General features: G+C 42.6%; 1 protein-coding gene and 1 long non-coding RNA gene across 7 annotated transcripts; one reads left to right on the plus strand and one right to left on the minus strand.

The window, feature by feature from the left end:
• Window positions 1-266: 266 nt before the first annotated feature.
• Window positions 267-7,969, minus strand: LOC132657808 (uncharacterized). The gene is made up of 2 exons (XR_009596489.1): window positions 7,600-7,969; window positions 267-7,442 (listed from the first exon to the last, which is right to left on the minus strand). It is a non-coding gene; the product is annotated as an uncharacterized LOC132657808 (long non-coding RNA).
• Window positions 7,704-16,169, plus strand: CWC15 (CWC15 spliceosome associated protein homolog). 6 transcript variants are annotated; one of them, XM_012095364.5, is made up of 7 exons: window positions 7,704-8,304; window positions 9,074-9,227; window positions 9,867-9,979; window positions 10,579-10,667; window positions 11,735-11,848; window positions 14,571-14,689; window positions 15,717-16,169. In XM_012095364.5, the coding sequence occupies exons 2-7, from the start codon at window positions 9,097-9,099 to the stop codon at window positions 15,844-15,846; spliced, it is 696 nt and encodes a 231-aa protein (XP_011950754.1). In that variant the 5' UTR covers window positions 7,704-8,304; window positions 9,074-9,096; the 3' UTR covers window positions 15,847-16,169. The 6 variants fall into 6 exon arrangements, with proteins under 6 accessions (XP_011950754.1, XP_014956372.1, XP_042088807.1 ...); XM_015100886.3 differs by having other exon boundaries at window positions 9,089-9,227; XM_042232873.1 differs by having other exon boundaries at window positions 7,704-7,853.
• Window positions 16,170-67,459: the final 51,290 nt, after the last annotated feature.

The raw sequence follows: 67,459 nt of genomic DNA on the forward strand, positions 1-67,459 counted from the left end.
TTATATCCTTTGGCCATTTTTCAGTGTTTTCCTTTAATGATTTGTAAAAGTTCTTTAAATGTTTTAAATGTTTGAGATACTAATTCTGTGTCTATTGTATGATTTGAAATATCTTATCCTAGGCACCACCTCCATTTCAATCTGTTTATGGTGTATTTTTCAGGTGATTTCAAAATTTAAATGTAGCCTAATTTATTACTATTTTCCATTATGGTTTGTTCCCTTATATCTTGTTAAAGTATTCACTTATTTTGGAGTAACAAAGATTTTATTTTAGTTTCTCTTTTTCATATTTATTTGTTTCAACCATTTAGAACATTTTTGTTGGCGGTAGGGATCTATATTGTCTTCCAAATTGCAGAATATGATTTTTTTGAGTACTATGGAAATTTTGCAAAATTGACTATAAAGCTCTGTCCATAAAACAAGTTTTAACAAATGTCAAAGTAGGCAGAACGTGTCCTCTGACTACAAAACAATAAAGTTAAAAATTAATATTAAAATGATAGCAAAAGCTCTGTATTTTGTAAAATTAAAAATACATTTCTAAATAAAACTTGTAATCATAAAGAAATAAATAAAATTTAAAAATACTTTAAAGTAAATGAAATCCTAAAGAAATGAATATCCTACATTTAAAATCTACAGGGATACTAGTGAACAGTATTAAAAGGAAGATTTATAGGCTTGGTGGCTCAGACGGTAAAGTGTCTGTCTACAATGCGGGAGACCTGGGTTCGATCCCTGGGTTGGAAAGATGCCCTGGAGAAGGAAATGGCAATCCACTCCAGGACTATTGCCTGGAAAATCCCATAGACAGAGGAGCCTGGTAGGCTATACAGTCCATGGGGTCGCAAAGAGTTGGACATGATTGAGCGACTTCATGATTGAGCGACTTCACTATAAGAAAAGAAAAAAGACTGGAAAATTAAATGAACTCAGAATCCACTGCAGAAAGTCAGAAGTATAGCAAAGAAAGTAGAACAAAGGAAATAGTAAAAATAAGACCAGAAATTGATGAAAGAGAAAACCAATATAAAGAAGATGAACAAACCAATGCTAGTTTTTCTGTGAAAAGTCTAATAAAAACAACAAACCCCTGGTGAAAACGGTAAGGACCAGAAACAGAAGGCACAAATAATGAATATTAGGAAAGACAAAGAAGTCATCTCTATAGATGCTGCAGACATAAAAAAGAAAATAAAGACAGTAAAAACAACTTTAAGCCAACATATTTTAAAATTCAGATAAAAAAATTCCTATAAAAATATAAATAGCAAAATTGACACAAAAAGCAACAGAATACTGAGTATATCCATAACCAGCAAGGAAACTGAAGCAGTAATCAAAACTCTTTTCCCAAAGAAAACTCTATACTCTAAATGGCTACACCACCAACTTTTACCAAATATTCAAAGAAGAAGTAATTGTGATCTTAGACAAATTTTCCTGAAGAATAGAAAAAGACTATTTCCCAACAAATCTTATGATACAAACTGTATGTACATGTCTCCAACAAGGACATTATGAGAAAGGAAAATAAAAGGCTAATCTCACTGATGAGCATAGATGCAAAAGTCCTAAATACAAACTGAGTAAACGGATCCCTATAATATATTCATCATGACCAAGGTGGGTTGATTCCAGGAATGCAAGGTTAGTTGATACTTAAATTAATATAATAACACACACTAAGATTAAAAAATAATCTTATTAGGTGCAGAGAAGTATTTGATAAACTCTGCCATTCATTTAGCAAACTATAAATTGTAGGGAAATTTCTAACTGAATAAAGTACATCTACCCCAAACCTTCAGTAAACATCACACTCAGTAATTAAAAGTTCAAAGTTTTCTCTTTCAAAGCAGGAAAAAGACAAGGATGCCTGTGACCACCTCTTTTACTCAGTATGTCCTGGATGTCATATGCGATGTAAGAAAGCAAGGAAAAAAAGGGAAGGGGGGAGGCGGAGAAACAAAGCTGTTGTTATTCCTAGAAATGACTGTGCATGTAAAAAATCCAAAAGATCTATGAATGAACTATCTTAATAAAACAGCTTAGAACAGTCTCTGAATTTAAAACAGCAATAATATAAAAACAATTATCTTTATATATACCAGCAACTAACAATTAGACAACTAAAATTTAAGAAAGATGGTATTTACAATAGCATTAAAAATTAAACAGTATCTAAGGCTAAAGCTAACAAAAATTTGCAAGACTTCTATGAAGATAATATAGATTTACTTAAGGGAACTTAAAGAAGACTTAAATAAATGGAAAAGACATAACCTGATAATAGATTTGAAGACTCAATTTTGTAAACATCAGGTTTTAAACTTATCTACAGATCCAACATTATCCCAATCAAAATCCCAAAAGTATTTTCATAGAATAAGACAACTTAAAGTGCAAAAGGCAGAGAACAGCAAAGCGCTCATAAAAGAAGGACAAGGTGAGAAGACTTGCTTTATCAAATTCTAAGACTCTTCTATTATACCATATACAAAAATGAATTCCTGGTAGAACTGTGAAAGGCCCAAGTATAAAATTTTCAGAAGATAATATCTGGGAATATCAATGTAATCTCAAAGTAGGGAAGAATTTTTTAACAAAGAAATACCATGCACTAAACAAAAAGGAAAAAAAATTAATAAATTGAACTGCCCTGGTATTAATTTTTATATGTTAAAATATACCAAAAAGCCAAATGCAATACACATAAATGTCTATACACATATTGTTTCTGTGTATCAATGTTAATTTGGAGTTAATTTCCTACTGGATTTCTGTGATGCAGTAAGATGCCTATCTTTGTGTCCTTCTTAATGCTTTACTACTTAACAAATGCTTTTGATAATACTGCTACATAAAGCTCCTTGTGAAAAAGAATGAAAAATTTATGTACAACACAAATAAGTGACAGAGAACTGTTGCCCAAAGTATTAAGAACTCACAAAAATCAATAGGAAAAAAACATTTCAACAGACTGAACAGACACCTCAAAAGAAATCCAAATGAACAATAAACATATGAAAGGTAATTAGTACTCAAGGAAATGCAAATTAAGACCCCAGTAAGATATCACTATGCATTCACCAGATGAGCTAAAATTGAAAAGCTGGCCAATATCAAGTGTACAGTATCAAGTGGGATTATGGGACAAGGAGAATTCTTATCTTGATGACGGGATTATATATATATGAAAAGTATACACATACAGCTCTGCACATTTCCAAGAATGTTCAAGGTGGCATTATTTATAATACACTGAAAACATAACCATTAAAATAAGTTATAGGATGCATTTTTATGCAGTGAAATTCTATATATCACAGCTACACATAATAGACATTAAGGAACAAAACACCAAAGAACATATATGATTCATTTACATAAAGTTTAAAAACTGGCAAGATTAAATACTATCATTTAAAGATAATACACAGGCATTTATTGAAATTTATTCAGGGACTTTATACTTAATTAAATTTTGTACATATTCATTGTTTATCAAAAAGAATGTATATTCTTTTTTTTGGTTAAAGGATTTTATATATAAATATATATGCAATATAAAAATACATATGCATATATAAATGCAATAAGCATACATTCTACAGTCTTCTGTGTATCAACGTTAATTTGTTAATATCTTAGATATCTGTGATGCAATATGCTGTCCATGTAAGTGTCCTTCTTAATGCTATACTGAAGAATACTTTTTATAATTAATATTGCTACATAAAGCTCTTTATTATTGTTGCTTAGAATTTGCCTGGCATATCTTTTTCTAGCCTTTATTTTATATATTTTAGTTGTTTGACTGTTTCTTAATGTTTGTTTTTAATTGTTTAATTAATAACAGACTGGCTAGCTAGTGAAGCAGCAAAGTGCTCAGATTAAGTAAGAGGTGATTCAACTATAATATGGTACAGTAATCTAGTCTGGATCATCAGCAAATTTCATCTTGAGGTTACTGCTGGGAAAGCATCTCTCTGGTATCCAAAGCATCTGCATTTAAAAACAGGATTTTGTTGATAGAAAGGAAGCTTATTTTTCTATTCCCTTCACTTTTCAAAACAGGTTAGAGCAATACCTTTTTATAAAATCAGCCATTTTCAGATTATTTATATTACTTTATTTTTTAAATGTGATTTTTAAAATTTTTGATATTATTACATTGATATTTTTATTTTTGAAATGTGATTTCTAACTTGTGACCGCTAGGTTTTTTCCCTTCATTTTCAAGCAAAAGTTTCACTTTGTGGGCTGGTAACTTTGTAAATGAGAGGGTTTACTAGAATTGAGGAAGAGAAGGTAAGTTTGATTGAATTAGATCTGTGATCCAATTAGAGGTGGGCTGATTGAATTAAAATTCTGATAGTACTTATAGAGCCTGTTAATCACTTGATTTTTCATTTAGAGATTCTTTCCTAAAAAGAACATCTTTTTGGGTCTTGGTGTATCTTCACTTTAAACTTGGATTTCAGACTAGCAGAATAAAAATTACTTTTTTCTCCTTTAAAGTATAAGGACATATAAAGATTAATAATTTTTTGCAGCAAAATGTGATTATTTTTTCCTGTTAAAACTTGTTCACTCACTCTCTCCTGCATTCACTCATTCATTCATTTGGAAAATATTTATGTGCACCTATTGGTGCCAGGCACTGTTTTAGGGAAGGCTGCAGGGATCTGGACCCAGAGCACAAGGGAGAGGATTAGGGTTCCCTAACAGTGTGTTCACCTCTTCTAATACATGGAAAGCTCAATGTAAGGACACAGTCAAAAGCAGCTCAGTACATCTGCTGGGGAGAGATGAGGAGTCCTCTGAGAAAAAGAGCTTCTATTTCCTCAGGGAAGTCAGATGATTATCCATTCCTGGGAAACAAAATAAGGGAGAGATGGGTGGAATAGTTGTCGAGTAGATTTGAAGGGCAATGTGGCAAATTATAATATTGTAGAGTGGGAAAATAAGCAAGTAGGAGAATGTAAGAGGATTGCTGGGTAGAATAAAGGACTCACCTAAATTTTTGCGGAAATGGGTTCAAAATGAGGATTCTTGGCTATGTATGCTTTTTGCCAGCTGAATGGGTGAATTAGGTTTTTAAGTTAATCTTACTTTATCTAATATTTTCAAGTCATTTCAATAAAAAAATTTTAGAGTTTTGGCTTTTCACTAATACTTTAAAATTATTTAAGCAAACTTTTTAAGTTTCTTTTCCTTATTAATACTTTCAGACCATTTAAACTAAAGCTTTTAATTTTGTGGGCTAATTATATTGTAAGTTGGTGTTAATGAAACTACAGGGGTGGTTATATAATCATGGTTGGCGACCAAAAGATTATGTGGTTGAATGGGAGACAAATGAATCCAGGTGACTGACTCGGGGCTGATAAGTTGGAATATATTAATAAAAAACCAGGAATGTTTTCTAGATTTGTGTCACCACCTTGCCATTTACGTCATTCCTCCACTTCATAGTGCGTTAATCATTCATTCATTCAACAGATACTTACTCAGCACCTATTATGTGCCAAGCACTGTTCTATATGCAGAGGATACACCAGTGAACAATAGAGACAAGCTTTCTGCTTTCCTGGAACTTATGTTCTAATACAGGAAGATAGACAATAATAATAAAAATGTTAATAATAATAATTAACATTTGTTTAGCAAATATTGTTTGCTGAGAATTTTAAGCACTAGTATTAATTCACTTAATTCTTGTAACATCATGAGGTGGAAACTAGAATTATTCCCATTTAATACATGAGGAAACTGAGGGCACAGAAAGGGTAAATATCTTGCCTGAAGTTACAGTTAGGAAAGGGCAGACCTAGATTTCAGAACCAAAACAGGCTGGCTATAGGTTCCTTTCTCTTAATGACTTTGCTATGCAGCTTCTCAGACAAGAAAAAAGGAAATAATGAAACAATAAATTCGGAAGTGTTTAGTACTATGATAAAATAACATAGGGTGATGCGATGCTATTTGTGTACTAGAGGGATGCGGGTGTAAAAGCAGATGTCAGGGGAAACCTGAGGAGGTCGTCTTTGAGTTGAGACTTGAAGAACGGTAATGCTGACGCACACAGGACAGAGAAACGCTGGTGCAAAGAAATCTAGTTTGTGAAACAGACATGCAGGGTTGCCTGCGGCTAGAGCTTAGTGTGTAGGATGATGATCAGAAGTGAAGCCAGGGAGGTAGGTAGGAACCAAACCCTAAGAACTCAGGTCAGGTCACATTAAGAAATTTGATTTTTATTCTAAGTGCAGTGAATTTTTATTCAGGAGAGTAACACTACTTGGTTCACGATTTTAAAAGATCACTCTCACTTTTACAGGCAAAGTTAACTGTGGGAGAAAAGTGGGAGCAAGAAGATCATTAGGGGACAATTACAATCCAGGTAGAAAATGATGCTGGCTTGGACTAAGGCAGTGGAATGAAATTTGGGGTATATGCTGAAAGTAGAATTGGGAAGACTTGCAAGTAAACTAGATGAGAAAAGTGAAGGGAAAGGGATTTAAGAGGAGCGCTGGGATTCTGGTTTGAGTAACTAGCCTGATGGTAGTAGTGTCCTTTACTGAGATGTGGCAGATTAGGAGAGTAATTAATACCTTTGGTAAGAAAAATCAAGATTAGCAATTTGAATTTTATGAGGGAAGGGACTTTTTCTATGCTTTGTTTCATTTAACGTTCAAGGAGTTCTGGGGGCGTTGGTGGGGAAAGCTTTTTTCTGTTCGATGTTATGAGCTCTTTACATTTGAAACTAAGGTGGGGGGAGTTCAATTTTCATTTGTTTAACAAATATCTACTGAGCATCTACTGTGGCCAAGGATTATGTGATTAGATACCAAGTTGAACTGGAAAGGCAAACAAAATCCATGCTCCCAGAGGGCTTTTGGTGGGGGAAGGAGTTAGGACGATTGGTGATTTTTTAATTTTCCTGTTCGTTACCTTATGAAAACTTTCCCTAACGCATGAGTAGCCATCTTACAATAGTAACTGCATCTAGGGCTCCTGGCAGTTGGGCCACCGTTCTAAACGTTCAATGTCTGTTAGTATATAAATGAATCTCGACAGTGACACCTCCCCTCCCACTAGAACTTAGGCTTTTATAAAAAGTAAATATTTTAACGAACGTTACGAATACAACCTTCGTTGTGAAGACTAATATTTTTGCAGGAATGGTACCTTTATAAAGATCGTGGTTGCCCCCGTACATATTTGTTCTTTCTTCATATCCAATTAAATGCAAATACTACTTTCCGTAGCCCAACTCTCTAGGCTTGTTGGGTCTAGCTCAGGAGTAAGGAAGCAGGAGCCGTTGGATTTAAACAGTTTGGTGTAATCCTTTTCTATGCTCTCTCGCTAGCCGGGGACTTGGTGTCGGCTACTCGGGGCTCTTCGTTTACGCAGTACCGGAATGAAGGAATCTGGGAGGGGGTCGGAAAAGGAAAAGACGGAACACACATTAATTGACTCTCGAAGCTACACAACAACGTTCAGGGTCTACTCTAAAGCACTGATTTCAAATGCCCGCCCCCTGGGCCGTTTAAGCCCCGCCCCGTGCGTCGTCACTTCGACTTCCACCTTGGTCTCCGCTGACTGGTCCTTGCCTCCGCGGGCGCCTGACGAGCTTGGGGTTTGCTTCCGGGTCTTGGGATTTTTTTTTTTTTTTTTTTTGGGCCGCGGGTGCAGAGGTTTCTGGGAGCGGAGAGTCAAGATGGCGTCTGTATGATCTCCGGAGGTAGCGGCGTTGGAGTTCGGCCAAAGTGAGCGGCAAGAGGAAAGCAGACTGTGGGTTGGACCGTAAGGGGCAGTTGGCGGCGGAGGCAGAGAACTCGGTGCGGGCCCTGGAGGCGCCAGACGAGGAAAGCCTAGTGTGGGTGGGGCCGGAAAGGGGTAGTTGGGGGCGGAGGCAGAGAATCCAGTGCTGACTGAGCGGTCCCCACAGGGGCCTGACGGGGAAAGCGGCCTGTGGGCGGGGCCGGAAGGGGCAGCTGGGGGCGGAGTCAGCTAACCGGGTTTAGGCCGCGGAGGCCCAGGAGCTGCAGACCGGAGAGCCATCTGTCGGTGGGGCCGGAAGGGGAAGCTGGGGGCGGAGTCAGAGAGCCCGTAAATGCGGAGGAGGCGGTGGAGCTGCGAACTGGTGGTGGGGCTCCGCGCCTAGCGAGCGTGTCCCTGGTCTCCGATCGGCTCCCGAGAGCGCAGCGCCAAGGCATCTCGGCAGAGGGCCGCCCCTCGCCCCCTGGGATAGGGGTGAAGAGTCAGCGAGTTCCCTGCGACAGCCCGGAGGTGAACTCCCCGCCCCAGGGATGACTGTTTTGGGGGGGAGGCGGCGATGCTCCCCAGAGACCTGAAACCCTGTTTCTGTCTCTCTGGATACATCCCTCTCCCTTTTTTTTTCCCCGGAAAATCTAGAGAAGTATATCATTTCCCCCAGTTTTTCCCTGACACTTGCTTCTCTGACGCTTGAGGATGTTTCAGTAACCACAAACGGGTCCCTAATTTTTGGTTATTACAGTCCTTTGAGGGTGGGCTCTTGTGTTTCCAGCATTTCTTAAATTGTAACTTGGAAAAGATCTAATTTATATTATGTTGGCTGCTACTGGAGGAAATTTGATCAACAAAAGATTGTTGGAGATATTTGCCTATGTAACTGTCATTGAAGCTTAACACACTTTTTTTACTAGAACACTCAGTAACTTTGTCAGTGATTTTTTTTTTAAGATGTCTTTGCTTTTGTAGTTGTTAGCCTGTTCTGCTGTGTGAGGTTTAGATGAAATGGGAGTAAGGAGTCCGGTGGCGTGAGGTTGAGTGGAGATGTTTTAAATTCAGACATGGCTGTACTGTATTTTATAAAGGTTTTGATATGTCACGTCTCCTGATTTAATAACCTTTTGAGGAATATCCCCATTTCACAGATGACAGAAACTTAAACTTGGTGGCTTGCCAGGGGTCACAGATGTTTGAGGGAATGAGCTAGGGAAATTATTTCACAAGGATGGCTATAGATTAATGCTTTTCAAAATGAGAGTTTGTCATATTGAAAATAACTTGACAGTGTTTTTCTTCAAAGCATAAAAGATGACAACAGCAGCTCGGCCAACTTTTGAACCTGCAAGAGGTGGAAGAGGAAAAGGTGAGGGTGATTTGAGCCAACTCTCAAAGCAGTATTCAAGCAGAGACCTACCCTCTCATACAAAGATAAAATATAGGTAATGAAGCCTTTTAGTTTTTGTTTCACAAGCAAGACCAAGTCTGTTAAATGATGTGGTCATGAGGTAGCATGTTGGGGTTACTATCACTCAAGTTATCTGTTTTCATAGGAGTAGAATGTAGTAGTGTTTCAGACACCCAGAATTATGCTCCATGATTTTAAAGTGCTACCAGATATTCCTTAAGCAGAAATTCCAGTTAACCAGGAATTTCTATATGTAGATTGAACAATGACTAATAATACATTCTGTCAGGAGGAGCAAGCACTATCAATACAAATCAGTATGAGATTAAAAGTGTTGCTGTAACAAGCCCTGAGTTAGCATACTAACAAAAAGTATAAGCGTTTTGATCAACCTGCTGCCTTACTATGGGAAAGTATGTTGATTTAGTTTGAGGTTCTTAAAGGTTGTTGATTTAGTTTGAGGTTCTTAAAAGTATGTTGATTTAGTGTGAGGTTTTAGACATCACAGGATGCCTCTTAGTAACTTTTGGATTAGACTGATGATTTTGTTTATCCCCTAGTGGAGTTTTCTGCTTTAGGACTCAGGCTGAAGTTGTGTTTCTTGAATTGTCTTCCATTACTACAGCCGTGTGTTTTTTAGAAGTAACTTTGCCTTGTCTTGTTTCTACTTTAGACAGACCACTCAGGATGCCCCTGAAGAAGTTCGAAACCGTGACTTCAGGAGAGAGTTGGAGGAGAGAGAGAGAGCTGCTGCAAGAGAAAAAAACAGAGATCGGCCAACCCGAGGTACCAATACTACCTTAGACATCTCTCATAACATTATGTTGACAGTAGTTTTTCTTTCATGTGGTAATAGGAATGGATTATTATTTTTGTTTGTTTGCTTTTAAATGTGGGGTGAGAGCTATAGCAGTTTCTTGAAAGATTAGATTGGATTGGATTGATTGGATTAGATTATATTGGATTGGATTAGAGATGATAATGAAGTTGATACCAATTTCATCTTATTATGCCTCTGTTTTAGAAAGAGCTAGGGGATATTTAGCAACTGTTATTTCAATTCAGATTAAGGAGTTTTTGACTATTTACAGCAGCCAGACTTTTTAAGGCCCCATGGTTTCTGTCTATGAAATTCTTCCATTTTTATTTCTAGCATGTGTAAACTGTATCCTAAGTTTCCTGAGGCTACAGTTTCCATAATAAAATCAATACTTTTGTTAACTCATTCGGCAGGTATTTGTCAAGGACTTACTTGCCTGCCACTGTTGTTATAGTCCCTACTGTCATGTTTAAGACCTAAGCTCTTGGTGCCCACAAGTCCCTAAAATGTTACAAGAAATGCAGGATTTGATTCAGTGAGTTAACTATTGTTTGTTTTCTGCCAGAACATACAACCTCCTCTTCAGTGTCAAAGAAGCCTCGGTTGGACCAGATTCCTGCTGCCAACCTTGATGCAGACGATCCACTAACAGATGTATGTTTACTTCTTCCTCTTACCTCCATGTAGTAATTTACTTACCATTTTTCTGAAATACTTTTTTATTCTTTTAGCTTTAAGAAGCAGTTTGTATTTGTATTTACGTACTGTTATTCAGTTACAGCTCTGACTTGAGTGCTAAACTTTATAGTCTATTTTAAAACAAAGAAAGCATTATCTTGTTAATCACATTTCAAGTTTGATCTCTGGAGAGCCAGAAAGGTGTGCTTCCCTAAAAAATAATTCCTGGTATTAAACCATGGAAATTGGATAGCTCTGCCTCTTCAGACTGGGCTCTTCATCGATAGCATCCCCTCCAGTGAACGTAGGGACCTTTCTGTATTCTCAACCAGTGATGCCCCTTCCACATGTTCAGTGGGCATAATTGCTCCCTCTGTGTTTAGAGAGACATGTGATCTAAGTGGAAGGCTTTTAAGGATTGGCACTTTCATTAACATTCAAATTTAGGTCCTACCAGGTTTGCAGTTTTCTATGTACAGGGAAAAGTCTTCAAGGGTAGCGTCTAATTAAGCATATATGTTAGTAATTCTAGAATTGATAGACTAATTTAAAAATTAGCATAGTAATTCATACAAGGAACTCAGTTTTAAGTTACATTTAATGATTATTCATTTGAAATTATTTTACTCTGAGAATTTAACACCCTTTTTTGTACTTTCAATTATCCTTATTTCCTAGTTGTTTTGAGCAATATAAAACTATTTTGACCCTCAAAGAATGTAGTTAGTGTGTATCACTGTAAAATGTTCTTTTTCTAGTTTTACAAATATTTTCATATATAAATTCTTACTTGTTCATGTAAATTTGAAAGATACTATTTGCTGCTATAATGTTTAAAAAACATTTTAAAATACATTTTAGTAAGTAGTCATAAGCTACTTGTGAGGTTTTATTTTACTTTTTGTTTGGTTGCTGATTCTAATTGTATTTAGCTACATCTGTCTTTCCCAGGGAAATTTCCTGCTCCAAAGATTCGATAAGTGCCATTTTTATGGAAAACATACGACTTATGCCTTATGTCTAACCTCACCTTTCTTTTTTAGGAGGAGGATGAAGATGAAGATTTTGAAGAGGAGAGTGATGATGACGATACTGCAGCTCTTCTTGCAGAGCTGGAAAAAATCAAAAAAGAAAGAGCTGAAGAGCAGGCCAGGAAGGTAAAACCAACATATTAAATGTTTTTACGTCTTCTCACATAAACTACAGTAGAAATGTTTTTAAGTAGTAGCACCTTATATGAGGAATCATCCTTGCCAGGTCTAGATACTACAGCACCTGTAGGTCCATAAATCTGGTAAATTCAGTGACAGCCTAAGTCTCCTAGTTACGTTAAAAATTCTTTTGAAATGGTTCAAACATGCTTTAGGCCTAATCATTAAGTTATTCTTCACTCATTTATTTGTTCAACAGACATTTAGTCAATGTCTGTCAAGTGTCAGGAGAATCAAAGATGACTAGATGTAGTCATTACCTAGGAAGAACCCACAGATAGAATGAAGCCATCTTTACCTCTGTCCTTGTCTTCTGCCCCAGCCTTCTTTCCAGGTACTTGCTGAGGCTGTCAGTAAATTTTATGTAACCTAGCTTTTCTGAGTCCCCACAGTCTCTCCATTTGGAAGGAAAGAGTGTCTAACTCAGAGACAGATAAATTAAATAGGATCCATGGTCCTGTGTACCTTTATTACATAATTACCCATAGTAGTAACAATAAGAGAGAAAACTTAGGAAGCAAGAGTGAGTGAGTGCACTGACCATTTCTAGACCAATGCTAAAGGAGTTTGAACTCTGTTCCAAAGGATATGCAGAATTAGTCGATTTCAGCAGGAGATGGTAAGGTTGGGGGTGCATTTTAGAAAGATTACTCTGGCCAAAGTGTGGAGGATGCAAGGAAGAACTGGTTAGAGGGCTGTTTCAATAATCCTCATATCCTGTGACGAGACTCTTGCATGCTAGGAGTTGAATTTGAGAGACGTTAACTATCAGGGAGATAAAATTGACCAAAGAAGAGTGACCGATTAGCTATAACAGTTCCTGGGTCTGTGTGAGTGCCATGCACTAATTCAGGGAACACAGAGGATGGGCATGCTTCAGTGGAGAGAAAAGAAATGATGAGTTATGTTTGGAACATGTTGAATTTGGCACACTGTGGGACCCTCAAGTAGATCTATCTGCCTCCACTTTCAACCAGAATAGAGGAAATTTTTTTTTATTAAGTGGGCTTCTGAGTAAGATTTTATTTGAACCAAGAATTGTTCTGTTTAAAAAAAGGAAAAAGACTGATGTAGGTTAATGCTTGGAACTTAGGGAGGTAGAATTCATGTGGGTCAGAACGGCCAGGGAAGAATTGAGAAAAGAAGTAGAATTGGGGATAGGCTTTGAAGACAGCTAGAATTCAGATTGGAAGAATAAAAACATTAAAGATACAATTCGCGTCAAAATTTGGTAGGGGATAGCAAAACTCCAGTAGAAGTGTCGGACCATTCCTACATCTGCACACCACAAGAGGGCAGTTATTCTATTCCAGATTCTTTTGGCCTTCCTAACAGCTGTGGATACAGAAAGAGACAATTAAATGCATTTGGAGCATAAACATTTCAGACAGAAATTCTTGGCAATTTTGTAACATGCATCTGATTTCTTTGTACAAACGTGTTGGTGTTTTTTGGAGTCACATGACAGTTTTGTACCTATTTCCCTGTCTTGCTTTCTAGTGGCTGACTTTTCCCTGTCTCGCTTTCTAGTGGCACCTCTAGTGGCTGAGGTGTTTCAAAACATTTCAGACCAGTCAGCCTATGTTAGGGGCTGGGAAACTTTCTATAAGGGACTGCTGCTGCTACTGCTAAGGAGCTTCAGTCGTGTCTGATTCTGTGCAACCCCGTAGACGGCAGCCCCCCAGGCTACCCTGTCCCTGGGATTCTCCAGGCAAGAACACTGGAGTGGGTTGCCGTTTCCTTCTCCAGTGCATGAAACTGAAAAGTGAAAGTGAAGTCGCTCAGTCGTGTCCAACTCTTCACGACCCCATGGACGGCAGCCCACCAGGCTCCTCTGTCCATGGGATTTTCCAGGCAAGAGACTAGATAATAACTGTATTAGGCTTGCAGACCACATAGCCTCTGTCGCAACTTTTCAACTCAGCTGATTGTAGGATAAGCAGCCATAGGAAACATAAATAAATGAATGAGACTGTTCCAGTAAAATTTATTTACGAAACAGGATGGTTGGATTTGAGTAAACCACAGGCTGTCCATTCCTATATACCTATGGTCATGAAACAGTGTACCTGGTACTTGAGTATGGAAAGAGTTGGCACCTTTTTTCCCCAGTGCTATGTGTGGCAGTCAACCAGTAACTCTAAAAGAAATAATAGGAAATTGTTCTTGGTTAATAATAACTTGTCACAAGTCCTAGAGATGCTAGTTTACATTGTTACTGAGTCAAAAGATTATTTATAATCTGCTATATTAACCCTTCTTTAGAAATTGAGATAAATTGCTTTGCCTCATGTGTCTTTTTGATGTTTAAACATGTTCTTAAATGATTAGAATGTTTACTGATATACTCTAAGCAGTTATGTAATTTTGTATGTAATTCGAGAAAGAAAATATGTTTAAATAAACATGCAACTCAAGAATTTCAAAGTCAGAAAGAGACTAATGAATAACAAACATGAAATATTTATAATAAAAGTGCCAAATTATTTCAGTAGGACTTTTTTGGTATATTTTTAAAAACAAAAACAATGCTATCTTGATGCTTATCCCATCTCCCTCTAAAAATCCTGACAGTCTTTTAAAATATGAGTTATAATAATAAGATTGACACCAGAGTTAATATAAGTAAATGAATCTTTTACTTATGAATCTTCCATATTGTTGACAGGAACAAGAACAAAAAGCTGAAGAAGAAAGGATTCGTATGGAAAACATTCTGAGTGGAAACCCTCTTCTTAATCTCACTGGCCCATCCCAGCCTCAGGCCAACTTCAAAGTTAAAAGAAGGTATTGTACAGTAAATAAGTTGGAGATTATATATATATGTATACAGTACAGATTATATATAAAATATAAGTTGTATGTGTAGTTTTTTGGTTGTATTAAACTATATGGTGGTTCTTCCTTGTTTGGTACAGACAGAAATGTTTGGAGGTTGAAACATCTCTTAATATGCAGATCACGTTTGACCTAGCTCTGCTCAGCTTTTCACATTTCTCTGCACTGCACCAGTGATGACTTAAAACACTTTTCAAAGATGCCCATGTTCTTTGCTGATTTTCCACATGCAGTTTCCTCTGACATGCATACATCCACACTCACACACATTGTATAGCCTTTCATTTGATATATATTTATGAGAACTCATATATTGCACATATGAGTTTGTGTTGTATATGCTAGATGATATTTTGAAATAGTAGTCTTTATTTTCTCTAAAACATGTATTTAAGCCCATCCTGGGCTGCCTGTTGTTTTTTTTTTTTCTTCTTTAAGTTTATACATTATGAAAGCCAACCAAGAGAATCTTAACTAGAGTTCTGCCCTAAGCTCTTCAGCTGCTCTTGCCTTGTGGTTAATGTAGATGTGGGCCAACATATGAGCCTTAATTATTATACCCTAATAATTCCTTCTTTTGTCCTACCGTGTTAAATGGTTACAGAGTATATATAAAATCCTTAAAACTCATAATCTAATTATAGTGACTTGCCCAGTTATCCTTGAGACCTAATACTAATCAGGGTAGTACCAAGTGCTGCCGCTTTGTTTTAGACCTGAAAACATTGAATATTTATGCAACTTCTGCTTTTTTAACTCAAAGTTTTTTATACTGGAAGAATAACAGGAATGTTGTGTGTATTCTAAAATAGCGATTACTCTTCCTGTTAAAAAAGCAAGCCAACTGCCTCTTAAAAATTACTTGTTCTTTTGGGTATAATCGCAGCATCAAGTGATGTGCATGTTGAGCATGAGGAAGCTTTGTCGTTCACATTGATACAGGTATTGTAAGATTGTTCTATTTTTTTTCTTTCAGGTGGGATGATGACGTTGTCTTCAAGAACTGTGCAAAAGGTGTAGATGATCAGAAGAAAGACAAAAGATTTGTAAATGATACGCTTCGATCTGAATTTCACAAAAAGTTCATGGAGAAATACATTAAATAGTACAGTTTTATGTGCTGAATTGAAGGCTATAAAATGTAAACGATCTGACTTCATTTTGATTTTTCTCTCCCACCCCTATCTAAATTGTGTATAGGCTTCCCTAATTTTTAGTTCCAAAGTATCTTTTCCTTTATTGATTAATTACTTGATAAGGACTTGGGAATTGGTTTAACCCAGTTTCCATCTCAATATTTCCAGTCATGTGTTTTCTCTTAAATATAGGAAAAGAAACCTTGTAATAAATATTTTTAATAAATAGCCAAATCTGTGTCCCCAACTTGTTTGTTGAAATGTATGCAGCTAGTAAAACATTGCATATTTTCTTCTGTGTGTTGGATTTCTTTGTAAACTTTTTCTCCTCATATCTCAAGTCAGTTAATTCATCACATCTCCTCCATCTTTTGAAAAGTGTGATGAAAGATTAAAGGGATTCCATTTTGGACCACTGTTGGTACAGAGGAGTGTTGTCAAGCAGAAAGCACCCTGAGTGCGTGTGTGAGGGAGCGTGGGGTACCTCTCACTTTGGCATTGCCCCTTTCTTTTCTCTCAGCCCAGACAATAAAGAGGTTCTTAAGTGTGCCCAGGAAGCGTGTGGCATTCACCTGTGTCCTGGATACTCAGCTGCCATGTTTCGCTTGAGTGAGAGAGAGTGCTCACTGACACTCACTAGATGCAAAGCCTGGGGGAGTTTAACATCAAACAATATATGAAATAAAACCTTTGGAAATATGAGGATATGGATACAGGAAGTGGAAGTGTTTACACAACTGGGAAATGAAGTTTCCCTAAACCTTGGCTAGGATTTTTAAGGTTATCATTTTGATAGAAAATGTAAGACTGGGAATTGAATCTTTTACAGATAGAGACCCATTCATAGGATTCCTCCATTGTAAATGATGTTGAGCTTGGTAGGGTTAAAGGTAAAACCTTTAAAGCAAAAATAACTTGTTCTTTATCACTGGCATTTATTTAAACTCCCTTCTCTAGGATCCTCAGCAGGAGCTTGGACACAGGTTAACCTGAGTCCACAAAGTGAAAGTGAAGTCGCTCAGTTGTGTCCAACTCTGTGACCCCATGGACTGTAGCCTATCAGACTCCTCTGTCCATGGGATTTTTCAGGCAAGACTGCTGGAGTGGATTGCCATTTCCTTCTCCGGGGGATTTTCCCGACCCAGGAATTGAACCTGGGTCTCCCAAATTGCAGGCAGACGCTTTACTGACTGAGCCACCAGGGCAGAAGCTTGGACACAGGTTAACCTGAGTCCAGAGGAGAACTGGAATTACAGCCCAGGTCTTGATCAAGTTTATGCCCTGTGTTTTTGGTTTTTTCCCAACTGAGCAATTTACATTGATGTTTGAATACTTTGACAAGTGTTTTTGTTTGTTTTTTAATTTGGCTGTGCTGGGTCCTAGTTGTGGGATCTAGTTCCCTGACCGGGGATCAACCTGGGCCCCTTGCATTGGGAACACGGAGTCTTAACCACTGAACCACCAGGGAAGTCCCTTGACTAGTTTTTTAAAAGCCTTTCATAATACTGAAATGTTTTTATCTCCAACATTCAATTTCTAAAGTGCCTTCACATTCATTTTCAATTTTCTTCATAGCAATATTTACATAGAAAATACTGGGTTATTCAAAGCTAAGGAAATTCAGGCTGAGTGATTGGATCAGTATTAATACATGGTGGGACACATTTGAGTGCCTAAAACTATGTGAAAATGTGCTTACAGAAGTGAGAGGCATTATTTAGATTTCCAAAACTAGTTCTTAGGATTATGGGTAAAGTCTTGAGGAAAAGAAGTAGCAAAGTTAATCATAATAAAACTTTTAAATATATAAAGGGCTTAAAACTCACACCCAAGGGCCCAATTTAGGTGCACTCTTATTCTGAGATCCAGTTACTTCAGATAACCTATTGGAGCCCAATAGATTCAGGAAGAATCAGAGTAAAACTAATTTCAATGATTTCTTTATCCATTTTCCTAATATTTTCCAATGTGAGACAACATTATGTAACTGGTCATAGATCAAGGACACATATAAATTGTACAGTTTCAGCTTTCAGATTTATAAAGCCAGTATCAGCCTTCCTAGCAAAAATGCCTAACGTTCTCCTTGCAACACATCTTGCATAGGTGTGGCTGAGGAAACCGTCTAATCCCGCCAGGAGCCAGGACTTGGAAGCAAGATGGACCTGAATGTGAAGCCCAACTCTGTCACCTTGGGTTCCACTAAAGCGAACTAGCTAACATTTCCAAATGTGCTACATGCATGTAATCAACACTGCTCCCTGTAAGGCAGGTGTCATTTTCTGTGTTTTATAAACAAGGAAATTGAAGTTCATAAGAGAAATTTAAAAACCAAGTCATAAATCTTTAAGAGAGTAAGGCCAAGATTCAGACCTTGCAGTGTCTATTTGCAGCCCATCCTCTTAACTGCTTGGAGAAGGAAATGGCAACCCACTCCAGTGTTCATGCCTGGAGAATCCCATGGACAGGGGAACCTGGCAGGCTACAGTCCATGGGATCGCAAGAGTTGGACACAACTTAGCAACTAAACCACACCTCTTAACTGCTATGCTTGACTTCCTCTTTGTGTGAAATAGCCCTTCTGACATTTCTCACCTATGAAACAGCAGTAACCAGGGTGATGAGTAAGGGGGTTTGATGGGAATCAATTTAAGGTTGAGTACCTGGCAGATATATAGTAGGGGTTTCACCCATGTTTTCTTTCTACCTGCCTCTTCTAGCGCATAGCATGGGCTGCCAAAAAGTGAATGCCTGCTGTATGTTCTATCACAAAAATGTGTGTGTGTGTGTGTTAGTCACTCATTCGTGTCCGATTCTTTGTGACCCATGTACTGTAGCCCACCAGGCTCCTTTGTCCATGGGATTCTCCAGGCAAGAACACTGGAGTGGGTTGCCACTTCCTTTTCCTACGGTTTTGAAGAGGTTCCCAATTGCTTCAGTGGAGAAAGCAATGGCAACCCACTGCGGTACTCTCGCCTGGAAAATCCCATGGACAGAGGAGCCTGGCAAGCTGCAGTCCATGGGGTCACTAAGAGTCGGACACGACTGCATGACTTCGCTTTCACTTTTCCTTTCATGCACTGGAGAAGGAAATGGCAACCCACTCCCGTGTTCTTGCCTGGAGACCCCCAGGGACGGCAGAGCCCAGTAGGCTGCCGTCTTTGGGGTCGCACAGAGTAGGACATGACTGGAGTGACTTAGCAGCAGCAGCAATTCCTTCAGAGGGCTTTCTAGGTGGTGCTAGTGGTAAATAATCCACCTGCTAGTTCAGGAGACTCAGAAGATGTGGGTTTGATCTTGGGGTCAAGAAGATCCTCAGGAGAAGGAAATGACAACCTACTCCAGTATTCCTGCAGGAATAATCCCATGGACAGAGGAGCCTGGCAGGCTACAGTCCATGGGGTCATAAAGAGTCGGATGTGACTGAGCACCCTCTCAACCCTTCAGAGTTTACCTTGGGTTATAAGTATGGCCTCAACAGGGATTGATTGGTTTTGCTTGGTTACTAGGATTAAAAACCCACTAGGGACTTCCCTGGTGGTCCAGTTGTAACACTATGTGCTCCCAAAGCAAGGCGTCCAGGTTCAATCCCTGGTCAAGGAACTAGAACCTGCATGCCACAACTAAGACCCAGGATAGCCAAATAAAGAACATTTTTTTTAGAAAGTAACTAATAGAAACTCAAGTGAAATAGAGGTTTATCTTTTTTATTTTTTGGAATTGAAACATATATGACTTACAAAGCTGTGTTAGTTTCAGGTGTATAGCAAAGTGAATCAGTTACAACCTGTGACTTTGTCACAGGGAAGGGTTCTCATGTCGTCCTGAAATTTCCTCAAGGCTCACATAACCTTGAAAGTCTAACTGTTGGCCTCAGAGGCCTATTTCCAGAGTGTAGGTTAAATCAGCCCTGGGCGTTGAGTCACTCTCTGGAAGCCTTGACTTCAAACAAGCCCCAGTGGAAGAAAAAGCTGTGAATGAGGAAAAAACTGAGATAACAGAAGTGGCAAAGCTCACAGAGCATCGAAGCTCGAGCCCTGGGCGGTGGGCCCTACAGACCAGGCTCCCTGCCTCCCTCCAGCCCCGGAAGAGCTGCTCCCTTGCCACTTTCCTATTTAAAGCCTTTGACAAACAATGAGGAAAATGCTGGAAAATTATCTCTGTCAAGATAGCTGCAGAAAATGTAAAACATATAGTCATAAACCTAATAGGAAATGTGGGTATATTCTACTGCAGGGCATTAATAAAATACAATCAATGTAGCAAAATATATAGTCCTGGGTGGGATGACTCAATAATAGAAGATACAAATTCTCCAACCCCTAACAAATTTTATGAAATTTCAGGAAGTTGGGATATTTTTAATTGATATTTTGACTAAATTGCTTAACATTTTTCTGTTAAAATAAGTTTGTAAGAATAGCCAGGAAAAAATCTGGCAAGGAAATATAGTGAGAGGGATTTTCCCCACCAATTAAAAAAAAATGTACAAAGAAACCAAAACAGAAAAAGACACATGTACCCCAGTGTTCATTGCAGCACTGTTTACAATAACTAGGACATGGAAGCCACGTAGAGGTCCATCAGCAGAGGAATGGATAAAGAAGCTGTGTACATATGCCCAATGGAATACTACTCGGTCATAAAAAGGAACACATTTGAGTCAGGTCTAATGAGGTGGATGAACCTAGTGCCTAGTATACAGAATGAAGTAAGTCAGAAAGAGAAAAACAAATACCATATATTAATGCATATATATGGAATCTAGAAGGATGGTACTGATGAACATGTTCGCAGAACAGCAGTGGAGATGCAGACAGAGAAGAGACTTATAGACAAGGGTGGGGGAGAAAACGGAGAGCGAGAGATGAACAGAGAGAGCAGCATAGAGGCACATACATCAACGTATGTAAACACACAGCCAATGGGAATTTGCTGTATGACTCAGGGAACTCAAACTGGGGCCCTGTGATAGTCTAGAGGGGTGGGGATGGGTGGGAGTTGGGAGGAAGATTCAAGAGGGAGGGGACATGTGTACACTCACGGTTAATTCATGTTGATGTATGACAGAAATCAAACCAATATGGTAAAGCAATCATCAATTAATTAAAAATAGATAAACATTTTTTTAATGTATTAGACATTTACGAAAATTAATGTGGTGCTGACAACAGAATAGAGAGATGGGAAAAAAAAAAATTGAACATAATAAGAAGTCCGAACACAAAGGAGGTACCTAAAATAATTTTGTAGATTAAAAAAATTTTAACCAGAAAATCAGTGGAGTCACTTGCAGCAATATGGACAGACCCAGAGATCATCAGTACTAAGTGAAATAATTCAGAGAATCACAAATGCCATATAACATGCTATCACATATGTGGAATCGAAAAAAAAAGATACAAATGAACTTATTTACAAAACAGAAATAGACTCACAGACATAGAAAAGTTTAGGATTACTAAAGGGGAAAGAGTAGGGAAGGGATAAATTAGGAGTTTGGGATTAACATATACACACTACAATATATAAAGTAGATAACCAACAAAGACCTACTGTATAGCACAGGAAGCCATATTCAATATCCTGTAATAGATAAGAATTTGAAAAATAATAGATATATGTATGTGTATTAATATAGCTGAATCACTTTGCTATATACCTGAAACTAACACAGTATTGTAAATCAACTATATTTCAAAAAACAATCAGTGAAGAAAGAATGAACTATTCACTAAACGGTCTCTGTCGAGTTAATGAATAAATTAGGTAGAAAATACACGCCAGTGTCAAGCACAAGGCCAGAGGAAGACAGACACACTCAGCCAGTAGAGAAAGAAGCCCTTTTTAGATTCAGATAGTTTAGTACTTTCAAAGTCAGTGGAAGGAAGTAGCCAAGGGTGCAAGCCCTCTGGGCCCCTTGTGCAGGGAAACCCTGAAACAAAAGGGACCAGGTGACGGCAACACTAAAGCCAGATACCTTGGTGCAGAGAAGCCAAGTCAGTCACATTTTGTTTCAGAGCTTCCAGCTGTGCTATAGGGAGGTGAGGCAGAAAGCCTCAGGCCTCATCAGAACTGGCCATGGGAAGCACCCCTTAAAAGACAGAGAATCGGGTGATAAATAACCTTGTAGCAACTCAGGCTCCCAAGACTTTCTGCCAGGATACAGATCAGCTGCATTTAAGACTTGCCTAGGCGTCTTAATGGAGGGAAGACGTGTGCTGTCCTGGGGGCCAGCACAGAGCTGTTCCCCTAATAGCTGCTTCACAAGTCCTCCAGGATAGATTTCATGCGGTTTAAAGATTTAAAGGAAAAAACTAAATAAATGTATGGGTGAAAAACATGGCTAAAATATGTGTTTGAGTTGAGCTGGACTTTCTATGAATGACACTGAAAGCAGGAAACATTTTGTAAAAAGCTGAATTAATTACTTTAAAAGATTTGGTAGCTCAAAGAACTTAAAATGCCAATATTATTGAATTTTCTTATTTAGTATTTTTGTTTTCTTAGAGTTTCACAGTGACTTTCTTTTCTTCTCTATTGTCTACATTTTTAAAAAATATTTCATTATATGAGAAAAGCAGTCAAGTTCTCTCTCTCTTTCCCAGAGCCTTCCAGATGGCATAGTAGTCCCACCATGAGTGTAATTATAGGCAGCTTTTCATTCTTTCCCAGATAGAGTCCCCTATTTTCAGTGTCCCACGTCTACTTCCTTCTTAATTTGTGCCCCCTTTTTTTTTTCATGGAGTACATCCTGAAATAACTTCCTAGGAAAGGATGAGTGAGGGGTAACATATCTGAGTCCCATATGTAGACGTCTAGCTTTATTCTACCCATCTCACCCTCTGCCCCCGCCACACACACACACACACACACACAATTGATAGTTTTCCTGTTGTTGTTCATTCACTAAATTGTGTCCAATTCTTTGCGACTCCATGGACTGCAGCACGCCAGGCCTCCCTGTCCTTCACTATCTCCCAGAGTTTGCTTAAACTCATGTCCATTTAGTTGGTGATGCCATCCAACCATCTTATCCTCTGTTGCTCCCTTCTCCTGCCTTCAATCTTTCCCAGCATCTGGGTCTTTTCCAATGGGTCGGTTTTTCTCATCAGGTAGCCAAAGTATTGAGAAGTGTGGTTTGAAACAAACTTCTCTTATAACTTAAATGCTTTGTTCCATTTTCTTCTAAATTTCAGTCTTCTTAAAAATGCTGATGCCAATTATTTTTGTGTTCTTTTATATATGTCCTAGTTTGGGTTTTGTTTTGAATCTCTGCAGTCTCCTGGGATATTCTATTTTTCTTTTCTGCTCCAAAATCCCCCCATGATATAGCTAGTTGTGTGTCTATCACCACTTATTATGTTTGATTCTCAGTGAGTCCTTTGGTGATTCACAGCCTACAGCTCTAGTAAAATTTCTCATCCCTCTGAAAATCTGTTTTCTCCACTTCTTCTGTTCTTCTTGTTCAGAATTCCAACTCCTTGGTAAACTGACACTTTTGTCCTTCATTTTTTCTCATAATTTGGTTTCTGCCTTTTTTGTTATACTTTCTAGGGCATTTTCTACTATTTCTGTTTCAATTATTTCACTCACATTTTTATTTTTTTGCTTAATTTTGGAAATAATGTCCTAGATTTTCAAGATATCTTTTTATTCTCTGAACTTCCCTTCTGTATCCTCATGATTCTCATCCTTGGCTGCACATTACAACTACCTGGGACCTTTGAACACCACTGATGAGACCGTGCCCAATCCAGTTAAATCAAAATCTTAGGGGCTAACTCTCAAGTAGCCAAAATTTTCAAAGCTCTCCAATAGATACCGATTTTTGTCTTAGTTTGGGAAACATTGCATTATCTTGTTTCTGTCTTGACCTAAACTATCTTTTTCACCAATATCATATTAATATTAAATATTACATAGTTAATTACCTATTTATCTATTCTATACTATCTACTCATAGATAATCTTTACCTTTTATATTTAACAGGTATAATTCTCAGGTAATAGTCTCAGGCATACAAATATATAAATAGCCATAATTCAATTTAATTTCCATTTCCAGCCTCTTGGGCAGGTTAAAGAAACTCAAATTGAATGAACTAAATTTATTTCAGTTCCAGGTTTAGACTTGTCGTATCTATTGAATCTCCCTTGGGTTACTTATAAAGGAAAGGAAAGAAATGCGTCTGGTCACTACTTTTAAACCAAGGTACCTCTTGAATAAATTACTAGATGTCAAAATCAAGTGATGTCAGCAATATTTTGCCTTTCCTCTCAGCCTTCTTCATGCTAAGAAATAGATGTCATTGGTTCAGATAACATACATATATCAACACATATATCCTGTCTTTTTAAAAGTTCATTTGTGCCTTTGTCTTATCCCTTCAGTAGACTGGATTTTTTCCTCTAAAAAGGAGGAACTTCATGTTATGCATTTAAAGTCTCCAGTATAATATGTTACATGTAACAATCATTTTTTCTGCATCGAATACTGTCTTTGTGACAGGCTAGGACCTGGGACCCTCTGTTGAAGTGCTGCAGTGCTTGAATCTGGACAAATGTCTCCTAGGGCAGCAAAACACAAAGAAACTGTAAGGGACAAAAATAATTGCGTGCATCCACAGTTGGGGTGAATCTGAACAACAAGGTACAAAGAGACCAAAAAGTCCAGCTGCCACTTCAGAAGAGTAGGGAGCAAAAGCAGGATACTGTGCCTGCCCCCTGCATACACACCACCTAAAGTGGCGGGCAGACCCCTTAAGCCACCCTTCCAGTCTGACCTGTGGATGCATCCCTACCTTCACCCCAAATAAGGAACCAACTCAGCCCTCCTCAGGGAGTAAGCTAACAAGGAACCTGTCGCTTGTTCTTGTTCCCCTCCTCCTGCAGCAGGAGCCCCAGTAAAGCCTTGCCTGAATGTCCTATCTGGTCTCTGATTACTTTCTACTGATTAAGGAGGCAAAGAGCACTGGTCAGTAACATTTGGTGTAGGTATCAGTGTGGCTGTTCATAAGCTAGTCTGTGCTCAAAGTAGCTATAATAAAATGCTTTTAAAGTCAAGCACACACACGCACAGACACACACGCACAGGCACACACAGACACACTTTCTCATAGACACACACACACACACACACACTCTTTTTTTCTCCAAGCAATTCCAAATGTAGTGTGTGACACTTCTATAAGCTTCCCAGGTGGCTCAGTGGTAAAGAATCCACCTACCAAGCAGTAGACTTGGGTTCCATCCCTGGGTCAGGAAGATCCCCTGAAGAAGGAAATGACAACCCACTCCAGTATTCTTGCCTGGGAAATCCCATGGACAGAAGAGCCTGGCGGGCTACAGTCCAACGGGTCACAAGAGTCAGACACAGCTGAGGGAGTAAACAACAACATCCCAATTGCTTCTCCATGGCCCAGGAGGGGCATGCTGTTATGACTATATCAACTGCTTCCTACAAAAGGGCAGTGAGAAGGGAGTCCCCACATGCCAGGACAGATGATGAGGCTGTCCTTGGCAAGGCGGGAAACCAAACTCAGATCTCTGCCTTTTCCTCCTGTGATTCAGGTGGCTCTGGTATTTATACCATATTTTTCACAATAGTGAAGATAAGGTACCCTGTTATGTTCAGTTCAGTCGCTCAGTCATGTCTGACTCTTTGCAACCTCATGGACCACAGCACACCAGGCTTCCCTGTCCATCACCAACTCCCAGAGTTTGCTCAAACTCATATCTGTCAAGTCAGTGTTGCCATCCAGACATCTCATCCTCTGTCGTCTCCTTCTCCTCCCCTCTTCAATCTTTCCCAGCATCAGGGTCTTTTCCAATGAGTCAGTTCTTCACATCAGGTGGCCAAAGAGTTTGAGCTTCAGCTTCAGCATCAGTTCTGCCAATGAATATTCAGGACTGATCTCCTTTAGGATGGACTGGTTGGATCTCCTTGCAGTCCAAGGGGCTCTCAAGAGTCTTCTCCAACACCACAGTTCAAAAGCATCAATTCTTTGGCGCTCAGCTTTCTTTATAGTCCAACTCTCACATCCATACATGACCAGTGGAAAATCCATAGCCTTGACTAGATGGACCTTTGCTGGCAAAGTAAAGTCTCTGCTTTTAAATATGCCATCTAGGTTTATTAGCCCTATTATGTTGTTAGTCACTCAATCATGTCTGACTGTTTGTGACCCCATGGACTACAGCCTGCCAGGCTCCTCTGTCCTTGGGATTCTCCAGGCAAGAATACTGCAGTGGGTTGCCATTTCCTTCTCCAGTTATGTTCTCCTATTATGTTAGAAAACTGCTAAACAAATATACTAGGTTCTGAATGTATTCTTAACCCACACCGAGGCATTCATCAAGTTGATTTATGGGTTAAACCCCAGCATAGCTTGGCCAGAGCTAGATTTGTGTGGGAATTCTAGGTTTACAGAGAAGTCCAAGGGCTTCCAGGTGGTACTAGTGGTGAAGAACCCACATGACAATGCAGAAGACATAAGGGATGTGGGTTCAATCCCTGGGTGGGGAAGATCCCCTAGAGCAGGGCATGGCAACCCACTCCAGCATTCTTGCCTGAAGAATCCCATGGACAGGATTCTGGAAGGCTACAGTCCATGGGGTCTCAAAGAGCCAGATACAACCGAAGTGACTTAGCATGCATGTACTCAGAGAAGCCCCAAAAGTCTTGCAGACTGCTGTTTCTGATCTTGAGAGATGGTTCTAATGTCAGGGGTGAATTTTTATTGCTACTGCATTATCTGATTCATGCTATAATGAAGAAATCTAAGTGATTTGTTCCCAAAAAACCAGCTCTTGAATTTAGTGATTCTGTGACTATATGGGTTTGTTTCTCATATCCAAACATGTATTTTTCAATAATGCTATAGTTCATTTGAAACTCTTGTAAAGCTACTTCCTGGAAAGTTTGCCTAGCCAGAGTGGTAGGATTGCTCCTCCCTGTCTTAAGGTTGAGCCTTTGGCCATCCTTGGAGGAGGAAAGTCAGGGTATCTTCCTGTTATTCCAGGAGAGCAGCCATCTACATGTGGACTCCCCTCCTGCCTGGTGCTCCACTGGGAACACAACACCCATCAGATGACAAGCTTGTTCCTTCCACCTTTCCCTGCTTATCTTCCCCTTATTTCCCACATTTTTCCCTAATAAGAATTCTTTGATTTCATGTATTATTTTATTGATACATTATTTATTATGTTTCTTTAATAATTGTTATGTAAAATAATAATTTACAAGTAATAACAATAATAAATTCACCATATGTCACTTGAAACATACTATTCACCACTCACCATATTTGTATCTTTTTGCCTCCCTTTGCTTTTGTTTAAAATTTTTTGATGCAGACATGCAATTTCATGTAAAATAAATAAAATTATATTTCATGTATTATGTGTGATTAAAATATATATATTAAAAGACCCAGTATTTTTCTTCTGCTTTGTTTCTTGCTTTCCCTTCTGTCTCTCCTTTTACTACTCCCATGTTAGCACCAGCCAGGTAACCCGTGTACAACCTAATGTGTACCATCCATGCTTTTCTTCATGCTTATATGGGCTTCCCTACTTGGGCTTCCCTGGTGGCTCAGCGGTAAAGAATTTGCCTGCCATGTGGGAGACCTGGGTTCGATCCCTGGGTTGGGAAGATCCGCTGGAGGTGAGCATGGCAACCTGCTTCAGTATTCCTGCCTGGAGAATCCGCATGGACAGAGGTGCCTGGTGGGCCACAGTCCATGGAGTTGCAAGGAGTTGGACACAACTGAGCGACTAAGCACATATAACTACTCACCACGTACACATACACACACAGACATATTTGTTTTACATGTATGAGATTGTGTGGCATAATTCCTTATCTTTGTCATTCTTACACAATAAAATTTTTTTAGAAATATTTCCAAGATAACTAGTATAAGTCTAATTTACCCCTCTTAATAGCAATGTGCAAGACTCTGTGGTGTTCTAGAATCATTACATATTTAATACTCACCTCTTACAAGAGCTAGTTATTAAATATTCAAGAAGTCTGAAAGCTGGTTATAAATACTAAGTAAGCTTGATGAAATCTGTGGTGGGAGAATTTACACCAAGGAAATTGGCAAACACTACAAATGCTAGACTTTGATTTTTCAGAGAGCTTTCACCACTGGAGAAAGTTTATAATAATTTTACATAACCAATCACCTTTTGAAAGTCTATTCATTTTATTTTTCTTTTCTATTCTTTTTCTGTATTTTCCCCCCTCTATGAACAATGCTGTAATGAAAAACAGGGGGAGTTGAGCAAGTCTCTACAGAAGACATTTGGGCAGTTGCTCCAAAGTTATTATGAATCTACACAGGGCAGGATAATGGGGGAGTATGGGCATCAGACCCTGACTGACGCTGCCTTACTGTCCCCCGACTGCCTCCGTTTTTGAGAATCCCCTACTTGGATGCTTCTTGTATGGCCTCCCACAGGGTTGACCGCTCATCCTTCCATTCCATAGTCACCTCTATTTAAGCCTCTCCTGCCTATTGCCCTTAGCAGCCTCCTCTACCCTAACATTCTGAGGAAGACTCACACAGAATAGCAAAGGCACAGTCCCTTGAGTTTTGAGAGTTCTGCAGCTGATGGATCATGGTGGTGTGGAGCTGGGTACAGATAGAACAGAGTTGCTCCACTGGATTACACTCTTTCAGGAAGCCACAGTACAGCTTTATGTGGCTGATCCCCACAACTCCATGTCTGGCTCATGTATTTCTATTTCCCCCCATCTACATCTATTTCCCAAGCTTCTGTTCTTTGTTTCCAATCATCTGCTGAACAGTCAATCAGAATCTCACATTCAACAGACATATCCAACCCAGCACCCTGCCTTTTGCCAACGTCATGGCTTTGGGCAGTGCTGCCATTTCTTCATTAATTTCTGTGGCATGTAAATGATATGCATGAAAAAAAAATGATATGCATGTAAAAGGCCTAAATGGTCATCAAATGTTAGTTCTTTCTCCCTCCTTCCCTTCCTTTATTTCTTCTCTCTTTTTGGAGGAAGAGAAGTTTCAGTTTAGGGGGAACACTCTCACAAAGTTGCCAAAGACAATGCACTTGCCCTTCAAAGTAGACAGAAAAGCCAAGCTCCAGAGTCTCAAGAGGAAAGTGACACTCAGAGTTGATACATTTTACTGCCCTTTTATTGACCAAGACTCGAGGAAGAGGAGCGATGAACTGGGTGCGAGGAAGGAAGGAACTGGGTTCATCCTGGCTGTCCTGTCACTAGCTACAAGGGGGCTCCAGTCCAGAGTCCGCTGGAACTGATGATGCCCTGATGATGCCCTTTAGGACACTGGTCAGGCTGCAGAAGACAGAGTTGTTTGAGGCCGTCTAAATCAGAGGGGAGGAAAAAAAAAAAAATCAAACTCCTTCTCTTGAGTTTCAGTTTTCTTCCACTTGAAAATCACCAAAGGCTGCAGGCCCATCTGTCGGCCCCTGATGAACCACATCTGTCCTCCCATTATCTCCTGAGCTGGGTCACTGGGAAAATCTCATAAAACATGTAAGGACAGAACAGAACTATTTAATAGGCTGTCAGAAGCCCTAGAGCACCAGGGCCCAGCAGGAAGGCTGGAAGATCGCTCAAGGAGGGCTGGGAGAGGGAGGAGGTGGGAGGGAGGATGTTTGTGGTTTTGAAGTAAAAAGAAACAAAAAAAGATATGCAGGAAATAGAGTTGGAATATGTTTTGCTTATAATAAATAGCGAGGCAGTGCTTTTAGAGAGTGTGTCTAAAAACTGCTTAAAACTGAGCACCTACTGTATGTAAGACGCTGTTCTAAATTTGGAGATTCAAAGGTGTTCAAGACCAGGGCTAGTCTTCTGACAGCTGTCTGTCTGTCTGGAGTCAGACAGAGGCAGGCTCCAATCAGAGCTCCACTACTTATTTGACTTTGGTTGAGCAATTTCATTTCCCTGTGTCTCAGTTTGCTGATCTGCAAAATGGGAGTAATGGTCCCGTTTGGGAAGAATAAGACATAATATGTGTAAATCTCTTTGCATCCTGCCCGGTACCTGGTAAATGACCAACACACCTCAGTTCTCTCCTGGCCCGCCCCAACTCCCCCTTCCCTTCCCATCAACAAGTTGTCTACTTACCTCACTGCTATGTTCCCAGTACCCAGAGGAGTACTTACTGGCACTCAGAGAAGGCGGGCATGGCGGGTTGTCCAAAGCTGCACTTGGGGAAAAATAAATGAACATGTTCAGAGGAGAACAAGGGAAAAGAAGAAAAATGGGGAACAGGAACTGCTGAAAGAATCTCACATTTAGTCAAGAGAAGAGAAGACGTAGGGCTTGGTTAGAAGGGTAGGAGTCCTATATTTATTCGTGTTGATGGCTGTTGTGTGGACGGGGAGGGAGCCTTGATGGTTGCAGACCAAGGCACAGATTTCAGCATGGTGACAGAGCCGTCAAAGTGCAGCGACGCTCCCTCCAGTGCCGTAAGGGGCTGGAGGGTGGCGGGTGGAGTTATGAGGAGGAGGGCATAGGTGCTGCAGGCTGGCGAAGAAGAGAAACAACCTTTAACTTTTACCCCTTTCAGCATTGAAGACTCCGATTCTGAAAATCCTACTCTATTAGAAACAGTTACTCAATATCTTGTAATAACCTATAATGGAAAAGAATCTAAAAGAATTTAGCATGTGCTAAGTTGCTTCAATCCCGTCTGACTCTTAGTGACCCTGTGAACTACTTCGGGATGGGATTCTCCAGGCAAGAAGTGGCCAGGCCCTCCTCCAGGGGATCTTCCCCACCCAAGGACCGAACCTGTGTCCCGTGTGTCTCCTGCAGGGGCAGACAGATTCTTACCACTAGAGCCACCAGCGCAGCTTTGTCTTTCACGATGATGATAACCACCGTTTAACTCGGCCCCTGTGTTGGTCTGCTCGTAGCTTCTCAAAGGTTCCAGCAGGCTTCCTACTCACTCACACTGTCCCTCTTCCCTTGAGGACCACCTCCCTCCTCCCAAACTGTCTTTTCAAGTCATGCCCATCCCTCGTGGCCCAGCTTACATCTATCAGGAAGCTTTCCAGACCCCCACACGGGCAGTCAGCCTGTTCCTGACCCTCTGTCCATGCATTCTCTTTTTAGGTGCAGGAGCGTTCTCCAGGGATAACTCCCTCCCACCCTAGATTAGAAGCTTCGGGCCTCTCACAGAAGCCTAGTGTTACTCATTCTCACTTCCTGACCCCCTCAAAGTTAATGGAGGCTCAATATTTAACTTTTACTTGCCTGAATAGGGCAAGTAACTACACATTATCCTCTCCCCTTTAAAAACAATCAAACGAAAGAAAATGAGAAAGCAAAACCAAAAATCTGGCTTGCGTGAGTTTCTGCTTGTCCACTTCATAGCCTCTTCATATTCTGGGTCGATGAAAAGCAGCTATTACTGACCAAAAAAAAAAAAAAAATGTACAGACTAAAAGTCGGAAATTATATTTTGTTCGGTGGCCTTACTGAGAACTGTAGCCTGGGATGTCAGCTTCTCAGATCACTCAGAGGGACTGTTCCAAAGAGGTAAGGGACGAGCAAGGATATATAGGAGCTTTCGCAAAAGTACAAAGCAACAACAAAACCCCAGGTAGTAAAACAAGAAAAGATTCCTGCTAATGACACATACTCCAAAAGACAGACGTCTCAATGTGATGAAGCTAGCACTCTTCTGTGTGTGGGAAGGTGCAAGAGTCTGGCCACTTAAAAATCATTCGTTTGATATGCATCTTAACCATCTAGGGCCAGTATCCTGTTATATTCCATCCCTCAGGGTGCACCTTGGGGTGGCGGCAGGCACCACAGTGGTAGGTGGCTGATGGCCAGACATCCTATATTTTCTGAAATGGCAGGTGACAGTCTTTGCCCACACTATGCAACTGTTAACTGCTTAGACTGACTGCCAGACCATGACTACTTCCTAGTCTCACGTTCCCAAATATCACCTTTACTCATTTGTTCACTGTAATCCTGACAAATCTCCAGCGGTGAGGAACACAGTTTTATGTATTTGGGTTCAAGTTCTGGCCCCAGCACATTCTAACAGGGTGACCTTCAGTAAGAGAATAGACCTAGGGGACTGTGCCCAGGTTTCCTCCGCTGTCACACAGAGCGGATGACCAACTTGCTCTCGGGATGAGGTGAGAATCCAATAAAATGCCAAGTGCTTTATGAATGTTGGGAGCTAGTGTTGTTAGTATTTGGTGCAATCATCCCTTCCGTGTTGTTACCAAGCAGAGCCCTGTGGGGCTCCTGGGCACAAAAGCCTTTCTGTGTCCCCCATTTCTTTGATTACAGAAAACAGGCTTCTTTCAGCCTCTAAGACCTTCCCAGTGTTCCAAGTTCCAACTGGCAGAGTCAAACAGTTGTTAATTAGGGAAGGGAGGGGCTGCAAGATCAGGGAGAAACACTCAAGGGAAACAATGGTGCCGCCTTGGGGCAAAGTCCTGGTTTCCCATCAATGGATACACAGGACAGTACCTTTCAGCTTTTTTGCAGATATGGAAACCCCAGCAAGAGGGATAACTTATCCGTTAAAAAGGGCTTGCTGCCCACAAGCACAGAGACCCCAGACCAGTTGGAAACAGATTGAGGAATGCAGGCTCCTACTTACCTCCCCGCCCACCCATCAGAAGAAAGTCCCTGAACTGATCAAGCCTCCTTTGAACCATTACTATAAAACTTCTCCAAGGGGGGGGTGGGGACAGACAGTTTGGAGGGCCTTAGCTCTCTGTGACCCCCTTTGCCTGGCAAAGCAATGAAGCTATTCTTTTCTCTCTCTCTTTTTTTTTTTTTTTGCCATCAGATTGGTAGTTTCTTTTCTTTTTTTTTCAATATACCAAAACTCTGTCTCAGAGATTTAATTCAGGTACAGATTTGTTTTAGTGTCAAACACATCATGCCAAGCATATGCTTGGAAAAGGGCAGGGGTCTACCCAGCCCATGGGCCTTGACACCTAAACAGGAGCTCAGAAAGGCTGCTCTCCCTCCCCACACCCTGTGCCTGCTATTTCTATGAAGCTCACTTCCTCTCCTGGGATGTCTTGTTCTGAAAGAAAAGAGAAAAGCATTGTGTCCTGCAAAGCCAAAGCATCATTTAAACTCCCTCTTTCATCTACTTTAGTCCTTACCGAAAAGAAGGAACTGTCCGTTCCCCACTGCGGAAGCCTGAAGGGAGATTAATAACAATAATAGTTCATGTGAAGCTAACACTCCGTGCAAAATACCCCTCCATTCTAATTCTTTCAGTTCAGAGGGACAGGGCCTGAGAGGCAGTGAAATGGATATGACGATGGCATTCTTGGGGAGATACAGAAATAACTCAGTGGCCTCAGATTCCTGTCACTTTCCTTCCCTGAGTTCTCCATCAAACTGTTTGTTGCAGGAAGGGGGACCTCTTCCAGGGCCTGAGAATGCGCTCTTGTCTAACACTTAGAAATGAATGATCTGAGGAGACACACGTATGGACAAAGCGGGAGACTTTGTTAGGAAGGGGAGCCAGGCCAGAGGGCAGCAGGGTCAGGGAGCCCAGGAGGACTGCGCGGCCATGTGACTTGCAGTCTCGGGTTTTATGGTGACGGTGTCAGTTTCAGGATCATCGCTAACCAGTCACTCTCAGGGTCCTTCCTGGTGGCACGCATCCCTCAGCCAAGACGGATTCCAGTGAGAAGGGTTCTGGGAGGCTGCTAGGATATGCGGTGTCTGGTGTCTCCTTTTGACCTTTCCGAATTCTTCCAGTTGGCGGTAGCTTGTCAGCTCTGCGTTTCTTACCAGGACCTCCTGTTGTAAGACGACTCATGCAGATGGTTACTATGATGCCTGGTGAGGGTGGGTGGTTTCGGACAGCGGTGCCCCCCTCACATATTTGCTTTTCTCAAGCCAGAGTTTCAGTGGTGACTAAGCCAGTCCTGAAATTTGAGCCCACAGCACACCCATGCCTTTCCATATGCCTGATCTTATTTAAATTAATGGCTTAGATATTGTCTCTGCCCCTTCCTGGCTGGGTGAGCCCAGGCAAGGCACCCGGTGATGCTGGGCCATCCCCTAGAACAAGGGAGCGGCAATGAGACTTTGGTTGTCTAGTCCCTGGCATAGGTAGGTTTTGGCAGCTGAAGAAGCAGTGGCTCTTCTGGAAGAAATGGGTTGGTTTTACCTGACAGACTTCGTGAGTCGTGCAGAGGCCAGGAGCCGCTCTTTGCTGGGTCACCAGGGAATTCCGAGGCTGATCTGTGCAGACCCCTGTGCCCCACCTGCTACCCCCTGTCATCTGCTGGTCACTCACCAGCCCTATTTTTCCTTTGCCTGAGTCCCTCTACCATTTTTTCCCTCTTGGTGGTCATATGTATTTTTGTAAGCACTACCCAGCTTTTCTAGGAAAAAGAGGAAATTCTAAATACATTTCAGAAATCATAGGATGTCTTGGGTTGCTTCTTAATGGTATCTTGTATATCCATTTAAACACAAGTAGATTACACTCAAAACAAGAGAAGGGTGGTATGGATTGAATATTCGTGGTCCTCCAAAACAATTATCAATATGTCTTAATCCCCAATGTGATGTATTAGGGGTGGAGCCTTTGGGAGGTAATTAAATCATGAGGATAGAGCCTTCGTGAATGGGATTAGCACCCTTATAAGAAGAGGAGTGAGAATGAATACACATATGTTTGGCTGAGTCTCTTTGCTGTCCATCTGAAACTATCACAACATTGTTAATTGTCTATCCTTCAATCTAAATTTAAAAGTTTTTTTAGAAAGTAAGCATCAAAAAAGTTTTTCAAAACCTTATTTGTATTGTTATGATAATTATTACAATATTCATTATATTCATCATAATTCTGTATATACTTTGGCTTCCTTAAATAAAATCTCAATTCTTTTTAAAAAAAACTGTTTATTTTATATTACAGTATAATTAACAATGTTGTAATAATTTCAGGTTTATAGCAAAGGGACTCATCATTACATATACATGTATCCATCCTCCTCAAAATTCCCCTCCCATCCAGGGTGCCAACATAATGTTGAACAGGGTTCCCTATGCTGTACAGTAGGACCTTGTTGGTTATCTATTTTATTTCTTTAAACATTTATTTATTTTTTTGGCTGCATTGATTTTCTAAATTTATTTTTATTTGGAGGATAATCGCTTTACAATGTTGTGTGGGTTTCTGTCATATATCAACATGAAATAGCCGTCGGGTTATCCATCTTAAATATAGTAGTGTGTACATGTCAACATCAAACTCCTAACTATCCCTTCCCCCCATTCTTTCCGCATGGCAACCGTAAGTTCATTCTCTAAGTCTGTGAGTTTTGTAATTAAGCTCATTAGTGTCCTTTCTTTTTCAGTTCCACATGTGAGGGATTGCATATGCTCCTTCTCCTTCTTTGCCTGACTTCACTGAGTGACACTCTCTAGGTCCATCCATGTTGCTGCCAATGGCCTTATTTCATTTTTTTTAATGGCTGAGCAATATTCTGTTGCATATGTGCACCATTTCTTCTTTATCCATTCATCTGTCAATGCACATTTAGATTGCTTCCATGTCTTGGTTATTGTAAACAGTGCTGAAGTGAACATTGGGGGTGCATGCATCCTTTCGGACCATGCATTTTTCTCCAGGTATATGCCCAGGAACGGGATTGCCAAGTCATATGGTAACTCTATTTTTTAATTTCTTAAGGGGCCTCTGTACTGTTTTCCACAGTGACTGCACCAATTTACATTTCTACCAACAGCGTAGGATGGTTCCCTTCTCTCCATACCCTCTCCAGCATATATTCATCATAATTTCGTATATACTTGGTATCTCCTAGGTAAAAATCTCAACTCTGAAAAAAAAGGAAGAGGAATGAGAGAGATGGTCTCAGGGCCATGTGAGGGTGTAGCAAGAAGGTCGCTGTGGCAAATGAGGAAGATGGTTCTTGCCAGCTGTTGTTGCAAACCAGGAAGACAGTTCTCACTGAATCTGCCAGCATCTTGATTTCAGACGTCCCAGCTTCCAGGCCTTTGAGAAATAAATCTGTGCTGTTTAAGCCATATAACTTAGGGTATTTTGTTTTAGCGGCCCAAGCAGACTAACAGAATCATTTTCCCCCAACTCCTTTTACTTCTCTCATTGTGTCAGCTTGGATCCTCTTAGAAGTAAATGCCAAGACAGAATCAGACAGGTAAGAGATTTATTGGGGAGCACACCTATGAAGAATAAAGGGGCAAAGAAGCAGGAGTAAGATGGGTGGGCCATCAGCCCTGATGCTGGTCTGACATCTGGGGAAGGACAGTGGGAAGGCAGGAGCAGAGAGTCTCAGCCAGGCCGACGGGAGCCTCACTGAAATGTTCTACACCAGGGGCATCGGCACGGACCAGGGACGTCAGGCTGCGGTATCGTGCTTGGTCACTGACTGTCAACAGCCTGGGGAGAGCACGGCCTCAGCCTGAATGCTTGGGGAGATCTAATTATGTAGCAGCTGGAGGCTGTTCCCCTGTTCCAAGGAGGTTCTCTTGAAAGGAGATCTGAGCTGCACCGCTGAGTGGCTGCCTCACCCACAGTATCCAGCTGACTCACCCCAGGAGCTCAGTGCGCTAACTCAGAAGTTTCTTAGAACTGTGGTCATGTTTCGCACCTTCCAGCTCCTTTTCCACCTCAATACACAGCTGTTTTGCATACTCCTCTCTAAGAAATCATGTCCCATTTTCTTAGGACTTTGACTCCCTGTCCAGGAAATGACTCTCACAGGAGAGTGGTCAGGGGTGTAAGTTCTGGCACCAGATTGCCTGGGTCCATAGCCTGGGAACCCATCACCCACCAGCTGGGGGAACTGGCACAAAGCACTGAACTTTGTACCTCAGTTTCCTCATTTACTGAATTATGACAGGAATAAGACCCGTCTCATGGGGTTGTGAAAAAAGTTACCTGCGAAGCACTTGAAACAGAGCTTTGGAAATAATAAGTTCTCAAACAATATTAATTAGCAACTGAGAATAGGATTTGCATATGAATGTGGATAGTATATGAATGTGTCCCCCCAAATTCTTACGTTGAAATCTAATCCCCAAAGTGACAGTATTAGAAGGAGGGGCCTTTGGGAAGCCATTAGCTCATGAGGTGGTGGTTGTTGATCAGTGGCTAAGTCATTTCCAACTCTTTGTGACCCCATGGACTGCAGCACACCAGGCTTCCCTGTCCTTCACCGTCTCCTGGAGTTTGCTCAAACTCCTGTCTATTGAATTGGTGATGTTACGCAACCATGTCATCCTCTGTTGCCCCCTTCTCTTTCCCACCATCAGGGTCTTTTCCAATGGCTCTTCATATCAGGTGGCCAAAGTACTGGAGCTTCAGCTTCAGCATCAGTCCTTCCGATGAATATTCAGGGTTGATTTCCTTTTGTTATGTGGGGACATAACTAGAAGTCTGCAACCGTGATGAGGGCCCTCACCTGATCATGCTGGCACCCTGATCTTGGGCCGTTTAGCCTCTAGAACTGGGAGAAGTAAATTTCTCTTATCTATAAGCCACTTAGTATTTTGTTATAGCAGTCCGAATGGACTAAGACCACTCATTAATTAAAAACAAATACATTCTCAATCAAAATTAATATATTAACATTAACATGGCCTATGTCTCATGAACAGTTTTGGCTTTCAATTTGTCCTACTCGAAATTTCCTCGTAGGCATTTCAAACAGACTGGCAGAAGGCTTTCAGGAACCCTTCACATCATTCCATGTAGGCTGCTATCTATCTGTCTGACTTTGGAATCAAACATAAAGTGGTTAGCTTAAAGCTCACCACATAACAAGCACTGGAAATGGGAGCTATTTCTACCATGAGCACCATTAAAGGTAGTCTCTGCCTTACATTTTCTTTTCTTTTACCCAGCAATTATTGAGTATCTGTGGGTGTCAGGCATGGCGACAAATACCAGGGAATCAGAGATTAGCCAGACAGATCTTGCCCTCCACAAAACCAAACTCACCAAAGTGAAGAGAAGTTAGAGGCACAAAAAGTAACTAGAATAGAGGATAAAAAAGAATTTTCTACTAAAAAGAATTTTAGCAGACAGCTGGATAAAGAGCAGAAAGAAAGAGACACTGCTTCTACCTGAGCACAGAAAAAATGTTCTGGAAAAGTAAATCCTTCAGCTGGTTTGTAAATGCCAAGACCTAGACCCACAGGGCCTGGAGATGTGCTGAAGGGCAGGAAAATGATGAACTTTGTACTTTCTGTTTACTGTAGCCTATCCTTAGGGAGACCATTTATGTTTTCAGGGAGATATTGCTTTACAGGGACCAGCTGCCTCTCAAATCATATTAGAAATATAAATGGCAGAACTAACAGCAATGAGAGCTTCAAGCCTGTCACTGCTCCTTTTAAGTGTTCTATAATGAGTGCCCACCTTAGTGCCTTTCTGGGATTCTGGGAAGACACATCCAGGCCCTTTCCCTTCTTTTGTTGTAGGTCATTAGCAGAGTCGTTGGCTTAGGTGCCAGCACCCTGTTGAAGATGGTAACTGCACCCTGCAGGAGAACTGTCACCTGTCTCCGGTTCAGCCTGAATTCCGTGTTACTCTTTTCTAAAAATAGTATTATTATTATTATTTTGCCTGTGTTTTGTGGCATGCGGAATTTTAGTTCCTTGACCAGGGAAGGAACCCGTGTCCCCCGCATTGGGAGCACAGAGTCTTAACCACTGGACTGCCAGGGAAGTCCCCATGTTACTCTTTTGATTGGTTCACATTCTACCTTCACAACCTCCGCCTCACGCACGTCCCCCACTCGGCTTCTCCTAAGATAAGTGCAACACATGGTCTCACATCACTTGCATTTCTGTTCCTCCAGGCCTCCTCTGGGAGACCGCCATGGCTGAGATTTCCAGTAAGACGGGCTGGTCGCTGGTCACATTTCAATTGCCCCAATTTGGGGTCCATTTTGTGGAACGGTGAGAAATTCCAGGTTGGTTTCACCACCCCACCTTTAATAACCACAAAGGACATGGGACTGGCCGGGTGATCTCACTTAGGCCCCCAAATTGATGGTGGCCATTCTGATTGTAAAGTAGGAGAAAGAATTCCTTGGCAATCCAGTGATTAGGACTCTGTGATTCCACTGCCGAGGGTACAGGTTTGATCCCGGATCAGGGAACCAAGATGCAGCAAGTTGCATAGGGAGGCCAAAACAAAAAACACACAAAACCCCCAAACTCCCTAAGTGTGTGTATCTATTTTTGTTTTGTAAATAAGTTCATTTGTATTTATTATTTGTATTATTTAAGATTCTGCACATAAGCAATATCATATGATACTTCTCTTTCTCTGTCTGACTTACTTCACTCAGCATGACAATCTCTAGATCCATCCATGTTGCTGCAAATGGCACTATTTCATTCTTTTTTAATGGTTGGGTAATATTCCATCATATATATTTATATATGATGTATATATATGTACATATATATATATATTTACATGGACCACATTCTCCTGTAGATGGACGTTTAGATTGGCCCCGTGTCCTGGCTTTTGTAAACAGTGCTGCAGTGAACACGAGGTGCATGCATCCTTTCGGACTATGTTTTCCTCCAGGTATATGCCCAGGAGTGGGGTTGCAGAGTCATATGGTAGCTCTATTTTTGGTTTCCTAAGGAACCTCCATAAAGTCTCTGTATTGACTGTACCCAAGCCACTCCAGTATTCTTGCCTAGAGAATCCCAGGGATGGGGGAGCCTGGTGGGCTGCTGTCTATGGGGTCGCACAGAGTTGGACACGACTGAAGCGACTTAGCAGCAGCAGCAGCAGCAGCAGTGACTGTACCAATTTACATTCCCACCAACAGAAGGTTCCCTTCTCCCCAGAATTTATTCATTGTGAATTTTTCGATGAGGGCCATTCTGATGGCTGTGAGGCGATATCTCACTGCAGTTGTGATTTGCAGTTCTCTAATAATTAGCAATGATGAACATCTTTTCATATGCCACTCTGCATATGTATGTCTTCTGATTTAAAATGGATAAACAACAAAGTCCTACTGTACAGCACAGGGAACTCAGCTCAATGTTCTATAACAACCTAGTTGGGAAAAGAATTTGAAAAAGAATAGATCCACGTGTATGTGTAAGTGAATCACTTTGTGGTACCCTTGAGACAAGCACAGCATTGCAAATCAACTATACTTCAATATAAAGTTAAAAGTTAACAAAACAAAAAATAAAGCAGCAGAAATGCAGGGAAGCATGTGGTGTCACATGAGGCAAGAGAAGCTTCTGGATTTCTGGCACTCTTACCCGGAGGTCCCTTTCATTGAGATGGGAAGCCTGGGGGAGGAGTTGACGGGGAAAGGGGAGGGCAGGGGAAAGAAAAGTTCAGTTTTGGAAAGTCTGAGATCCCTTTTAAATCATCCAAAGGGAGTTGTAGGGTAGACAGGTTTGTATCTGAATGTGGAATTCTGAAGCACTGTTGGGCTTAGAGGTATATATAGAGAGAACTGTGAGAACCTTTATGATGTAGGTGTTATTTAAATCTGTGGGACTGAAGACTGTCACCAAGGAAGTAAATGTTTATAGAGAACAGAAGAAGAGCTCTAGAAACTTCCAAAGGTTAGAAGTCAGGGAGAAGATGAGAATCCAGCAGCGGAGGCTTAAGAAGGAACAGTCCAATAAGGCAGGAATCATCTAGGAGAATTCATCCTGGAAGCCACTGAAGGGAGCATTTCGAGCGAAAGGAATGATCAATCAGGCCAGTTGGCTGATAAGTCAAGTTAGGGGAGTACTGAGAACTGATCATTGGATTTAGCAATACATAAGTTGTTGGTGACCTTGACAAGAGCAGTTTCAGGCAAATTTGCTCTGATTTCTGGGCCCATTTCCCTCTGCTTTCTCTCCCTGAGCCTCACTCTCAGCCTCAAGTGTCTGCGAAGTCCTTTGCCGCTGCCCTGATCTTCTGTCTTCAGACATTGCAGAGATTCTTCACATTTTAGGGTCAGGAACTCAGTGAAAAACCTATTTAAGTATGTAATCTTCTTCACATACACATACAATTATGTATTATAATTTCACTGGTTCACAGACTGCCTAATCCCTGATCCCAGGGTAAGAACAACTTAAGACAGGTTACTCTAATGAATTTCCTTTGGGGCTTCTGTGGAGGCTCAGATGGTAAAGAATCTGCCTGCAATATGGTAGACCTGGATTCAATCCCTGGGTCAGGACGATCCTCTGGAGAAGGAAATGGCAACCCACTCCAGTATTCTTGCCTGGGAAATCCCATGAACAGAGGAGCCTGGCAGGCTACAGCCCACGGGGTCACGAAGAGTTGGACATGACAAGGTGAATTTCACCTTTTTTAAATGAGTTTCCTTTAGCTCTAGCCACACAGAGGTCTTGAAACCCAGTCTGTCCATCCCAGGCCCAAACCCCTCTTTAGATCTTTATTCAGATCAGAGACAATTAAAGCTAAGAATGAATGTTTTTAATACAAGCTCTTAGGGAGGCAAATTTAGGACAAACACGAGTAGACATAGTAACCAATTCAAGTAGGTATTGAATGGTATGATTTCACCTATATTCATAGCATCTTAGCTCTGCTTTAGATCTGATGTCTTCTGGTAGTTTCCATAGGTGGTTAGGCTAGGGGCAGCCACATCCTCTACAATGAGGATCATAAACTCAACATCTGTGAGAACTGGGCACATAATGACATAAGCTGAAATGCATGGGAAACACCCAAGTGACAGGGTCAATGGTGAACAGGGAAAGTGGGGACTACATGGTAGGTTTAAAAAAGAGAAGCTGAGGGCTTGCCTGGTGGTCCAGTGGTTAAGACACCACGCTCCCAATGCACGGGACACAGGTTCAGTCCCTGCTTAGGGGATTAGATCCCACATGCCAAAGATCCCATGTGCCACAAAGAAGATCAAATATCCAACAGGCTGCAAACTAAGACCCAGAGCAGCCAAAAAAAATGAAAAGGAACAGATGATACTCTTCTGGCCAATGTTGACATATGAGAATTTCAGCTCATATTGCTGAAATTTTTCAAGATAATGGAAAATATCTTGATTTTTCAAGATAATCTGTAGACTTGATTTCTATGCAGTCTAAATAAACTGGAATATATGGTCTATAGAAGCTGGGCCATGTCCGAGAGAGAATTAAATTATGTTTATAGATGAGTTTTGGTGTAGAGTCTACTTCTTCTGTTCATTGCGACAGATTGTGTTTTCCAAAAATTACCAAAGTCATATTTCCAGTTCCACACTGTTTCCAGGATATTGCCAGTTGTATTAAGTGAACCTGGAACCCAGGCTGGTCTTTGTAGCTGGCTCCACAGCAGACACTTGGACGTATGACTTCCACGATCAAATCATACAAAGCAATATGGTTTCCACATGGGTCTCTCTCTCCCCCAGGATGCTCAGCCTGGGAAACAAGCCCTCAGGCTGTGAGTAAAAGCCCAGACTAACCTAGCAGAGGTCTCATTTCCGGAAGTGAACAGGCATCAACCACCCAGCGAGTAGGAGAGCAAACCTTCAGATGACTTAAGCGCTGGGCCTTGAGTCATCCAGCTGAGGCCATCAAGGAGCAACAGCCAGCCGTTCCTGCTGTGCCTTGTTTAAATTCCTGACCCTCAGATTCTGTGAGCACAGTTGCTTTATGTCACTAAGTTGGAATGATTTCTTAGTCTGCCTCAGTAACTGAGTTTTCATTTATAAATATGGAAGTGCTTTAGCAAATCCACCTGAGGAATACACCTTTTGGAAAAATGCTTTCTCTCTGGAGTCTTTTTTTTAGAATCAAAAAAAAATGAAGGACAGTTGATTTACAAGGTTGTATTAATTTTTGTTGTACAGCAAAGTGCTTCAGCTGTACATATATATATATATATATATATATATATATATATATATATATATACATATTCTTTTCCACTGTGGTTTATCACAGGATATTGAATATAGTTCCCTGTGCTATACAGTAGGACCTTGTTGTTTATCCATCCTACAGTATAACCGTCTGCATCTGCTAATCCCAAGCTCCTACTCCATCCCTCCCCCAGCCCCACCCCCTACTCCCTTGGCAACCACGTCTTTTCTCTGTCTGAGTGCTTCGTAGGTATAGTCATTCGTGCCACATTTAAATTCTACATGCAAGTGATATTATATGGTATCTGTCTTCTGCTCTCTGACTTACTTCACTTAGTATGATCAGCTCTAGGGAGTCTTTTTCAATTTTGATGTCCTTTAGCTGATGTCCCTTAGGATTCATGCCCTCCTATGACTCAGACCTTGGGAATCAGGAACTCTAGGAGAGGACCCAGCAGTCTGTATTTGAGCAAGGCCTCCGGTGACTCTGATGCTTGTTCAAGCTTGGGAATGGCTGATCCAGACCACATGTAACGAGGTATTAAAGAGTGACACGGAAACACGAGGAGGGGCATGGACAGTGAGGCCATGAGGTTATCTGGTGTTCCGGAAGTAAAGCCCTGGGGGACCATGAGGAGTGCAGGGGCTGAGGGCTGCAGGAGGAAGGGAAGGCCTGGAGGGGCCGGGCTGGAGCAGACAGTAAAGCTTTCGAGGTGCCCTCAGCTCGGATGTGGCCACTCTGTAGGCTCACTTCAGCGAGACTTGTAAAGTCCTTCCAACTCCACAGCAATCCTGATTTTCCAATGAAACACCATGTGGAATTGTGTTCAAGAGGGCAGACCGAGCAGCTCGGGCCGAGGGGCCTAGATGCTGAGGGCCTCTGCCTCTGTCCCTGTGGTATCCTTTGAGCTATTTGCAGAAACCACACATTCAGCTCCCTTGTAGCTGTGGTTCTCTAAAGCTATGAACAGGGTGCTTGGTCATGCCTTAGGGCTGAGCTCAGGGGAGGCCACTAAATTCGTCAGGGGCATGTGGGAGAGTGTAGACAGGTGCGGACTGCTGCTAAACCCCTGTGTTTAGCAGGGGGCGCCAGGGCACAGGCCCCTGGAGGCCTGGTCCCACTGGAAGCAATGTGAAGGTTGGATACCAGGCCAGCCCACCTGACTGCGAGGCCCAGGCTGGTGAGGGGAGTGGGAAGACAGAAACCAAGGGTCAGTCTTCCCCAGGAGGCAGGAGCTGACCAGGACACAGACTCCAGAATAACCACGGGTGCTGGGTCAGCTGGGACAGTTTCTCCAGACGGCCTTCCAGTGGGAGGGTATTTCGGTGGAACGTCATATTGGGCTTCCCTGGTGGCTCAGATGGTAAAAAATCTGCCTGCAATACAGGAGACCTGGGTTTGATCCCTGAGTTGGGAAGATCCCCTGGAGGAAGGTATGGCAACCCACTCCAGTATTCTTGCCTGGAGAATCCCCACGGACAGAGGAGCCTGGTGGGCTACAGTCCACGGGATCAGAAAGAGTCAGACGTGATAGTGATGAAGCATGCACGTATGCACACACACACACACACACACACACACACACACACACAGAGTTTAGAAAACTAGCCATGATTCTTGATCCTCAGAGAGTTCAGTCCCTCTCACCAAGACATTTTGTTGCAATTATGAGATGCATCACAGTTACACACCATGATGTTATTTACCCTTCCACCTTTGCTCTTTCTGGAAAGCCTTGCCCTCCCTGAAGATTCCTATCAGGTATTTCCTCTCCCTGGAAGTCCTCCTGATTGCCCTCCCCTACCTTCCATTCCTGCTGCATGTATTTCTGCTGTATTAAATTGCTTGTGGACTTGTTGCTTTAGTCTGAGAACCCTTGAGGGCAGGCTCTGTGCATTCAGTGAAAGCCAGCCCCACCCCGCCCCCCACTGCATAACAGATGCTTGTAAAATCCCCACAGAATGACCGCCTCAGTCATCGCCAAGCCCAGCTGACGGTGGAGGTCAGCGCAATGGCCTGGGCTCAGGGTGGCAGGGCAGCGGGACATCACACCTGCTGGGGGTGGGGGACAGCCTTCACATCCACGGGGAGCCTCTAGTTTCCCTCCTTCCTGCTCCGAAAGAGCAGCTGGTGCAACAGGGAAGGCACAGATCCAGAGCCCAGGAAAGCACAGCATCCCGTTGGTGGTAAACATCACTGCTAACACCATGGGACTGAAGTCAGTTTCACTGGCCCCCAGACTCAGAAGAGCGAATCCTTTTGGCTACAGATTTGCTGGTGACTCTAGAGTTTTCTGCCCAGTTGCTTTTTGTTGTGGCTAATTTGAAGCTCCTTCTCACTGCCCAGGCTCTTAAGAAAGAGGGTTGGTGTAAATCAGATGCTGTTGATTAATTTGACCAAGTGGGCTCTTTGCCTTTTTTCCTTCATATCCCAGGAGAGACAGTTTCCATTCATGGGATGGATGCTTGTCTGAGCTGAGACGAAATGCTTTCTCTTTTATCTGGATATATATTATGGGGGCTTTGCTCTGAATTCAAAAATGAATTAATGTCCACAATGGGGTTTTGTTTTTAAAGCTGGCATTTTAAATATTAACTAAAATGTTCTCAGTAAAGTCCAAGTAATTATAAAGTTTGGATGAAAGAAGAAAGTCTCCTCACCCAGGAAGGAGCAGGGCAGTCAAGGACTATTATGGACTGACTCTTTGTATCCCACCAAACTGAATTGAATTTCTCAGTCCTCCCAATGGCAAGTACCAAGGAAAGGCCATGTGAGTGCACAGCGAGAAGCCTTTACAAGCCGGGAGGGGGCTCCTCACCAGGAGCTGAGCCAGCCAGCACCTTGATCTTCCTTTTCCCAGCCTCTAAAACTGTGAGGAAATACCTTTTTGTTTAAGCCGCCAGACTACCGTAACTTGTCCTGCAGTCCCCCAAAAGCGAAAGTGTTAGTTGCTCAGTCCTGTCTGACTCTTTGTGACTCCCATGGACTGTAGGCCGCCAGGTTCCTCTATCCATGGAATTCTCTGGGCAAGAATACTGGAGTAGGGTGCCATTCCCTTCTCCAGAGGACCTTCCTGACCCAGGGATCAAACCCATGTCTCACGCATCGCAGGCAGAGCTCAAGCTGAGTGAGAAAAGGACAAAGATGGGAGAAAAAGAGAGAAGGCTGGAGCCAGGTCCCAGCTCTGACGCTATCTTCCCCCAGGGCTTGTGTGAAACCAGGCTCTCTTAGCAGATGTACAGCTGGTTGCTATGGCAACGAGGCTGTAGCTGGGGTGACGCCTGGGCACAGACTCCCTCATCTCTGCAACAGGACCGCCTGCTAACCAGGATTGTCACGTGCTAGGCACACTGTGGCATTCAGGCCTACACCCAACCTCAAGTGTCCCCACAGTCCACCCCTCACCAGCAACCCACTCCATACCCCCACGGTGGAACCACCCAGAGCCATGCTCTCTCGGGGCTTTTCGAGCCAAGGAGCAAATAGCATGTGTGTTTGGGAGAAGTAGGAGGTCAAACAGATTGCGCACGAAATTGGCAACTTTCAACTCCTGCCTTTTCTCCCCACAGTGGAGCTGGCCAGTGGTTTGTAGGAAGGCTGATAACCTTGAATGTTGGTTTGGCATGTTGCTAGAAGGCAACAGCTGTTCCAAGGGAAAGACAAATGTCCTTCTCTGTCACCAAAAGGCCATATCCTGAACTTCAACCCCACCACCTGGCCAGATCCCCACATCAAGGCAGAGAGGAAAGTGGGCCAGAAAGGTTATAACCATACTTTAAAGAGAAAAGGTTTATGCAAGCCCATAACCATAGTCAAAGCTATGGTTTTTTTCAGTAGTCATGTATGGATATGAGAGATAGACCATAAAGAAGGCTGACTGCCAAAGAATTGATGCTTTCGAACTGTGATGCTGGAGAAGACTCTTGAGAATCCCTTGGACTGCAAGGAGATCTAACCAGTCCATCCGAAAGGGCATCAGTCCTGAGTATTCATTAGAAGGACTGATGCTGAGGCTGAAATTCCAATACTTTGGCCACCTGATGCGAAGAACTGACTCATTTGAAAAGACCCTGATGCTGGGAAAGATTGAAGGCGGGAGGAGAAGGGGATGACAGAGAACTAGATGGTTCACTGACTCAGTGGACATGAGTTTGAGCAAGCTCCAGGAGTTGGTGAAGGACAGGGAAGCCTGGTGTGTCACAGAGAGTCAGACATGACTGAGCAACTGCATAACAACAACAATATTCTACCACATGGGAAAAAGAATATATATTCTTAGATATATATATATACACACATATATATGGGTAAAAGAATATATATATATTATTTTTCAAAATGTTTTCCCTTATAAGTTATTATAAGATATTGAGTATAGTTCTCCAGGCCATACAGTAAGTCCTTGTGGTTCATCTGTTTTATATATAGTAGTATGTATATGTTAATCCCAAACTCCTAATTTATCCCTGCCCCCAACTGTTTTGGTTTTTGAAAACACATTTTGGGGGATTTTTTTTATTTTAGATTTCGATGGTGGTTGGCTGACTCTTGCGACCCTGTGGACTGTATCCTACCAGGCTCTTCTGTCCATGGGATTTTCCATGCAAGAATATTGGAGTAGCTTGCCATTTCCTTCTCCAGGGAATCTTCCCAACTCAGGAATCAAACCCAGGTGTCCTACACAGAAGGCAGATTCTTTACCAATAACTATGGCTTTATTTGGGCATGTAACTAATATTTTGAAAAGTTTAAATTAAAAATTTCATAGAATTTTTGTGTTATTTCAGAGATAGCAAAATGCAACCATTCCTTTTCACTTTTATGTAAAGAAACTGGAGTTCACAGAGATGGAGAGATCCCAGGGTCAAACATGTAATAGTGGTACTGTTGGAACCTATCTTTAGCTTCTCCTTTCTCACTCTTCACTTGAGCCTTTCCTGACAACATCACAAAATTGTTTTAAAAATCTCTTTCTCTTGTTTCTAGAGCTCCTGTCCCACTTAATAGCACTTGCCTGGCCACTTATTAGCATTCTCTAATTTCTTAAGGTCAGGCACCCTATTTTTATTGATGTATTCCCAGAACCTGGCTTAGTTCTGAGTTCAAAGTAGGGCCCAATAAAAATGTGTTGCATGAATGTTCTCCAACCCTGGAACACCAATGTCAGTATAGCAGGCCCGTGACCACCCCCAAATCACTTCCCCGGTTCTTGTTTACAGATGGCCCCAGCTTGGCTATAAGGAGCAAACAGAAACAACCCTCAATTATCCCTGCTAACTGGGGCATGAATAGGGAAAATTCCAGAGAGTTCCCAAAGCCTCATTTAAACCCAGAATTGCAAAGCCTCTGAAAATAGTAAAAGGCATGCATGCCAGAAGTATGGATTTGTGATCCAGACATTTCTGCTGTCCCTGTTCACTGAGTTACACTAAGACCTGCAGGCAGGGAGGAAGAGGAGGCAGTGAAGATGGAGATTTTCCACAAACCCCCAGGAGCTGAATGATATTGTTGTTTCATGGTATGAAATTTGAGACTAGAAGTCCCTGTGAGCCCCATGGACCTGGTCTCAGGTCAGCTGGCCTCTATAAGGCCAGGGGGTGTGGATCACCATTCCACCAACCTGTTAAATTTTTTTTCCCTCCAGATCTCTGCTACCTCCATCTGATGTTAGGGATACCTGATCATCCTGGGGGATATAAAACTGGGGACCAAATGGGGAATTACTGATTCACAGCACATAATAAAAATAGTTCTACTTATTGAATACCTAATACATACCAGGCCGTGAAACAGGCTCTCTGCTCAGTCCTCCAACTAGTCAGCAAAGTGAGCTCACACGCGTAGTCGCTTTGGTCGTGTCCAATACTCTGCGATGCTATGACTGCAGCCTGCCAGGCTCCTCTGTCCATGGGATTCTCCAGGGGATCTTCCCAACCCAGGGAGCAAACCTGAGCCTCTTACATCTCCTGCGTTGGCAGTGGGTTCTTTACCACTAGCACCACCTGGGAAATCCAGCCAGCAAAGCAGCTGTTCCTAAAAGCAATGGCATCCCCAACAACTCAAACCATCCCCAACCCTTGACACAGCTGGTGTGCCATTTCTGAAAGCAACTCTCTTTGGCATCATCTTGTTTGACTTTTACAAAATGCCATCATCTCGGCACAGGACCTTGTTCCTGTTTGGTAAACAGAAAAACTGAGCCCTAGACAGCATCTCATCTGGGCTCACACAGATGGTCAAGTCTGATACGCACCTCCTTGTACTGCCTGCATCCCAAGTTTGGGATCTCTTTGCGAGGTAGCTGCCCAGAGGGTGTTTGTCGCCCAAAGCCACATGGCTGTGCTGACCCACATGGCTTCCCATATGGAAGAAAGAACCCTGGGATGATTTTATTTCTGTTACTGAGGAGCTCTATGAAATGCAAACTCTCTGAGCTTCTGTTTCTTCATCTGCAAACTGGGGCTGGTAATACCTGCCCTGCCTGGCTACTTTGTGGTGTTTTGAGAGCATCAGAAGAGATGAGGTCAGGGAAAGCATTTCGAAAGAGAGACAAGTGCCCAGGAGTGTTATTATTAGGGACACAGCATTCTGGGGAACACCGAATTCCTTTGCTTTTAAAGATTTTAAGGTGACCTTTAAAGGAGCCAGCTGGGTTCTTAGTTCACGATAGTTTAGAACATTTGAATTCAGAGGTTTTTGAAAGTGCAGATGAATCCAGAGAGAAATATTTGCCGTCGCAGTTCCCAGAAATAGAGAAGAGAAACCAGAGCTCCCATGGGGTGTGGGTCTGGGGGTCAGGAAGCAGGCCCAGATCTGCTCTGCCACCAGTTTCTCATCCTCGGATGGGGAGACCCTTGCCACTCCGGGGGCTGTTTCCCACACTGACTTTCCCACTTCCTCCTGCTGGGGCAGGGGCTTTCCTCTGCCCCTCCATCCTAGCCTGGGTGTGGGGAGGAAGCTGGAGGGTCTGTGTGAGGAGTGCCGGCCTGAGTGGAGGGGGCATGGGAGAGAGGAGAGAGGGACTCTCATTGCCAATGATCTTCCCCTGTATCATTCCACCGTGCGCCCTTTATCTTATGTCATATGTTAAACACAAAGGCCGTAGGAGGGAGATGTGCCAGTTTCCATTTGAGAAATGAGACGGAGGGTTGGGTGTCATTTGAGAACGATCCCACAGCTCTGAAGTGGAGGAGCTGGATTTAGAACACAAGTCACAGTCACAGCCACTGCTTTCTCCCAAGGCACCTTCTGCGTGTTCATTTCACGGATGTGCAAACCCAGCACTGCACGTGGCGTGGCGGGTAACTGGCTGACCGTGAAGGCGCATGCTCCGTGCACCAAGCCCTGTGCTTACCTCTTCAGTCATTTTCCTAGTTGCGTTATAGTTGATTTACAATGTTGTATCCATTTCTGCTGTACAGCACAATGATTTATGTATATATCCATTGATGTATATATCCATTATGTATATATCCAATGATGTATGTGTATATCCATTCTCTTTCATATTCTTTTCCATTGCGCTTCATTGCAGGATGCTGAACATAGGTCTCTACGCAGTAAGTCCCTTACCTCTGAAGCCAAGTTGCAGACTTTCAGAGACGTGAACACGCACTCACAGGTTCAATCACGGAAGTCAGTTCTGTTTGAGGAGGCACTGTTAGCTTTGGAGACACAGGACCCGAGTGTAGAGCTGTACATGAAGGTTGCAGCAGCCATTCAGAATGCAGTCCAGTGCTACCGTGTCGTCTATGATGAGAAATAAAGGAGCCACCGCCCAGACATCACCAGATCCTTTATTTAAGAGGGTAGATAGAATCAACTCCAGCTGTGGCATCAGCATCAGGCGTGAGTGAAACTATAGCTTTTCCTCCGTCTCCTTTTGCTGAGGATCCTTCAGCTCTACCACCTCCCACCCAGCTGTAACTCTTCTCGACTGTTCACTCTATGCCGTCCCCTGGATGCCAGCTGTTGTTCTGTGCTACTGTACTTTTCAAGGTCCTGTACTATAGGATTAAAAATGTTTTTTTTTTTTTTTATCTATTCTTCATGTGAAAAGAATTATAAACCTGTTACAATGCAGTACTACATAGCTGAGTTAGTTGAGTACCTAGGCTAACTTTGCCAGGGTGTTTGTGTGTGTCTTCAGGCAAGAACAGAGGAGTGGGTTGCCATTTCCTGCTCTAGGACATTTTCCCACGGCATCTCTTGTGCCATCTGGGAAGCCCCTAACTTCGTTGGCCTTACGAACCAACTGGACTTATATGGGTGTTCTTGATGAGGAACTCATTCATATGTAGGGGATTGATTGTACCTCTTCAGTCTTACCCTCTGTCTTCCCAGTTTTGAATATCTGGCACAGCCACAAAATCCCCAGATACCGCAAACATGCCTCCTCGTCTTTGTGCCCAAGGTCCCCTCAGTCGGCAGCTCCCCTCCAGCCTGCTTCCCAGGGTTCCCCACTGTTCCCTGGACCACATGCCAAGGGCCTGTCAACTCCCGTCTGTTAAAAGATAAACTGAGGCATATTAAACATAAGAAGGGTTTATTTGAACATTGATTGATTTGAGTCGGGCAGCACCAAACCAGCCGTGGTTAGGAGTGCTCCAACAACAGCAGGGTAGAGACTTTTACAGAGAAAAGGTGGAAGCAAAACAAGGACATTTTTTAAAAATTCCTTTTATTTTATTTACTTATTTTTGGCTGCACTGGGTCTTCCGTGCTGCCTGCAGGCTTTTCCTAGTTGCAGTCCACAGGCTTCTCAGGCTGGGCTCTAGACATGTGGGCTCAGTTCGATAGTTGTGGCTCAAGGGCTGCAGACCACAGGCTCAGTAGTCGGGGCCCAGAGGCTTAGTTGCTCCACAGCATGTGGAGTCTTTCTGGAGGGAACCCATGTCCTCTGCATTGGCAGGCAGATTCCTAACCACGGGACCACCCAGGAAGTCCAGCAAGAACATCATTGATTGGTTATAGCCGAAAGCCCAGTTATCTCTGATTAGCTGTCCTTGGGTTTTGATTTTGTAACCTTGAAGCCTCTGCAAGCTTAGATTTTTGCTTGCTTCTGTAGGCGACCATGCCATTAGAGCCGCTTCGGTCTAATAGCCTCAAGGGTTAATTAATTTAACATGACTCATCTTTTAAGACGCAGCTCAAGTGTTGCTACCTCCTTGATGCCTTTCTCTATCCCAACCATCATCCAAAAGTGGCATTAATTTTCCTCCTTCGAGCTCCCACTGTGATGTGTACAGATTTCCACCACAGTATGAATAATATTTTATTGTCCTTTTTTTTTTTTTACAGATCTATCCCCTCCTCCCCCAATCAGGTTACAAGCCCTTTAGAACAGGGACCATCTATTCATTTTGGACGTTTCACAACTTTTCATAGTGCCTGAGACTTAGTAAATGCAATTTTAATTTTAAAACAGGTGTTAGTACACAAATACTATACTAATATGTTGCCACTGTAAACATTCTAAGCAATAAAGATGCTGCTAAGCCACTTCAGTCATGTCCGACTCTGTGCGACCCCATAGACAGAAGCCCACCAGGCTCCCCTGTCCCTGGGATTCTCCAGGCAAGAACACTGGAGTGGGTTGCCATTTCCTTCTCCAATGCATGAAAGTGAAAAGTGAAAGGGAAGTTGTCGCTCAGTCGTGTCCAACTTTTAGCGACCGCATCGACTACAGCCTACCAGGCTCCTCTAATCCATGGGATCTTCCAGGCAAGAGTACTGGAGTTGCGTGCCATTGCCTTCTCCAGCAATAAAGATAATGAGCAATAAACATCATGAGAGTCCTCCTTGACCCCAGTTCAATCTCTCTGCTCTTCCCAGAATAATCAATGTATTAATGCATCCTTTCAGGCCTTTTTCTATGCCCTTACATATCTGGAAACATGGAGAAATATACAATTTTGAGAACGTAAAAAAAAAAATAAGATTAGACTAGCAATTATTTTACAATTTTTTTTCTTCATTTAAAAACATTTCAGGGCTTCCCTCAAGGTCCAGTGGTTAAGAATCTGCCTGCCAATGCAGGGGACACTAGTTCAATCCCTGGTCCAGGAAGGTTCCATGTGCCATGGAGCAACTAACCATGGGCACCGTGCCACAGCTACTGAGCCTTCACTCTAGAGCCATGCCCTGCAACAAGAGAAGCCAGTGCGATGAGGAGCCCACTCACCACGCAACCAGACAGTAGTCCCTGATCCCAACAACTAGAGAAAGCCCATGCATAGCCTAAAGTAACTTTAAAATAAATAAGTAAAAATATATTCCAGACATCTTAACAACTTGGTATGTATTAATCTATCCATTCTGTTTTAACTGCCAGTATTTTGCAATATAAGTGTACCATACTTGATTTAGCTAGTTCTTTATTAGTGGACATTTATATGTTTTCCAAGATTTACTACAATGAATATCTCAAGACTTACCTCTCAGAATACATGATTGAGTATTTCTCTATGTCAGTAGCTCTCAACCAAAGCTCACCTGGAGAGCTTTTAAAAAATGAAAATAGTTGCAAAAATCCTCAACAAAATATTAGCAGATCAAATCAAACAATGTATTAAAAAACTGGTTGAACCTTCTAAAATCAACTAATATAATCCTATCAATTTAAGCAGGAAAAGCATTTAGCAAAATCCAATACCCATTCATGATAAAAAGTTTCAGAAAAGTAGGTATAGAGGGAAGCCTCTTCAACTTGACAAGGAATATCTGCTATACTGTAAATCAACAATTCTATTTTTTAAATTTAATAAAAAAGAGTATCTACCAAAATTCGGGCTTCTCAATTGGCAAAGAATCTGCCTGCCAATGCAGGAGATGCAGGTTTGATCCCTGGCTTAGGAAGATGCCCTGGAGAAGGGAATGGCAACCTGATCCACTATTCTTGCCTGGAGAATTCCATGGATAGAGGAGCCTGACAGGCTACAGTCCACGGAGTCACAAAGTCAGACATGACTGAGCATGCACAGACCAAAAATCAATAGCTAATATCATACCTGATGGTGAGAAACTGGATGATTTCTCTCCATGACCAAGAACAGGACAAGGCTGTGGCTTCTCACCACTTCTTTCAACATCATCCTGGAAGTCCTGGAATCAACCAAAAAACTCCTGAAACTAATAAAATGACTATAGCAAGCATGCAGGACATGAAGTTAATTGCTTTCCTATATACCTGCTAATGAACAATTGGAATTTAAAATAAAAAACACAACACCATTTACATTAGGTTCCTCAAAATAGAAATACTTAGTGATAAATCAAACAAAATTTCTATAAGGTCTATCCAAGGAAAACTATGAAACACTGATGATAGAAGTAAAAGAATGAAATAAATGGACACATATTCCATGTTTACGAATAGGAAGACTCAAATATGTTACAGTGTCAGTTCTTCCCAGCTTAATCTATAGGTTCAGCGGAATTGAAATCAGAATCTCAGCAAGTTATTTGTGGTTTGTTGTTTAGTGGCTCAGTCTTGTCCAACTCTTTTGGGACCCCATGGACTGCAGGCCGCCAGGCTCCTCTATCCAAGGGAGTCTCCAGGCAGGAATACTGGAGTGGGTAGCCACTCCCTTCTCCAGGAGATCTTCCCAACCCAGGGATCTTACTCAGGGCTCCTGCATTAGCAAGTAGATTCTTTACTACTGAGCCACCAGGGAAGCCCTCAAAGAACAATTCTAAAGTTATTACTAACAGGCTAAAGATTGAGAATAACTAACACAGCACTGAACAAAATAGGAGGACTGATACTGCTTGATTATAAGGCTCAGCTACAGCAATCAAGACAGTGTGGTATTGGTGAAAGAACAGACAAATAGGTCAATGGAATGGAACAGAGAGTCCAGACAGAGACCACACAAATATGGTCAACTGCTGTCGCATAAGGAGAAGGAAGTGGCAACCCACTCCAGTGTTCTTGCCTGGAGAATCCCAGGGACGGGGGAGCCTGGTGGGCTGCCGTCTATGGGGTCGCACAGAGTCGGACACGACTGAAGCGACTCAGCAGCAGCAGCAGCTGTCAAATAAAGAGCAAAGCAAGTTCAATGGAGAAAGGATAGTCTTTCGATCAAATGATAGTGGACTAACTAGATATCCACATGCAAAACAGTGATACATAGGCTTTACATCTTTCACAAAAATTAATTCAAAATGGACCACAGACTTATAAAACGATAAACTTATAAAACAGAACTATAAAACTTCTAGAAGATAATATAAGAGAAAATCTAAATGATCTTGCATTTGGCAAGAGCTTTTTAGATACAACACCAAATGCACAATCCATGAAAGAAAAACCTGGTAAGCTGGACTTCATTAAATTTTTAAAACTTCTCTGCAAATGACACTATTGAGGGAATGAAAAATGACCCTATTGAGGGAATGAAAAGACAAGCACAGGCTGAGAGAAAATCTCAGCAAAACACATATCTGATAAAGGACTGTCAACAAAATACACAAAGAGCTCTTAAAACTTAACAATGAGAAAACAACTTAATTTTTAAATGGTCCAAAATTTTAAATGGACAGCTTGCCAGTGAAGACATACATATGGCACATAAATATGAATAGCTGCTCAACATTATACGTTGTTAGTGGATTGCAAATTAAAACAAGATACTACTGCAGACCTATTAGAACGGCTTAAATCCAAAGCAATGGCAAGAGCAGATGCTTGTTAAGAATGTGGGTACAACAGAAACTTTCCTTCATTGCTGATGGAAATGCAGAATGGTACAGCCATTTTGGAAGACAATTTGGCACTTTCTTACAAGGCTAAACATAAGTGCCCCATATGATCCAGAAATCATCAGGCTCCAAATATTTATCCAAATGAGTTGAAAACTTATGTCCACACAAGAACTGCACATGAATATTTATAGCAGCTTTAAACTTGGAAGCAACCAAGATGTCCTTCAATAGGTGAATAGTGTGGCATATCCATATAGTAGAATATAACGCAGCCATAAAAAGAAATGGGTTATTAAGCCATGAAAATCCACGGAGGAACCTTAAGTGCTAAGTGACAGAAACCAATCTGAAAAGTTGATACATCGTCTGATTCTAGTGTTACAGCAGTGTCACCACTGCCGCCATCATCACTGTGTGTGCAGCCCCCCACCACGTCCAGAAAGCACCTTCACACCAGGGGTCTGAAGTGACCCTCACCACAAGCATCTCAGAGCAGGCGGGGCAGAGGTCCTGACCACAGTGTGCAGATGGGGAAGCTGTGCTTGGCAGCTTGCCCTGCCTGAGTCACATAGCTGGAAACAGCATCGCATCTTTTTATTCTAAAGCTTATACCTTAGTTCCTCCAGTTCAGCCTCCTGGGCCTTGATGGCCCTTGGACCACAGTGGTGGGGGGATGGGGTGTGTAACTACCGGACTTGATGTGTCATTGTGGACAGGAGTGTGGAAGAGGGTGTCCTGACAAGTTTGCTCAGTGGCCCTTGCTCTTTCTGGGCCCTGGACCAGCTCTTTCCTCCCTCAGTCCCTCCCCGTATCTTTCTCTGTTGCAGGCATTGACACTCAGAGCACGCAGAGCGCTGGCAGCAGAATGCTTATTATTTATTCATTGGAAGTACATCAGCTGTCCCTCCTCCATTTGCCTGGAAGAAGCAGGTCAAGAGGTGCCAATTAATACCCTATATATCCCAGGGCTGGATTCACTAGTCACAGAGATGCCCACTTGCAGAAAGCAGAAAGAGGACTTCTTTTTATTTTTAGGTAGAAGAGTGGCCCTGAATTATCCATAGATGAATGCAATGGAGATTTGCTGAGGGGTGGGTACAGAGGGGTGGGAAATGGGAAAGAGGTGAGAGAATCTCTAGCTTCTGGTCACCATGCCAATGACGGCATCTTAAAAGAAGCATAACTGATCGTTGTAAGCAGAAGGGGTTTTTGTTTGTTTGTCTTGTTTTAACTTCTTCCCTAATGCTGGAATAAATGAAGGGAAAGGTGAGTCTGCACCTCATCTAGGCATAAAGTACTGGGGACAAATGTGGATCTGAGCCTGGAAGTCCTTAATTTAGTCACCCTGATTCAGAACATCCTTTTGAAAATAGCTGAGCCTGTTGGTGGGAACCAAAAGAACCCATGTTTGGAGTGATTATGGTAGGGAAACAGGCAATGGCTCTTTTCAGAATAACCAATGGGGCTTACCCTCCAGCAAGGAAGACAGGTTCTCTTCACAGTAATGAACAAGGGTGAAGCAGCTATGAGAGACCTGTAGCAGGCTGAGTGATGACCCCCTAAGTATGTCCATGTCCTAATCCCTGGAATTTATTAATATATTACCTTCACAAAAAGCACTAAGCAGGTATAAGTTCAGAATCTTAAAATAGGAGAGATTATCACTGTCCCGGTGACCCAGTATAGTTACAGGATCATTTTAAGAGGAATTAGGAGGATATGTGTTAGAGAAGATGAATGCAGGTAGACCCTGGGTCTAACCCCTGGGTCAGGAAGATCCCCTGGAGAAGGGAATGGCAACCCACTCCAATATTCTTGCCTGGAAAATCCCATGGACAGAGGAGCCTGGTGGGCTACAGTCCATGGGGTTGCAAAGAGCTGGACACAACTGAGTGACTAACACTTTTGCTTTCACAGGAGGATAAGAGAGAAGCTGATGTGACAATGGAAATGGAGGAAAATGCAGAAATATGACCGCAGAAGTGGGGACCACAAGCCAAGGTATGCAAACAACGTCTGCTGCTGCTGCTGCTAAGTCGCTTCAGTCGTGTCCGGCTCTGTGTGACCCCAGAGACGGCAGCCCACGAGGCTCCCCCGTCCCTGGGATTCTCCAGGCAAGAACACTGGAGTGGGTTGCCATTTCTTTCTCCAGTAAACAACGTCTAGAAACTGGAAAAGGCAAGAAAAACAGACTCTTTCCTAGAGTCTCCAGAAGGAGGCAGCTCTTTCAACACCTTGATTTTAGACTCCCAACCTCCAGAATGATAAGAGGACGAATGTGTGATGATTTAAGCCACTAAGCTTGTGGTCATTTGCTACAGCAGAATTAGGGAAATCACGAAGGACTGACCAGTAAGGGCAGCAACCGTGGTCACAAAAGCAAAAGGGCCAGAAAACAAGGTCCCATCAGTGAATGAACAGATTCTCCAAACCTCCGTGTGCCGGGCATCTGAAAACAGGGCAGGCCCCTTGCGATGGGTAAGGTATATAGGATGAGGGAAAGAAGAACGCTAAAGAGGAGAGAAAGGGGCTGGCCCTCACGAGAAGCAGGCAGTGGCGAGAAGCACCGCAGCACAGGGCCCACCCTTCTTTTCCACATAATCGTGGGGATTGGAAGGGGAAGAGGCGGGGAAGGGAAGCATGAGCTTCAGGGTTTTGAGAACATCAGCCATGGTCAGGAGTGTCAAGTATTATAACTTTCCTAACTCATGCAAACAACTGAAGAAGGAAAACAGAGTAGGTAAGGAGGTAACTGTGGTCAGTACTCACCGGCAAATCCAGTCGATGAGTATTTACTTTGCAAAGCCAGTTACATTCTTGTATTTTGATGTGATTTGAAACTGTTTATGCACATTTATGTATCTATCTCATGTCTCTGGAATCTCCCTTTCTTCCACATGCACAGGTCTCTCCTGGTTCAGGCCATCACTATCTGCCATCGGGGTTACCATAACAACCGCTATTGGTCCTCCTGCCTCCTCTCTTTCTGCTCTCAGATCCAGCCTCTGAGTGCTTTCCACAACGCCAATCATACTCTATTACCTCCTGAATAAAGCTGTTACATGGCTTCCCATTGCCCTTACGATAAAAGCCCAAATCCTTCACTTCTCAAGACTAAAAGCTAGTGGGTTCAGGTAGGACTTGCCAGCGTGGTAACAGGGCATAGAGCCCGGTAGACACCTAATGGGTATCAATAGGGGGCTTCTCCAGTGGCTCAGCGGTAAAGGTAAAGAATCCACCTGCAAGGCAGGAGCTGCAAGAGACGCAGGTTCAATCCGTAGGTTGACAGGATCCCCTGGAGGAGAGCATGGCAACCCACTCCAGTCTTCTTGCCAGGAGAGCCCCATGGCAGAGGAGCCTGGCAAGCTCTGGTCCATAGGGTTGCAAAGAGTTGGACATGACTAAAGTGACTTAGCGCAAACACACACACACGTATCAATAGGGGGTCTTGTAAGAACTTCTGTGATCCATCTTTTTGACTTCCTTTTTCAGGCTACTCCAGCCCTACTATATCTCTCAATTCCTTGAGCGATCTATTTCTCCTCCAGGTCTTTGGATATACTCTTCCCCATTTCCTGGGTCTCGCATCCCTCCTCCCTTGTGTTGCAATGTCCTACTCATTCTTGGGGATTTAGTTTAAACATCCCCTGTTCTCAGAGACCTGCCCTGCTCTCTAGTTTAAGTCCTCATCGTACAGATTCTTGCAGTATCTCAAGCTTCCTCTACCATGACACTAGTTACACTTGTTTGATGATCATAGACTTTATGCTTAACGACAGGTCTTCTCAACCTCAGCACTGTTGACATTTTTAGCCTGATAATTCTTTGTTGTGGGTGCTCCCTATGTATTGTAGGACGTTGATAGCAACCCCCTCCCAAATCATGATAATCAAAAATGTCTGCAGACATTGCCAAATATCCCCTGGGAGCAAGTGAAATTGCCCCACGTTGAGAGCCTCTGCTCTATGAAAGTAGGGTCTATGACTTTCTTGATGACTTTGGCATTTTTGATGTTTAGCAAAGTACCTGGGCCATAGCAGGCACTAATAGGTACCTTAAGAACAGGACTTCCTACTATTGGTGAGGCAAGTGGCCAGGTTGCGCATGTCTGGATCTGCGCTCTCTCCCTCCATTGTCTGTTTCTGGATCACCCTCATCATCCAGACTCTATTCAGGGACACTGCAGGGATGACTTCCTTGAGTCACGGTGGATCTGCTGCCATAGAAGTTTTAGGCTCAGGACACTCACAGAGTCGCTGTCTTTGTAATGCTGATGCTGTCAGCTGCCCAGACTCCAACTGTTCTGGCCCTTGCCATTCCTCTTTGCAACTGCGCAGAGTCACACATTAAAAGGGAATCTTGGAGATGGCTGTAACCATCCTAGTGCCTTGTCCCATGCTTGGATCAAAATAAGTGCTCCATAAATATTTATGGAGTGAATGAATAATGCTTCTGAAAACCACCTCTTACTAAATGCCTACAAATATGCTCATCCAAAGTGTCTGCTGCAGCACCACTGGGAGAAGTTGCCACTGCCCCATTTTCCAAGAGCCTTTTTTCTTTCCTGGGCATCAAAACTATTCTTAATGCAATAGCCGGAGCCAAAAACACAAAACAAAATGAAACACCACACTTGTTCCTTTCAATAAAGTGTAGCTTTGTCCCCTCTTTACAATTTAATTGTTTTATCTTCACTGCATGAAGATTTCAAATGAGGCTTGAAAACTGGGAAGGCCCATAAAAGCAGAATTGCTACTGTTTCATGTGGAGTAATAAGTTATTCAAGGTTTAAAACAAAAAGAACCTGACCTGACTCCCTGGTCCTAATGTTCAGTAGATATAACTATATTTAAATGGGTTCAGGGTAGCAAAATTGCATTTGAAAGAAACAGGGAAACATAAGATCAAAAATTCTTTTGAATGGCTCACTGAAACAGTTTGATTGCTAGGAATCTCTTTTTCCTACAGGCAGCAAACCTCAGTTACATCAGTTAAACAGTGAGACAGAAAGAAGTGCTCAGGTTTCAGGCTTTTTTTTTTTTTTTTTTAATGTGGCTAAAGATCATCAGAATAAAAAAGACTTATTTAGAATGAAAAAAAGTGCACCTGCCCCGCCCCCTCTTCCTGACCAATCACCCTATGATACAAGGGCCACAGGGGTCCCTCTATAAGATCCAGGTTGGTTCCTGGAACACCACTCTCTTCTGGTTTTCCTTCGACCATTTTGGTTTTCCCTTCTCTGTCTCCACTGAAGCCTGGCCTTCCTCATTCTATCCTCCCATGGAGCTCCTCAAGGCTTCAGCATATGTCCTCTCAGTATTGACTCCATGTGATCTCCCCCGACAACCTCAAACATATTTGCAGGTTTAATTCCCACCTGCAGACCTATGACAAGGATATTTACTTCTCTAGCCCAGGTATCTCCTCTGACTTCCAGACGAATTCATTCGGTTGCTTCCTTGATGTCTTAAACGCCATCTCAGCGGCGTTTCAAACTCAGTTCAAAATGAACACGTGATCTTTACTTTTCTGCACTGTCACTTGTGTTGGCCAATGGCCCTGCCAGCTGTCCGGCTGCACAAGCCAGATTCAACTGTCCTCTCCAACACAGGCATCCTCCTCCAGCCCCATGTCTATCACCGAGTTTTCTTTCCATCTCCATCATTACTACTTAGGAACAAGTGCCACAGCATGTCACCGCAGTTATTACAACAGCCTTTCAACAGATTTCTGTGGACCTTTCGATTCTTCCAAGTAATTCCTGTCCACTGAATTGCAGATCTAACTAGCTCCCAACTCCCAACAACCTTAAAAAGTCAATGGCTTTTCCCAGGAGTCCCAGACTCTCCTGAAGATAAAGATCACCTGGAAAATCGTTGAAAACAGTTTTCGGGGGCCTAATACAGATCGATTGAAATAGAATTTCCAGAAGAGATGTCTAGTAATCTGGTTACTAAACAACAATTCCAGTGATTCTTCTCACTGGGAAAAATTTTAAATGCCCCATACACCCTCTCCTTCCCTTCTTTAATGCCACCTTTCACGTCTACCTGCAGGCCTTCAAAACTGGGGGGCTTTATTCCTTCTGGGGCTGGGGGTGGGAGGAGAAGTCAGCACCCAGGATACAACTGAACCAGACTTCTCCAGGTTTCTAGGACTCTCCAGAGAGCTTGTCCTTCTGCCCTCACTCTCCATGAAATACAGAGCTGACCGATGCAGAGATGACCTTGCCACCAACTAGGGCAGTATCTTTTCCCCTACTGCTCCCTCCCAGCTCTATCACCCTTTCTTTTCGGCTCAGAGGGTTCAGTGCAGATGCCTCTCTCCTTGCCTTCCTGGTCGAGGGGCCAGAGTAAATTTTAAGAGAGCTCTGTAGAGCTTTCTTCCCTTTTGGGTCCTGGCTGGGTGAGGAAATACCTTAAGAGACCACCTCTCTGTTGGGATATGAAAGTGAAAGTGTTAGTAATTCTTTTTGACCCCATAAACTGTAGCCCACCAGGCTCCTCTGTCCATGGAATTTTCTAGGCAAGAATACTGTAGTGGGAAGCCATTCCCTTCTTCAGGGGATCTTCACAACCCAGGGGTCAAACCCAGGTCTCCTGCATTACAGGCAGATTCTTTACCATCTGAGCCACCAGGCAGGTTGTTGGGATGGAGCCCAAGGAAATGGCTTCTCCCAGTGAAAAGAAGATGATAAGATGGGACTGGTCCTGGGGGCAGAAGGATTTATGCAAGAAAAAGACAACCTGTACTGCTTGTAAGATTTGGAGAGAGTCTGGCATCTTTGTACCTTCCCTGTCTTTGCTCCTTCTAATGTCTAGCATAGTGTATAATGTGGGATTAGGCCTGGGATTCAGACCACCTGGGTCTGACTCTCAGCTCAGCCAATTACTAGCAGGGTGATATCACACAAGTTACTCAACTCTTCTACACCTCTATTTCCTTATCTATAAAGTGGAGATATTGGTGCATATACCACAGAGTTGTTGTGAAGAGTAACTGTGTTATACTCAGAACATGTGAAACAGTGACTAGCCCAGATTAGGAGCTAAGAGTTCATTATTCCTGTTATTGCCTGTATTCCCATTATTAGTGATAATTATCAAGGGCATCAACAGAAGAGATGCTGGGGTCCACTGAGACTCCACAGTGTCTACCTTGTCTAGGGGCAAAGAGTGTGAGGAGCAGAGAAGGTGGCCAGAGGACTAAAGGAGAAAGATGAGACCCTGGATGGCCAAGAGGAGACCCAGGTTAAGCAGAAGTCCAGGGGTCAATGAAGGTCTATGAGATATAGGGGTTCAGAGTGTGAGCCTTAGAATCTTTCAGACCTGCACTCAAATGCCTGAAGGGATATGGATGGACTATGCCCCAGGGTTTGTTTGTCTTTTTTTAAATATATAATGGAAATAATATTAGTATTTACTAAATACTGTGGAAATAAAGACCACCCAGATTGGAACATACAGAGGCCATTGTTCAGAGTTTTCTATAACAAGGGCCAGTCACCATCAGCCAGGCTTGGTAAACAATCAAATGCAGGCAGGGGAGTTAGAAGGTCTGTCACGGGTAGAAGTGAAGACTTCAGGTGATCCCTGACTGGAGGCTGTTGGCACCGGGAAGCTAGAGACTGGCTAAGGAAGCAGACCCTCTTTTGTGATTGGTTAAGGAGGAACATTTGCCTTTCTCTGATTGGATCAGAGTTGGAGGTGGAGGCAACAATTATGGAAGCTGTCAGTCATTAGGTTCTAATTATTTGGGGCTCTTTTGCTACTGGGGTTGTGGTTTGGCCTCTGGGGCTGGTTGCTGTAGAGTTCTATCTTCATATAGGGTCACGTGATTGTCCATTTGTTTATTCAGTCTCTCAGTATTAACTTCTGTTTATAATTATCAGTGACAAATTCTACTAAAATGACTAAAGTGCTTAGCAGAATGCTTGGCACATTAGTGTTTAAGCAATCTTGGGAAAAGGAAAACATAGTGAAACGAGTTCTTGAGAACATACAGCTACGAACCACATAAATCACACATTGTGAAATCAAGCTTAGTGTGTTTGACATTGGAGAGGTGGAGGGGCTGGACAAAATGCTTTTCTAGCTCTAAGATTCAAGGACGCCGAAGGGAACATGTGTGCCTCTCATTGCATGAGCATTTATTTGATTGTCAGCATTTCCCAGTGGAAAAAAGCCTATTCATGTCTGCACTCGCACCCTCCAGCAGCACCCAGCTCCTAGCAGACACTCAGGGAGCATCACCTTTGCATTTAAACCCTTGACCAGCATGGGCTGTGCTCTGGCTCATCTTTTTACTTGCAGAAGGAAGCTTGGTCCTACCAAGCACAGCCTAAGTGACACTCGACAAGTCATTGCTCCATTTGAGTTTCCTTCTCTGTAATGTGGGAATAGTGATTCCTGCTCACTCAGCTTCACGGGGTTTGTAATGAGGATGCAGTGAATCAATGTGCCCGAAAGCACTTTGTACACTGTCAGTAGGGGCTGGATTATTAATGTGTATTCCTTGTCCTTCTCTGTGCTCCCTTAGACTAAATTCCCAGCGTGCAACCTCTCTGACCAGGAAGTGAGGCTCTGGGAAGGGAGGATCAGGGAAGGCCAGTTCTAAGAATGACATGAAAGACATAAATGAGCTTGAGGTTGTGGGTGTGATCGGCTCAGGGCCAGTTAACTCCCCCACAAATGGGACTTCAGTCATAAACAAGCACGGCAGAAACCCAGGAACCTTAGAGAAGGGTAGGGCCTCACTTTCAAGTCCTCCAAGCCAGCCTCCACCCAGGGCAGAGTCATGTATCCAGGCGTCCCGACAGGTGGCCCCAGACTAACCTGGGAGCACCTCTCCTGATGGAGAGCCCCTTCTCTTTTGGGGGTGTTCTGGTTATCTAAAAACTCCTCCGTAGGGCATAGTAGAGCCAAGACTGTTTCTCTGTTAGGCCATGCTTGGACCACTGCCTCGAGTGGCTCAGGGCGAGTAGACGTTCCTCACTGCATGGCAGTCCTTCCGGTGTTTCTGAACAATAACTGACCTTATCATTATCGTCAGCTGAAGAGGAATGGTTACACGGCACCAGCCTGGAGCTGCTGCATGTGGGAAGGTTGCCCAGGCCTGGCCAGGTTCCCCACAGATGGAATCTAGTTTAAGCTCAAAGCTCATTTGGTCTAGAACAGTTACACTTCCTGACCCAAAGCAAAGAGAACAATCATGCATTGAGAGGGAGCCATTATCCTACCATGAGCAGAAATCAAGAGCTTTATGCAAAGGGCATGCTGCTGCTGCTGCTGCTAAGTCGCTTCAGTCATGTCTGACTTTGTGCGACCCCACAGATGGCAGCCCACCAGGCTCCCCCATCCCTGGGATTCTCCAGGCAAGAACACTGTGGGTTGCCATTTCCTTCTCCAACGCATGAAAGTGAAAAGTGAAAGTGAAGTCGCTCAGTCGTGTCCGACTCATAGTGACCCCATGGACTGCAGCCTACCAGGCTCCTCCGTCCATGGGATTTTCCAGACAAGAGTACTGGAATGGGGTGCCATCGCCTTCTCCGATGCAAAGGGCATAGAAAGAAGTAAATCTCCTTAGAACATAGACCATATTTGCCATGAAGAGGGAATTCTAATCAGTAACAAACACAACACTTTTCAACATTTTAATAAGAAGCACTCTGTTACAGGGAAACAGCTACTCACAGCATACTAGAGGAGGCAAGAAGAGGGCAGAATAGGCCCATGAAGAGATGTTCAACATTGCTAATTAATAGAGAAATGCAAATCAAAACTACAATGAGATATTACCTCACACAAGTCAGAATGGGCATCATCAAAAAATCTACAAACAATAAATGCTGGAGAGGGTGTGGAGAAAAGGGAACCCGCCTACACCGCTGGTGGAAATGTAAACAGGCACTCTGACAATGGAGAACAGTATGAGAGTTTCTTGGAAAAATTAAAAATACTGAAGAAAACCATAATTCAAAAAAATCCATGTACCCCATGTTCATTGCGGTACTATTAACCATAGCCAGAACATGGAAGCCACCTAACTGTCCATTGAAGGAGGAATGGATAAAAAAGATGTGGGTGTGTGTGTGTGTGTATATATATAAATGTGTATATATATATATATGTATAAATTATGGCGGTGGGGGTGGTTTTTGGGAAGGGGAGGAGTGATGGCAGAGAAACATGTAGATTAAAAGAGACTGAAAAACATATCACCCAAACACAGTGAGTAGACCTTGCTTGGATCCTGATTTACACCAATGGTAAAAAATTAACATCTATTACATTCTGAGACAAATGAAAGTTTGATATTTCATTTGATATCAAGAAACCTCGAAGTTCCTTTAGGTGACATTAGTACTGTGGTTTACTTTTTTATTCTTTTGAAAATTGTGTTAAAGTAGATTTACAATGTTGTATTAATTTCTGCTATACAGCAAGAAATATGTATATACCTATGTATCAGTTATACATACATATTCTTTTTCATATTCTTTTCCACTATGATTTTTAACACAGGATATTGAACATAGTTCCTTGTGTTATACAGTAGGATCTTGTTGTTTATCCATCCTATATATAATAGTTTGCATCTGTTAATCCCAAACTTGCAATCCTTCCCTCCCCACTGCCCTTCTCTTTGGCAAACACATGTTTTCTATCTATGAGTTTGTTTCTTACATACGTTCATTTATGTTGTATTTTAGGTTCTGCATATAGATACCATATAGTGTTTATCTTTCTCTTTCTGATTCACTTCACTTAGTATGATAATCTCTAGGTCCATCCATGTTACTGTGAATGGCAGGATTTCATTTTTTATGGCCAAGTAATATTCCATTTTAATCTGTGCCACATCTTTATCCGTTCCTCTGTTGATGGATATTTAGGTTGTTTCCGTGTCTTGCAAACAGTGCTGCTATGAACACAGGGGTGCATGTATCTTTTCCAATCATAGTTTTGTCTGGGTATATGCCCAGGAGTGGGATTTCTGGATCATATGGCAACTCTATTTTGAACTTTTTGAGGAACCTCCATACCGTTTTCCATGGTTTTATTTTTTTAATATCCTTATCTTTTAGGGATTAAATTACATAATGCTTGAAATTTGCTTCAGAATGATATGAGAAAGGGGAAATTGATGAGGATACGGGCTGTGAATGGAGTCACGAAGAGTAGCTGGACCGCTCTCAAAAGCGCAATGGTGGAAGGTGCCAGGCCTTCCTGAGGCTCGGGAGGCCTCTGTCTCCTCCTCAGAGGGAGCCACGGGCCGGTCCACGCACCGGCTGGAGTGAGCCATCCTTCTCAGGAGCGCCCTTCTCCGGGGGCCTTCCCTGGAGCCCCTCCCTCTCCTAGCAGGGGCTCAGGCCTCACGCCTCGGAGCCCCACGCACCCCCATCGGCCAGCCTACCCTCCGGAGCAGAGGTCAGGGCCGACTCCCCTGTAAGCGCACCTCCACGGCCCTTAGGCTGCAGTGCAGACCCCAGGGAGCGGCCCTCGAGGCCCTGCGCACTTTGCCGTGTCCTGTGGGCACGCCGCCCCTCCCGCCCCACCCGGCCGGGCTCAGCCCGCTCCCGGCCTCCTGAACCCTGGGCTTCCTCTGATCGGCCACACACGCCGTTCCCTCCACCTGCTCCCACCCCCTGCCCAGCTCACATGTGCACCCCATGTTTGTCGTTCACGTCTTGGTTTGGATGTTACCTGTTCTAGGAAGCCTCCTCCCAGGCAGCCACGAGGCCGGCAGACCCGGATCCGCCTTCGGGGAGGCTCCTCTCCTGAGGAACACGTGAGCCGGCCGCAGGCCTCCACATCCGGCCGCTGCGCGGGGCTGGGGGCGGGGGGCAGGCCCAGCAGTGTCAGTGCCACCAGGGACCCCGTGACAGGCTGCCTTCTCTCCGGAGCCCCCGACCTGGCCAGCCGCAGCTTGCTGAGGCAACACCGCAGTTCAATTTCTTCCCTGGCCCCATCCTGCCTCCTCACCTTC

This window comes from Ovis aries, chromosome 15 (assembly GCF_016772045.2).
Source record: "Ovis aries strain OAR_USU_Benz2616 breed Rambouillet chromosome 15, ARS-UI_Ramb_v3.0, whole genome shotgun sequence".
NCBI lineage: Eukaryota > Metazoa > Chordata > Mammalia > Artiodactyla > Bovidae > Ovis > Ovis aries.

Bases quoted from the DNA above. Each gene is read 5' to 3' on its own strand.
- CWC15 (XM_012095364.5), top strand. From the start codon at position 9,097: ATGACAACAGCAGCTCGGCCAACTTTTGAACCTGCAAGAGGTGGAAGA. The intron at 9,228-9,866 runs GTAATGAAGCCT...TTTCTACTTTAG, and splicing joins CATACAAAGATAAAATATAG to ACAGACCACTCAGGATGCCC. The intron at 11,849-14,570 runs GTAAAACCAACA...TATTGTTGACAG, and splicing joins CTGAAGAGCAGGCCAGGAAG to GAACAAGAACAAAAAGCTGA.